At 38.2% G+C, this 67,277-nt stretch overlaps 1 protein-coding gene across 1 annotated transcript; it reads left to right on the top strand.

Annotated features, from left to right (window-relative positions):
* Positions 1-25,320: 25,320 nt before the first annotated feature.
* On the top strand, positions 25,321-32,901 carry LOC149814003 (uncharacterized). The gene is made up of 8 exons (XM_089991350.1): positions 25,321-25,870; positions 27,856-28,314; positions 28,659-28,833; positions 28,995-29,289; positions 31,476-31,548; positions 31,616-31,706; positions 32,271-32,350; positions 32,491-32,901. The coding sequence occupies exons 1-8, from the start codon at positions 25,787-25,789 to the stop codon at positions 32,728-32,730; spliced, it is 1,497 nt and encodes a 498-aa protein (XP_089847476.1). The 5' UTR covers positions 25,321-25,786; the 3' UTR covers positions 32,731-32,901.
* Positions 32,902-67,277: the final 34,376 nt, after the last annotated feature.

The following is a 67,277-nucleotide window of genomic DNA, read 5'->3' as shown; positions in this document are numbered from 1 at the left end:
AGGAAGGTTTTTTTTCTCTCTCACAGCTTCAGTTTCCTCTCTCTTTCTCAAAAACCATATTTAGAGAGAGGAAGCATGCTTATTAAGGGTATGTTTGATGCATCGTTCCCATCGTGATTCAGACGAAAATCTCGCTAGGAACAATGATTTTCAACAAACGTTGGACGCAGCGGACAGCGTTCCCCATGTCCGCCGCGTCCTTATAAGTATGCTCTTTTTGTTCCACCCTCCCCCCTGTTACAAAAGTAACAGGAACGAGGGGAACACAACTTTTTCAACGGGCGCGCCTCTTGCCCGAAAATTTTTCGGTGGGCCTCTGAAAGGTTGTTGTCGAGGAGGAAGGCATATAGGCGGGGCAGGCGTCTCCCTCCAGCTAGCCTGTGGCACGATTTGGGCGGGAAGAAACCCTCGATTCAATAGCGATCTGGTTTTGATTTTGCCTACAATTGCTTCCCCTCTTAGGATTCCTTTAGGGTTCAATCACTCCGAAGGCGACTCGATGGCACTGGTGGAGCAGGCAGACGATGGAGATGGTGGCTCGGCGAGGTGCCATGTGAAGGAGAGCAAGGTCCAAAGCAGCAACGACGATAATGAGAGGAACAAGATCAGCAATTACAGTTACGATGAGGCAGAGGCTCTCACAGAGGAGATTGAGGAGGAGTCTCAGATTATGGGTGAGGTCCTCAGGATTAGAGTGGTGCTGGAGAGTCCTGATGAGTTTTAAGGATTAGTCCTTTCTTTGTTACATTGGTGAAAATTTTCAAGTCTTGGATGAATGGTTTTGGGCAATGAAGAAATCAGTGCTTGACTATGCTTGTTTATTTTATTAGTCTTGATGTTGTACATGTTTTGATTAATGGGTTTCTATAAATGCACAGTGAATTATCTTGTCTTTTACTGTTATTGGTGGTCAGAGAGATGAATTTCTCTTTTTGGTTTCATTATTTTAGTTTGAAGGGATGAGTTAAAGTTTTTTTAGCTTCAAACGACGTTGCAATTCTTGATTCATGATGTATGTTGTGTATGTTTTTTTTGTGTCAATTGGGAGGAAAATGAAGACGGTGGACTAAAATTTTCTCTTATGCGCTTGTGATGGATGTTTTGCTTTGTTTCTTGAGCATGGTACTCTCTGCAAAACTTTTTTGTGCTTAGGAGATGGTTGTTCTTGTTCACTATCATAATTGAGTATTTTGTCACGATGTTGGTGTCTGATTGTCTATCTTGGTATTTCTGTTTTGATAGTCTGATGCTTCCTTGTTCGACTCGTTGAGGAGGCTGCAATTGATGGAGCTCTCTGTTGACACCTTGAAGGTGGACATAGCATGATCTTTTGGTCCTTTTCTTCCTATTAGTTTGCTTTGGCAACCGTGATTGAAGTGGAACTTTGGTGAATTCTGTGTCCTTTTCTCAGGCCACAGAGATTGGAAGAGTTGTTAGCAGATTGAAGAAGCATGGGTCTAAGCAGATACGAAATCTAGCAAAGATGCTTATCAGGTAAAACCAATTACTCTTTTCGTTTGAGATGCTTTGAATTATTCCCGCCTCTTTTCGTAATTGGATCCATATCCAAACAAAAACCCATAATAAACATGTTAAAACATGTAAAATGGTGAATGGATCGGGCCATACGATCCAAAACAAAGAAATTTGACCCATTATCCATGATTGTCCAAGTTGTCCGCACATCGTTGTCAAACAACAGACATTTGGAATGTAGCATTTGAGTACGATCCAATCAAACGTTGGACTTGGAACAATTGTTACGGAACGAACAAAACCAATGTTCTGCTCCATTTTTTTTGTTCATTTCGTCTAACCCTGGACAAGCCATCAAACATACCCTAATAACTCAACTTGGACTCCTATGAAGGGACGTGCCTATCAGTTTTAGAAATAGAAAATCTTCTATTTTCTTATGAAAATAGAAGCCTTTCGAAACCAAGACTCTTATATATATATATAATTTTGTTATTATTTTATCACTAATATAATTTAGTTTTAAAAATAAAAATTAATTTACCTTTTCATAATTGGATCATGGATCTTGGCAATGGGTCATAACTAGATCATGGATCTTGACAATGGGTCCAAGATCCATATCAAGATCCACTTTAATGTCAGTCACTATTTATTAATATATATGTATTATATATATTATTTTAATTTCAAACATAAAAAATATAATTATTTAAATAAAACTATATTTATTAAATTTAAAATAGAGGCAAAAGTATGAGATATTATATCTCTACCCCCATAAAAGAATTTCGTCCACAAAATTATAATGTACCAAATAAATATGGGTAATACTTGTGCATGTCGGTCTTAGGATCCCATGTATACTCGTCCAATCTGTGATGCTGCCACCACACTTTCACCAACGAACACTACAAGAAAAATGCGGATTAACGACAGACACTATCCATCATTAATCTGTCGCTAACGTGTTTAGCGACGGATTAACGATGAAAATCGATCGTCGCATAATCCTGGTGGCTAAAATGTGACAAAATTTATCTATTGCCAATCCGTCGCTAATTAGCGACAGATAATGTATGTCGTTAATCCGTCACTAAATAAGGACTGATTTGGTTTTGCGAAGGAATGTATTTTGTCGCTAAAATTTAACGACAAATACTTATCCGTCGCTAGTGTCCGTCACCAATTGAGCGAGGGATTAACGACGAATTAAATTTCATCGCAAAACATTGACTGATTTAAATAGGCGACGGATATTAGCGACAGATAATATCCGTCGCAAATTTTTAAAAAAATTAAAATATGAATATTGAGAAAAAATTCTCGTTATACAATTTATATAACCTGTGTATAAAAAACAAAGTACATATAAAAAATACATATACAAAGCAGGTGAAACAAATTTAACATAAGTTATAAGTTACAGTACAGTCTTTGCCAAGTTCTAATTAGTTATAAGTACGTGAAACAAATTAAACAGATGAATCTAATCCTCGCCAAGATTCGAGGCATCATTCTCTTCATTGTCTCGATCTGCCCCTCCATCCATGCCTACATCAGCTCCTCTATGCTAATCATCTCCAGTATCCTACAAGAGAACCAAAATGTTAGTATTGATAAATAAAATATAATAAAATAAATTATATGCATTGCACCTAGTCTAATGCAATCAAAGTAAATGGCTGAATGACACATAGACTAGCAATAAAGTGAAGGACAATAACAAAATTCAGATATGTGTTCTAAGACTGATAAAAAAATTCACAGTGATTCAATCATGCAGATATGTGTTCTAAGGTTGTCAAAAAAATGTCACAGTGATTCACACATGCATATAATGTTTATAAGGCCGTCAAATAAATGTGTTATATATCACAATCATGCATATATGTGTTATAAGGCAGTCAAAAAACTTTCATAGTGATGAAATCATGCTTATATGTCTTCTAAGGTTGTCAAAATACTTTCATAGTGATTCAATCATGCATATATATGTTCTAAGGCAGTAAAAAAAATTCATAGTGGTTTAATCATGCATATATGTGTTCTAAGGCAGTAAAATAATTTCATAGTGATGAAATCATGCTTATATATGTTCTAAGGTTGTCAAAATTTTTTTATAGTGATTCAATCATGCATATATGTGTTCTAAGGTTGTCAAAAAACTTTTATATTGATTCAATCATGCATATATGTGTTATAAGACAGTAAAAAAACTTTCATATATGCTAATATCATGCTCATGTGTTCTAAGGTTGTCAAAAAACTTTCATAGTGATTCAATCATGCTCATATATGTTCTAAGGCAGTAAAAAAACTTTCATAGTTATTCAATCATGCATATATGTGTTTTAAGGTTGTCAAAAAACTTTCATATTAATTTAATCATGCATATATTTGTTATAAGGCGGTAAAAAAACTTTCATATATGCTAATATCATGCTCATGTGTTCTAAAGTTGTCATAGTGATGAAAGAATGCTTGTATGTGTTCTAAGGTTGTGAAAAAACTTTCATAGTGATTCAATCATGCATATATGTGTCATAAGGTAGTCAAAAAAATTTATAGTGATGAAATCATGCTTATATGTGTTCAATCATGCATATACTAGCTTGAAATCTAACGACATAAAACAAATTACATGAATCTTTATACTTGATAGGCACTGGAGCTCATGTTGAATTCAGACAAAGTTTCTTTGTCCCAAAAAAAGTTGCACAACTCATTATGGACAAGGTTGAAAATGACTTCATGTAAAAAGTCACATATTTTGTCCTCAAGACGCTGACATACACCATCCCAAGACATAGCAGGGTCAATCGGACAGTAAAAGTTGATGCTGGCGGGAGAACTCTAAGACCCCGGCTGCAGGAGGCAACGACTGGTGTGGTGTTCATGTTACTCCCAAACCCGAACACACGACCCTTTTTGGGTTCACCGATTGCAGTCACCCATGCTGCAGGATCAAAAGGTGGATGCTGAGTCGAGTCATCGTCATATCGCTCTACCATCTGCTGCTCGTATGACTCCTACAAAGTAATGATTACAATACAACAACAACAACAACTACGCCTTCATCCCAAAACAATTGGGGTCGGCGATATGAACCAACAAAGAAAATCATTATGGGTCTTCCACATGAATCCTTCTCCTCCATTCATTTCTATCCAATGCCATGTCCTCGGTGAGGTTTAAAGCATTCATATCCTTTCCTATCACCTCCATCCATGTCTTCCTAGGCCTACCTCGACCTCTTTTAACTAATATATTTTACCATTTCTCCATCCTTCTAACTGGACCATCATTAGGCCTTCGTCGAATATGTCCAAACCACCGTAAACGATTCTCTCTCATCTTATTTTCAATGGGTGCAATGCCTACCTTCTTACGTATCTCCTCGTTCTGAATCTTATCTTTTATTGTATTTCCACACATCCATCTAAGCATCCGCATCTCAGCTACACTCATTTTTTGAATATGATGTCTCTTGGCAGCCCAACATTCTGTACTATATAGTAAAGCGGGCCTAGTAGTCGTCCTATAAAACTTTCCCTTCAACCTCAATGGCATTCTACAATCGCACAACACTCCAGTTGCACTCTTCCATTTCATCCACCTAACTTTTATCCTATGATTTACATCTCCATCAATTTCTCCATAATTTTGAATGATAGATCCCAAATATTCGAAAGAATCATCCACCGGTATTTCTTGCTCACCAAGCTTCACTACACTCCCATCACTACTTTGTTGCTTACTAAATCGACATTCCATGTATTATGTCTTACTCTTACTCAACTTAAAACCTCTTGCTTCCAATGTTTGTCTCCATAATTCTAACTTAGCATTAACCCCAGCTCTAGACTCATCAATCAAAACAATATCATCAGCAAACAACATACACCACGACACATTTTCTTGAATTGATCTCGTAAGCTCATCCATCACTATAGCAAATAGGAAAGAGCTTAAAGCAGATCCTTGATGTAACCCAACCGTTATACGGAAATCAGTTGTCACCCCTCTACAAGTGCGGACATTGGTTACTACTCCTTCATACATATCTTTAATTATACTAATGTACTTGAGAGAAACACCTTTCTTCATCATTGTCCACCAGAGAACGTCCCTAGGTACTCTATCGTAAGCCTTCTCCAAATCAATAAAAACCATATGCAAATCTTTGTTCCTCTCTCTATTTCTCTCAATGAGTTGTCTAAGAAGATGTATAGCTTCCATAGTTGATCTTCCAGGAATAAAACCAAATTGATTCTTCGATATCATGACAATCTTCTTCAACCTAGACTCAATCACCCTCTGCACAAACTATCGTGGTATAAAACTTTGGGAATCTTGTATATCACCCTTATTCTTATATAGAGGCACCAAAGTACTCTTCCTCCACTCATTAGGCATCTTATTTGTCAACCATTCTAAACCGTTCTCTCCCAAGCATTTTCAAGCCTTGATAGGTATACCATCTGGGCCAACTACCCTTTTTGATTTCATTTTCTTCAAAGCCTCTGCAATTTCTTTCTTTTGAATCTTGCGCATGAAGTCACGATTCATCTCATGAAAAGGAATGGAAAAGTCTCCAAGATCTTGAGCATGACTTTCATTAAATAGCTTATCAAAATAATCTTTCCATCTCTCCTTAATCTCCTCATCTTTGACTAAAACCCTTTGCGTTTCATCTTTAATACATCTAACCATACCCAGATCCCTCGATTTCCTATCTCTCATATTTGCAAGCCTATAAATATCCTTCTCGCCCTCTTTGGTATACAACTTGTCATAAACCTCCTTATATACCTTATCCCTCGCGTTCCGAACTACTTTTTTAGCTTCCTTCTTTGCTATCATATACTTCTCCAAATTCTCATTATCACGACTTTTACTTAGATTTCTATAACACTCTCTTTTAACCTTAATAGCTAATTTGACATCCTCGTTCCACCACGATGTATCCTTACCTAGCGGTGCACCGCCTTTAGACTCACCCAATACCTCCTTAGCCACCTTTCTCATGCCACCCGCTATCTTATTCCACATAGATTCTGAATCCTTCTCGAGACACCAATCAACTTCCTTAACTACCTGCTCTACAAACATTCCTTGTTTAGCTCCTTTCGGTGCCCACCGCTTAATTCTAGGATCTATCCTATGTCTATCCCTTTTGCGGCATTGTCTAATTCTAAGATCTAAAATTAAGACTCTATGTTGTGTAGCTACACTTTCTCTTGGTATAACCTTACAATCGATGCAACAACCCCTATCTCTCTTTCTAAGTAGGAAAAAATCTATCTGACTCGTATTAACCCCACTTTTAAATGTTACTAGGTGAGACTCCCTCTTCCTAAACCAAGTGTTTGCTAAGATCATATCATAGGACAAACCAAAATCTAAAATCCTTTCTCCACTTTCGTTTCTTTCTCCTATACCATAGCCTTCATGGATACTCTCAAATCCATCCCTACTAATGCCTACATGCCCATTAAGGTCACCAGCGATGAAAAGCCTTTCTCTATAAGATATCCCTTGTACTACTCCATCTAAATCTTCCCAAAATTGACGCTTAATGGAATCATCTAAACCTACTTGAGGTGCATAAACACTAATAATATTAATAATATTTGTACCTAATACTAATTTAATAAGTAAAATTCTATCACTCTTCCCACGGACCTCAACTACATTATCTATAAACTCACGACTCATAACAATCCCTACTCCATTCCTATTTCTGTATACCAAATCTTATATCCCCAAGGTTCTATCACTTTTTCTTTCTCACCTACCCATTTGGTCTCTTGTAGACATAAAATATCAATCTTTCTTCTACACATAACATCTACTAACTCTACCAACTTACCAGTTAAAGATCATATGTTCTAAGTGGCTAACCTAATTTTATGGTCTTGGACTAACTTCTTTACCCCCACCCGTCCACCAAAGTGAGGGAACCCTTGCCAATTTGACACCACACCCGGGCGCCGGTGTGACGCGTCACTTTCGGGCGACGACCTAGCAACCCTTGCCTATTTATCACTGCCTCCAGGCCTATAGAGTACAGCGCGTCGCTCAGTAGGGAACGCCCCAACGAAATTCTCATATTGGTTCATATTCATAGGGTATGACTAAGTTTTTATGCTGGCTGTCACAGGCCTATCGCAACCCTCCTCCTTTATCTGGACTTGGGACCGACAGTGTATAACTAAACAGTTATACACAAGTGAAGTTTGGTTACAATATGAATTAATAATTAAGAATTACAATGTTTATGATAATATAATTCATAGTAACTTGTATATTATAATATTTATTAATACAATAAATACATACCGATGTCGTTCTCACCTTTTCTGGTACAAAATCTCTTGTGCTCTTACGTTTATGTGTTTTAACAAATACATCCTTGTAAGGCACAATGCCTTCTTTTTTTTGCTTCCTGCAAGGTTAAATGATAAAAAAATTAATTAAAAAGTATGCAAAAATACTTATAAATTTGACAATATATATATTGATGAGTTACAATTTTCTTCTGGTGGCTCTCAAAAGTCCTAGATCCACATGTGTGTAGATGGGCATCAGGCATCTTTGCTCGGTTTTGTGCAGCCTTTGCTGAGTGATTTCAAAATTCATTGCTCGCTCACTTGTCGCACATTCCCTTCTAATAATCTCTTCTGATAGTAGAAGAGCCATGACCCTTCTACTACAGTGAATTATCTATCCCACCAGCTGTTTTTATTGTTGCAGTCTTCATATTATGCAGTATGTCGGCAAATCGATTGGCAGCCACCCTCTGCCACACTACCCTTGCATCATTCTCCTCATTCGCAGTCGTGAAGCAATGCGAAGCCTATAAATACTTTCAGAAAGTTAACACACATGACTATAACAAAAAATTAAATATGAAATACATTAGTTATGATAAACGATTGCATACCATGAATGAGGACAATAATTTATCCAACACCTGCTTCGGGTACTCTTTCCATTGAGCGATCGGTCCTGGAAGATGCTGCAGTAGTGACTTCTTAATTTCTCGTACTACTTCATGTGGCTCGAACCTCGCACTGCACATGAATTGAAAAACATTAACAATCGACTATCGATATACACTATTTATAAGATAAGTATTTGACAAGTGACAATGAAATACTTATGGTCGACTATCGATATATACTATTTGAATGAGTCATCGTGTGTCAGACTGAGAAGACCCTGCATCCGGCGTTGTCTCATGACATGTATGAATAGATGGTGTAGGTGGGTCATGTGCAGGCGAAACATCACCTATAAAAAATTGAGTTAGAAATTCACATAATGTACATTTAAACTAATCAAGTATACAATTAGTTAAATGATATACCTATCGAAGCAACCTGTGAAGATGAAGGCTGAGACTGACTACCACTGAGTGCTCGACCACTATGACCTCCATAAACCATATTCTAACAAATAAAAATTTTATTTGGATCAGTTATACAACTCTATATCTTCATGGATACATAATCAAATCGAAAATAACTTCATGCAATATATTCAAACATTGCAATACATTCTAACTCTATTCTCTGATGGAACCTCGTGGACTCATCTCTTCAATGGTATGCTGGCTATAACGGGATGGAATTATTTTCTTTCCTGACCTTGTCTGCACCATTTGACAATGTCAAGGCTCTCTGCGGAACAACTGGAATGGTTAGAATGAGAAAAGATAAATTTGGTTGACAATTTGAATAGGATATCCCATTACCAGGGATTGGGTCATCACAGAAATTGCGATAATTGTGTTGCTACTAAGAAGTAAACAACTAAAATAGGCCTTGTTGCCCAGTCAAGGTCATCAATCTCTCATGAAGATGAAAATATTGTTGAAAATTGGTCTGATATATAGAAAAATATTTCATGTTTATGTGAAAGGATAAAAATAAAGAAAATTATGGGAAAAAGGAAGGTGAGTAATCAATTTCTTGCCTTGAGAATTTAAAAGACTTGTTAGAAGATATGACGATGAAATTTTGAAGAAAAAAAAAAGAATAGATGGCAGGATTAAAAAAGTAGCAGGCAGGATAAAAAAAATAATGCTGGAAATTCAAGATCCAGAAGAAAGGAAGAAAAGAAAGGAAATCACCTGGAGTTTCGAAAAATAGAGGAGAATTTGGAAAAGGATTTTTAGGGTTTTAGAAAATTTGATATGAAGAAAAGAAGAAATATACACCTGGGTTTTGAAAGTAGAAGAGAAATTTTGAAGGAAATACCCAGGGTTTGAGAAGAATTTATTCTGGAAAAGGCAAGGAAATATAAGAAATATGCAAATATCACAGAATTAAAGTTATACAAACAATGATGCACAAACGACACCCTCTAGAAGCTGACTCTAAATGCATAAATTTTGAAATGGTTGTAGGACCTTGATCCTAACGTTAAGGCTTAGATTATCTAAATCCAATCAAGATATGCCGATATACTCAAGCCGAAGCTCAAAGTACGTGGCATAGAAATTATCTTCGGTTCTAAGATAATGGTTTTCCAACATCCTTGAGCGTCTGTCGATATACTTTGGACTACGGTCCTTAGTATATGGTAGGAGAGTTATTAGCCCAAATAAGTGGCTCAGTTGTGAGACTTTTTCTCAAACTATGGTTCATGGAGAAAGCTCATTAATATGAAGATCGGGACAATATAGGTAGGGATGTTTTAGAAATATGATCAACATGCAAGAAATCAGATGTCTCTAATGCAAAGTTCTAAAGAGATAGAATTTTAAAAATCATAAAGAAGCACAGACTTGCATACATCGTTTGCATTCAGTCTATAGATTGAGGAGGGTTGTATTTCAGACCTAAGTCTAAGTGAGCATGGATAAATCTCCTCAATTTGGTCCTACCAAACCATACTTAAGCCTATATGCATTATGTCAGTTGGGTCAGAGTCTAAGCTCCTAAGTTTTGCATGAAAATGAAGCTGACATTTATGGAATAATGACTTACACAAAATTTAAACAAGGCAAAGGCATAAATTCGATCAGAAGAAGATGAGTCCCATCACGGTCGCCAAAACTATGATCGTTGCAAAAAATTTCCTTTTTCCTTTTAAGGAGAAAGAGAAGAACTCTCGCAATGTCCACTTGACCATTTGAAAAGATTTTAAAAATCTTACTCACCTCCATTTTAAAAAAATGCAAGAAAATGAAGAGATGGGGTTTGCTCGTCGGTATGAGGTTCAACCGTTCCTGACGCCTTTATGAGAGGTAATCGAACCAACGATCGAATTTATGCATTTGCTTTGCTTAAAATTTACCTAAGAAATAATTCTAAGTCCTAAATGCACATTGAATCAGGCTCGTGCTATGATTTTGAGCTTGAGAATATGTATGCTTTTGAAAATATCTCAGAAATTTGGATTTTCCAAGTGATTTTGAAATGGATTTGAAAATATCCTTTAAGAAATGACTTTGAAGTTCAGAAATCAATTTTGATTTGAGAAACTGAAACTTGAAATGAGTTTGAATTGAAAGTTTGAAATTGAAGATTTTGAAATTGAATTTCAAAGTTAAATTTTGAAATGTGAATTGATTTGAAATAGAAAATCGAAATTCGAGTTTGATTTCTGAATTGAGAATTGAATTCAGAAATCAAACTTGGAATTTTAAGAATGAGAATTGAACTTTAGAAATCGATTTGTGGAATTTGGAAAAACTTGAAATTGAAAAGCAGAATTTGAATTTAAAATTGGAAGTTAAAATTAAACTTTGAATTTAAAATTTGAAGAATTTAAAATCTGAAATTGAAAATGTAATTGAATTTGAAACTAAAAATTGAACTTGAAATTTTGGAAATGGAATTGGATTTTAGAATTAGGAATTCAAAAGGAAATTCAAAATTTGATTTGGAAATAAAATTGAGAATTTGAGATGAAATTTAAAAACTAAGAATTGAAATTTTAGAATTTGAAACTGAATTTGAAATGAAAATAGAATTCAAAATTTGGAATTTGAAAGAAATAAAGAATTGAATTTGATATTTGAAATTGAAATGAAATTCAAAGTTGAACTTTAAAAATGGAAAATTTAGAATTGATATTTAAAGTAAATTCCAAAATTTGGAATTTGAAAGAAATAGAAAATTGAATTTGATATTTAAATTAAAATGAAATTCAAAGTTAAAATCTGAAATTCGAAAATGGAAAATAAGAAATGGTACCTAAAATTGAAATAAAAATCAACATTTGAAATTTGGAAATTGAATTTAAAACTTGAAATTGAAAATGAAATTCAAAGTTGAAATTATAAATTCGAAAATGGAAAGTTAGAATTGGAAAAAATAAAATCAAAAATGGAAATTGAAAATGGATATTTGAAATAGGATTCAAAATTGAATGAAATTGAATTTGAAATTTGAAAAATAACTTTGAATTTGACAATGGAAATCGAAAATGATTTTGAAATTATAAATGAAAATTGTTTTTGAAAATCATTTCAAAAATCACTTGAAAATTTGAAAATAACTTGAATAATAATTTTGAAAAAAAAAGAATGATGCAATTCTATCTTAAATGATGAATATGCTATTTCTTTGAAAAATCATTTAAATTTTAATGAAAGTTCCATACTTTATAGAATTAAAAACTAGATTAATTTTCATATATTCATGACTAGAGCCACAAATATATTTTAATTTAATCTTTATTTAAAATTCTAATAAAGAAAAAGATTTTTTGCCTTTATAGAATTAAAAAAAATCAATTTTTAACATATTCATGACTAGGGCCACAAATATGTTTTGAATTAATTTTTGTTTCAATTCAAATAAAAGAAAAAAAAGGAATTATGAAAGTGATGATGATTTTCAAAATGATCTAAAGTGTAGATTGAATTTTTATTTAATAAAGATTAATAATTATAAGTATTATTCATATTCCGACTAGGGTCATAAATACGAACTTTACTTAGGATTATTTATCCTTCATTAAATAGTGCACGTGCCATTTGTGGTTTTCATAGTGTATTTCAAAACAAAAGAAAAATGAATGAAATACATCGATTATGGAATTTAATTTAAATGCTCATTCATTCTAAACTAAGCATAAAACAAAAAATTTCATTAATAGATTATTACAATACCTGAATGAATTTACATCGATTGAAAAAATAGAAAAGAAAAATCTTGCAAAATGAGCAAACATGTTAGAAATAAATGTAGGCATTTATGGATTTTCTTCAATTATTAAAAAAATGAGAAAAATCCATAATTTAGCCTTTTTATGCCTCGAAAAATAAAAGAAAAATTCATAAACATTTTTGAAATTAATGAAATTTGATTTGAAGGTTTCTAATAGCCTTAAAAGTATCTTAGAATCGAAAAATACAAAAAAAAATTGGAGAAAAACCCAAATTTGGGTTTTCTTATCCAAGTAAAACAAGATATTTCAAAATTAAGATATGCAAATCGACCCTATCAGAGTATTTTGACTGAATGAAAGCCTAAAACAACTCAAATTGGGCTAACAATGATTTCATGTATTTTTAACATATCAAAAAAGCATTTCCTTGTTACAGATCTTGAAAATCATTTTTAAACCGGAGATATGATTGAAACATTGAGAAATAACGTTTGAAATCAGGAAATTAAGTTATGACAAACAAGTTTATGTAATTTTGGAGTTTCAGAGGCTAAACTGATTCTATATCTCCCAAATTTGTAGGAGACGTTTCTCAATTCAACCATAAAATATTTTTAATTTACATATCTAGAAAATGATTTCCCATTGGGGAGATCCAATCTGATCAAGTTGGCCAAAAATCTGTAAAAGCTTGTGAAAGAAAAATCAATAGGGTTCTGGTTTTTAATCTGAATGATAGATGAAAACTTAATAAAAAATTATGAAAATTGGCATGCATAAACTAGACATTGTAAGAAAAAAACTCTTTTTTACAGATCTAAAAAATGATCTCCCATTAGGGAGATATGAATGCAACAAGTTGATTTTAAGTCTAAGTAATGCCTGATTTTGCAAACAGTATAGTTCTTGACTTAAAATACAAAAGAAATCGAAATAATCTATATAAATGAATGAACTTTTATTGAGATAAAATAAACATGTAAATAAAGAAGTTACTTTTTACAGATCTCAAAATAGTCTCCCATTAGGGAGATATAACTCTGACAAAATGTATGAAAAACTAAACCCGAAAAGTGATACAATATAATAGTAATGCGGTTTTTAACCCAAATTGGGTATGAAAACCCCATGAAAATTGACAAAGTTTGGTGTGAACAAACTATACTCAATTTTAAAAAAATCTCTTTTTATAGATTTGAAAGATAATCTCTGGTTAAAGAGAAATTACCTCAACAAATTGGTCTAATTTCAGGCCAAATTTGGACGAGGCTAAATAGCAGGGTCTGAATCTTGATTTTTTAAGGGACAAACCAACTCAGATTGATCTGTTTTTTGGGGGAGATCCCTAAAACATATTAATAAATATTTAGTAAAAAACTTAGATCAAAACAGCATCTAATTATATGCGAAATGATGAAAGCAAAAATGGACTAGAATTGAAAATATCATCTCAACATAATTGAATGAAATAGAATCTCATAAATGAATTGATTCAATGATCAATAATGAGATCTATCATTCTAGATCATAGATGATAATGAAAATGATATTAAAACATAAATGAAAGCATCTAAAATGAAATTAAAAGCATTGGGGCATAAATTAAAATTGTTTCGGCCCATAGAATATGGAATTTGATCTATTGAAGATCAAATCCTAATTTTAAATAGCTAAAATGAAAATGCATAAAGTAAATAACAAATTGAATGAATCAAAACATGAAAATAGGAATTAGCATGGAACTAAGATAGATCTATATTGCTATATTTTGAAATTAGCAAAAAATTTGAGAAAATATCTAATCTACAAAATCGAAAATTACAAAAAAAGAAAAGAAAAATCCAAAAGAGGTAAGGAGTCCTACCTTAGGCTGAAGAGAGCTTGAATCTTTCCCAAAAATGGCATCGACTTCAAGAATAAAGGAAGGATAGAGAGAGAAAAAAAGAAAGTGAGAATTCTTTGATTCTCTCAATTTCTCAAACTTCAACTTATGAAAGGAGAGACCCCAAGGGGTCTATTTATAGCATGAAATGGGGGTAGATTAAGCAAAAATGAGTGATGTGGGACTAAAAAATCTCCAAAAAGGTGGTTCTAAGCCCATGTGGGTATTTTCTTTTTTTTTTTAAATGGGCAAAATTGTCATTTCATAAAATCTTTGACACATGGCACCCCTCTTGCACATGGGTGCCCATGTGGGTCTTTTTCAAGTTTTGTAAATGGGTAAAATAGGATTTTATTTGAAAATTTGACACATGGAATCACTTGTGAGTGATGCTCATGTGGGTTTTTAAAAGTAAAGGATTTTTTAAAGATATATTGAAAAAATGATTTTTGATTTTTGAATCTTGAAAATGCCAAGTGGCGGCCCTCTTTGAAAACAATATTTTTGATTTTTTATTTTGATTTTAAGGAAAAAAAAGGAAATAAAATATGAGAAATGAAAAGGAGAATTTTGGAAATAATTGAATTTCAAAAATCCAATCTTGATTTATGAAATCCGAATTGGGCAAAAATCGGATCCAGATTGAATTTTTGGATTTTTTTTAAAACACTGATTTTGGTTTCTAAAATTTTTAAAGATTATTTTGAAATTAGAGATAAAAATTGGATTTTGATTTTGATTTTGAAATCCCCAAATTGATTTTGAATAAAAACTGGATTTGGATCCATTTTGATATTTTGAAGTCCAAACTGAATTTTGAACTGGATCCAGGTTATTTTTCAAAAAGATTTTTGCAAAGTAGTGGATTTGAATTTGAAATTGAGAAATTGATTTTGAAATTAGGATAAAAATCAAATTTTGAAAAGGATCTGGATTTGAGAATTTGAAAAGGATTGGATCTAGATCTCGATTCGAAGGAAATTGGTTCGAAATAGGAATCAAACCCTGAATATGGGTTTCTGAAGAATTGAAAATGGAAAAAGCCCCAAATTCATAATAAAATTGAGATTTTGGATTTGGATCTCGTTCAGATAATGAAAATGGATCTTGATTTGAATCAGAAACCAAGAAGTGAGATTGAGTCTCAAATGTTAGATTAATCTGAGTTCAGAAATTGATTTAACTAAACTTCTAAACGGATCAGAAGGTGGATCCAGACCGAAATGGATCCAAAATGGTTTAACTGGATCCTGAATATTCAATGAGATATCCCAGATTCAAAGAATGAATTGGACTCTGGATATAGATTTCTGAATGAATCAGATGAAAATCGAGGTCTGAGAAGAAATTAGATATCAGATCCAGCAGTGGATTCAATATCCGAATTGAAATGGATCAGATCTCTGATATTAAGAAGATATTAGATGAAGAAATTGATCCGAGTCTGAATCAGGACTTGTCTCAGTTCAGAAAAATGTCAGAAACAGTGTCCTAAAGAAATTTGTATGTTTTTATTTTTTCCCTACAGGGGGTAGAAACACGGTATAGAACTGGTCTGAACTGATTCGAACTGGACTGGGTCATAATGGACTGAATCTGAAGCCAATTATACTCAGATAAACTAAATTCAGAGCCAGAACACTAGCTTAACGAGCTGGAGTCATCTCGATTTGGACTGAATTTAGCTCAAAGGAGCTACAATGAGCTCAAATTGAGCCGAAATAAGGTATGAGTGACTTTGAACTAGAATTGAGTTGTTTGAACTCCTGGTGAACTTAGAGTAGACTCACTGGAATGGGATCTAATGGATTTGACTGACTCGAAGACAGTTTGGTTAGAATTCGAGCTAAAATGAGTTCATTTTGCTTGAAATGAGCTAATTTAGCCGAAATGATCAGGATTCGCTCATTGTGAGCTCAAAGAAGCTAGAAATGACAAACATTCTAACTTTTTTGAACTTGAAATGAGTTTGGTTAAAACCTAACTGATGAAAGGTCTAAGGGTGACTAGCGGTAAAATGGTAATTTTATTATCCAAACGAGGTAAAACTGACATCTAGACTAGAGTGGACCTTTGGGTGAGACTCGACACTGCCCTGCAGGGAACTGACATCTGTGAAATGAGGGTGTCTGGAATGGACTAGGAAAATTTGGGGTATTTACATTCAAGTGAGCAAAAATAGGCCAACTAAATTGAGTTTTTTATTATTTTTCACTAACATGTCATACTTCATTATAAAAATTTCAGCTACTAACATTACAAATTTTTCTTGCAAATAAACCACGATTCCATAGCCATTAAACCGAAAAATGAACTGTCATCTTGAAAATTATTTCCTTAGAAAAGTTTTCAGTATTTTTTTCTAATTTCATGCATTTATTTTTCATAGCAAATATTTTATATTTTAAATTTTCTTTTATTGACATCATATACCATGAATGAAAGAGATAATGTAATATTTTAATTTATTTTATGAAAAATAATTACATATCCACTTATTGCATTTGAAGGCCAGTTTTTTTTTTCTCAATTAAGCCAACACACATGTTTTACACACAATCCTATGCATTTTCATTTTCTTTTAGGAACTGGACCGACCCCCACTGTGGGATCTGATCAATCCCTACCTTTTTAACACTCATTCTTATCCACGAAGGGTTTTCATTCGAAAACCATTTGTGCATCGGATTCAGACTAATCGGCTATGCCCGATTTGCTCATATGCAACTAAGACGCATAAGGAGATATATTATTTTTTTTGTTGGCTATGACTCTAGATCAAAATCTTTCCCACACGTATATGTGTGTATACATATCATATTCGATATGTATATATGCATATATGTATACAACCCAAATCTATTTTATTTTTTTTAAACCAATTTGAGTGAGAAATGAGTTTTTGAAGCGGTTTTCAATCCTGAAAATTGTTTCTACGCTAAATATGATAGATTTGACATCGAATCCTCATATGAGAGGTTCGATGCAAGGTTTATCCATTTAGAATCGGAATAAACTCGTGCATATGAGTTTCAATCTATGAGTAAAAATAACCCCCTACCTTTTTGCAAAAATAACAAATTCGATCGCCGAAAGATCGGTTCTTCTATCGATCCTCCTTCTCCCCTTTATATGGTGGCCGCAGCCCTATGCTTAGCCTCAATCCAACGTATGGTATGGCCCTCCTTGTGTTGTGAAAAAGGAAAACTCAAGGAAGAAGAAGAAAGAAGAGAGAAAGAGGGAGAGAGAGAGAGAGAGAAATTCAATAAAAGGCAAATAGGGGGTCATGAACCCCTCCCCCTCTTTTATAATGCCTTCCTACTCTATCCCATCTTTAAGGTGCTGAGATTAAATCTCAGTCCTTAACAAAACTTCTATTTCTTTCTTAATTTCCCTAAACATTCTTATATATATATATATATATATATATATATATATATATATATATATATATATATATATATATATATATATATATATATATATATTTCTACTTAGCTATTTTAGGTTTTAGGCATTCATATGATGTACATTAATGTACATCATATAGTTTGAATACTATCCCCCCCCTTATTTAGCTTCTTTCCAATTTTCAAAAGAAACAAGCTTGCTTGCTTGGCAAGCAATTGACTTGCTATTTTTTTTTCTTATATATATATATATCTTTTCTTTCTTCCAAACTTACCATATTATGTATCTTTTTTTCTTTGCTTGTCAACCTATCTTAGAGTCTTCTAGGATGGCCCTTGGGAGGGGTTTCTATTAGTTTGGAAAATTTTGACTTATTTTTCTCTCTTTTAATTTTTGAAAAGTTTTCAAATCCTTGTTTTTAAAGTTTTAATAAGTTGGTATTTAACTTGAGTTGCCACATAGGATGGGACCCATAGGGGACGCCCCCTATGGACCTCTACTACATTATATAATTTAATTAAATTAAAAATTTTATTTTATATTAATTATTTTACTAATTAACTTTATTTGATATTTTGGATTTCAAAATGCCTAAAACTAAAATTCAATTTTAAATGAAATGACACTACATGTAAGCCAAATTATTTCAAATTCATGTGAAATTCTTTCAAATGTTAATTTGTCATAATGATCTAAATTCTCTTCTCAAAAATGTTATTTCTAATAAAATTAGTTTTGAATATGATTTTTACTAGGGTTGGCAGGACATCATAGTCGTTATAGTTTTTTTTTCTAAAATCTAATTTATTTACTTCATACCTCATATTATTATTATCAATTTATTATTTATGAGAATATTCAGGAAAAATTGCAGGTATTACAAGGGGTCTGGTATATACTTCTCCAACATCAAAACATGAAAAATGTTGTGGATCTAGAAAAACTGGGGCAGAAGTACCACTCGATATGCTGACTCTCCAAATCGCTCAAGGATCTCAAAAGGTCCCATGTACCGAAGACTGACCTTCTCCTTTTTTTGAACCTGAAAATGCTCTTCATCAGTGATATCCAAACAAAAAGATACTCACCCATTGCGAAACTAAGCTTCCTACATCCCTGATCGACGTAGCTCTTCTGTCGACTCTGTATAGCAATCAATCACACATGATCAAAATAGTGATATATCACCTTTGGAGACTCAACTCCTCTAATACCAACCACAGCCCAAGATACAAAGAATCTGCAAGGTCTACCATACAGAGCTTCATACGAGGCCATAACAATACTAGTGTGGTAGCTATTGTTGTATAAAAACTCTGCAAGTTTCACATGCTTATCCCAATCTCCAGCCCAATCCAGCGTGCATGCCCTCAACATGTCCTCGAGAGTTTGGATTGTACGCTCGGTCTGTCCATCAGTCTGCATATAGAAAGTTATGTTGAACGTCAATTTGGTACCCAAAGCCTTCTATAACTGGCATAAAAAATATGACGTAAAGCAGGGATCTCGATCCGATATGATCGAAAGTGGTACCTCATATAATCTGATGATCTCATCAATATACAAGTTTGTCAAGCTCTCCAAGGTCTGACTCACCTTGATCGACAGAAAATGTGCACTCTTCATCAGTTGGTCCATTATCACTCAGATAGCATCAGGATGACGATGGGTTCTTGGTAGTCTTACTATGATATCCATCGATATATCGTCACACTTTCACTCAGGGATGTCCAACGGCTACAACAATCCACCATGTCTCTAGTACTCAATCTTAACTTGCTGGCTAGAAAGACAACGAGACACAAACCTTGCCACATCTTGTTTCATTACATTCCATCAATAAGTCGGTTGTAAGTCTTTGAACATCTTGGTGCTACCAGTATGAACAGAATACTTCGACCTGTGAGTCTCACTTATCAACTCCTCTTAAAGAGCCTTCAAAATCCAGTATCTATCCTTAAATATAATGGTCATGTCCTCCTCATGATGGAATTGTGCATTCGGCCTTTAAGCACTCTCACACAACTTCTCGAAGTCCAGATCATCTAACTGTAATGCCTCAATGTGATCTATGATCTCGGGTTGCGCTCTCATCCCTGCACAATGGATGCATCCGGCTTTATTTGTAAATGACTACCACTTGACAAATTCCTTAGGTAAATCTCAACTTCGCTCAATCAAGTTGATGGCCAAAACCAAATTCTTCCTACTCAGTGCATCAACCACCACATTTACTTTACCCGGATGATAAATTATGTTAAACTCATAATCCTTGAGGAATTTTAACCACTTGCATTGTCTCAAGTTCAGATCCTTCTGCGTGAAAATATACTTGAGACTCTTGTGGTCATATAGAACCTCAAACTGCTCTTCGTATAAATAGTGATGCCAAATCTTCAGTACAAAGACAATGGCTGCTAACTCTAAGTTGTGCATTGAGTAGTTCTTGTCGTGCACCTTTAGTTGTCAAAAAGCATAAATAATCATATTTCTGTGTTGCATCAAGACACAACTCAATCTGGTTCCCAAGGTATCGCTATATACCACAAAACCTTCTGATCTTGATGGTAGCATCATAACTGAGTTGAGGTCAATGTCTTCTTCAACTTCTAGAAGCTCTTCTCATGGTATAGCATCTAAACAAACTTCACATCTTTCTGCAATAGCTTCGTCATTGGGGCAACTATACAAGAGAAGTACTGGATAAATCTATGATAATATCCAGCCAATCCCAAGAAACTCTTAATCTTTGTGATCATTATCGGCTGCTCCCAAGATAACATTGCATCCACATTCGTCGGATCCACCTCAACACCATTTCCTAATATAACATGACCGAGAAACATAACCCTGTCGATCCAAACTTTGCATTTAGAAAACTTAGCATAGAGCATATGTTCTCTTAGTGTTTGCAAAACAATTCTCAAATGCTCTTTGTGTTTCCTCTCACTTTCTGAATAAATTAGTATGTCATTAATAAACAATATAACAAATTGATTCAGTCATAACTGAAAGACTCGATTCATCAAGTCTGTAAACACTGCTGAGGCATTCGTGAGTCCAAAAGACATCACTAAAAACTCATAATGCGTGTATCTGGACTGAAAAGTCATCTCCAGAATGTCCTTTGCCTTGATCTACAACTGATGATATCCCGAACGAAGGTCAATCTTCAAGAACACATTCATTGTGCGCAATTGATCAAACAGATCATCTATCTTGGGCAAAGGATATTTGTTCTTCACCATCACCTGATTCAACATACGATAGTCAATGTAAAGCCTCATAGATCCATCATTTTTCTTGATAAACAAAATTGATACAACGCAAGGTGTCACACTCAGTCTGATAAACCTCTTGTCAAGAAGCTCTTACAAAAGCTTCTTCAGCTCCATGAACTCAGCGGGTGCCATACAATACGATGCATGTGACACCGGTGTCATTCTAATCATCAACTCTATCGAAAACTCGATCTCACGATAAGGTGGTAAACCTGGTAAGTCCTCTAGAAATACATCAGGAAACTACTCCAATGGTATCTTCTGACTATTTATAGCAGACACACTAGCTAAAAACATAACACATCCTTGCTTGCAGTACTTCAAGATCTTCAACGTTGATACAACTTTCACCTCGCCAACCATCCTAGTCGCCTAAAAAACCAACGTTGAAAGATCGGGTCGCTCAATGCATACCTTCTTTCCTCGACAATAAAGAGTCGTGTTATGACAAGATAGCCAATCCATGCCCAAAATGACATCCTATAATGTCATCTCAAGTAAAATCAAATTGGCTGACAACTCATGTCCCTCAATAACTGCTCAAACTACGAAAATATACTTTGCACAATGAGTTGACACACTCATCGAAGACATAACCTTTAATGCAGTTTCTAAGCTATGTCAAGCAATCCAGCAAAAAAAGAAGATATAAAAGAATGGGTTGCCCATGAATCAAACATAACACGTGTAGGGTGATCTACAACTATGATAATACCTTCAATCATATCTCTTTGATCATTATGCTATGTGGCTATGGCAGTGTACACATGCCTATTGGTCTTCCTCTGCACCTGCTGCTGCGTCTACTGCTGGCTACCTTGGGCTTCTAGCTTGTTTGGGTAGTACTGTGCAATATGTTCAGGTTGCTTGCACTGATAACAGAGTCTAGTGAAATGAAGACACCAATCGAAAGGATGGCTCTTGTTGCACCTCTGACATGTTTGTTGTGTCTTTGCCTGCTACAGTTGCTTCTGCTAAGGACGGTTTTGGCGGTTTCCCTGTTGAGTCTCCTACCTCTTATATTGCACACCATGCATCTTACCACCAGTAGATGGATGCTTATGAGCTCTACTATTATCGTTGTCAACTGTCTTTTTGGACTGACCTCCCTTGAATCACTCATAGTCCTCATTCAAGATGGAATATGAATCAATTGCACCGCTGAACTTCGTAGGGCAACTAGTCATCACTCATACTCGTAGCCCGTCTTTAAGTCTTCTCACCTACTTCGCTGCCCTCACCTTGTCATCAGCAAATAGGTTGGGACAATAACGCTCAAGACTTTGAAATTTAGTGGTATAGTCCACCAAACTCATGTTCTTCTGAGTCAGCTCGAAGAACTTCTGCTACATTATTTCTCTAGTGAATAAGGAAAAGTAGGCATCAAAGAACTCATCTCAGAAGGTCTTCCAGGAGATAGACTTCATCATAGCGAATTTTACCTTCCAAATAGTGTCTCACCACTTAGCATCATCTTTCATACGGTAGGTGACAAAATCAGTCTGCCTATCCTCTGATATGGGCAAGACACGAAAATCATGCTTTATCTCCTCGACCCAGTTCTCAACAGCTTCAGGGTCGGCCTTTCCAGAAAAAGGTGGATCCAACTTTAAAAACTTCTCATAAGTCACCACACGAGTGTTAGGGGTCACAACTGGTGCAGGGTCCACGCATGGTGCATGCTGAGCAGTCTCTGCCTGAATATGAGTAGTGACTGTCTTAGTCAGGCTGAGCAGTCTCTGCCTGAATATGAGTAGTGACTATCTTAGTCGGGCTGTTGAGGGCATTCGTCAGAAAGTCACACTATTCTTGCTAGTTCTCAAGAGCGTTTGCACGGGTATACATCCAAAAATCAATTAAAAATCAGAAATTATCATTAAGTTATATCCATAGATCAAACCTACCCCCTTAGGATTGATCCCACTAAAGAAACATAATCATATCAAACATACAAATTAAATCATTATACACATATTTAATTATAATTGTCCATATGGCCAAAATAAAAAAAATCATAATCACAGGACAATAAGAAAATAAAAATTCATAAGATATCTCTTAACAGTGATGCAGGGACTGCTTTTGGAGTGCGAGTTTATGATTTTATGGTGGTGGTTCTAACTAACTCTAATACCAACTCTATAACGACCCCAAACTCATCCTCAAAAATTTTATAGATTTTTTTTAAAATAAATAAATAATTTTAAAATATTACAAAAAAATATCCTAAGGACCCAGGGCACATTGCAAATTTAATACATACAACCCAACAATCATTCTATACATAGAATGAATCAAACCATCAATTTAATAAAATAATCCCCCTTTAGGGTTCAACAAGTTTTCTCAAAACAAAAACTCCCAACTCTGTCAGAATCCGAGCCACTGTATCATAACTTTTACTCCCTCTAGCAAGTCAGTCCCTCCATCACTATGCTTCAGTACCTGAATTTTTTTTTTTAAATGAAGTGAGAACTGAAGTTCTCGTACGAGACCCTCTCGAAATCCAACAGTAAAAAAATTCGAATAAATCAAATTAAATGACTCTACAAACATCATATATTCAGAACAAACTTGCAATATAAGTAGTTTAATTAAAACAATCAACTATCTCATGCTAAATTAAATATTTAAGAATGCCGGACTCAATGCAACATGCATGAAAGACTTTTTAACTTTAATTATTGGTAATGCTTTTGAATGCATGTTCTTACTTAATGCATACAATTAAATTTTTACTTATATAAAACCCGTGAATTAATATATATATATATATATATTGTTTTAATTTTAGACATAAAAAATATAATTATTTAAATAAAAAATATGTTTATTATATTTAAAATAGAGGTAAAAATTGCAAGATATTACGTTACATGTCAATTTTAGATAATGCTGGTGCAGGTGCAATAGGGGCAGCAGCGCGGTAAAAACCCCCTCATCGTCATTCTTATTTATAAGGCTTTATGCTGTTGTGTCTGTGGATAGAAATACAGTGTACACGGAGATATTGCATGTTTTTACCGTATCTAATATCTTACTCGAGAGTTTAAAATGTAGCGAATTTTTTTTCTAGTATAGTTTGCTCCCTGTCTGACTCGATTGGCACATGTATTAACATAATTTTTGTTGATTAATAAGATTTTTAAATGGGTAGATTTGTGGTTAGTATTTCGAGTAGATAATTAAGATCAAATGACATGCAATCTCATTTTTAAATGGGCAGATTTGTGGTTAGTATATATTTTTGTGTGTGCATATTTAAGATATTTAAGTATTTTTTTGGATTTAAATAATATTTTTACACAAGTGAGTTTATATTTAGGGAATTTTGACTTCTGCAGATGGGCTTAGCTCTATGAGTCCGATTGCTTTATTCCAATGGCAAAGCTTTAGTCACATTATGGTTTCATTTTTGTACACTGGCAGTGAAACACCTGACATGGAAATATTATCAATACAGACCTGGTCTGGTTCGATAACAAAAATGTGAGCTCATAGCCCAATAGATAACCCTTTGAATTCATAAATAAAACAAAAATCGCAGTAGATGATATAATACATACAGACAATAATGATTTGTTTCTCTTCTTCTCATTTGCCTTACTATGCTTTTGTTGTCAATGTAAAGACCATAACAGGGGATAAAAAAGAAAAAGAAAGGGAAAATTAAAAAAGAAAATGAAAAGGAAAAGAAAAGAAAAGAAGAGCGGAAAGAGAAATCTCCACCAACTCTCGAACTCATCTGCAGCCTCATTGCTCAACCTAGGCGCCATCATCCATTACGTTATTCATGGCCCACCCCATTACCCGAAAGAACATTTAAAAAGGATAATGCGAAACCACCAAGAAGTTTCTTTTTTATAATATTTTTCTGATATATATATATATATATATATAATATAAGTCAACCGTCTTACTACACTTGCGCGATTAGCAAAACAAAAATGTTGGTGGCGCATGTGTTACGGTTCACCAAAAGTAAGCTAATCCGTAACCGCAGAACAGATAAATGAGGTCAATGGCCAATGAACTTAGGCGGGACGGCTTGTCAAACATGCTGACGAAACCAATGAGGGAACCCAAGTTGAATTCTGAATCCCATTTATGGAAAAAAATGATTTTTCTTATACGTTTAGCGGAGGCAGAAGCGGAAATTCTTGTCGAGAATTTGGTTAGAGGATGAAGCTTCATGGAAGGTGGGTGGACTCCGATAGGGCCGCAGGTCTTTCCGGTGAACCTATACCCTGATCTCACTGCTGCTGAAAGTGGGCCATCATGCTTCCTCACGCACACAATTCTGCACTTTGTCTACCAACTTCTGGGTGCGGTGCGCACAGTTTCGTCATAGCGGAGAAATCAAAAGGTCGATAGCCCGTTACTACCTAAGGAAATTGGGGGTTTTGGTTACGGTTTGCCAATACCCATGATGACTTCTCCGGAGTTTATTGTGAAGGCTGGTTCATGGTCGGAATCCCCTTCTGGAGATTCTTTGAAATCTTTCAGTGGTTTGGTTTTCTGAGCGGACAGGCCGTTCCTCCCTTCTTACTGCGTGTCTGTCTATTGTATGCATTCATAATATCATAAATTAGTAAGAAGAAAGAAGATGGTTGGCGAAATACATATGGTGGAGAATGAGGAAGAAAGGTCCGTCGACACAATCGTCCCTCAGCATCCGGATTCTCAGCAGGTGACTGCCCTTTTAACCTTCCCATGTGCGTTCCTTGCTGAATTTACCTCTCTCTCTCTCTCTCTCTGCGTTGGGAACAGAGTCCCAACTCAGGGTTGGGTTCGTTAACATCGAGATAGGTAAATTTGGTTCTAACTTAAGGGCTTTACTATGGTTCTCTTTAAGCATGTGTAGATGAAAAATCTACCCTTCCTGTATAGGATCTTCCTCTATCACCACGAATAATTTATGCGTGTGAATTATGAAGTGGTGCTCTTGTAATTTGTTAACATGTAAATTGTTGTTCAGCACATGTGCGCGCACACACACACAGTCACATTCAAGCGTGCATTGTGCACACAGACATTATCAAGTATCGCTTGTTTGTCATAATCTTGTGAAGTTCTCACCCATGTTTATATATATATATATATATATATATATATATATATATATATATATATATATATATATATATATATATATATATATATATATATATATATATAGAGAGAGAGAGAGAGAGAGAGAGAGAGAGAGAGAGAGAGATGAGTACCTCGTAAACAGTTTGTCCTTGACTGTCTTAAACACTTCTAACAAACATGGTTGTATGGATTTTTTGCTTGATTCTAACCTATAGATGTGTTCATTAAGGCTTATTTACTAAAAATCGTGATTTGGATTGAATCAATTTAATGAGAAATTTTAATTTTTATTTCATCAAGTTTTGATGCAATTTGAACCCTTGATTTTCGGCAGTTTCTAAACACATCCAACATGTTAAATGCCTATTCTAATACATGTACTAAGTACACTATAGAAATACTACTATAAGTTCAGAGTAAGCAATCACTCAAAACTGTGTCCTTTAAAGCCATTTAGATGGTTTACAATATATATATATATATATATATATATATATATATATATATATATGCAGTAGTTTCTAACAGAAGATTTTTTTTCATATTTTCCTTAAATTTGATTGTACATGGTCAATTTACTAGGGAACAACACTTGGATCATGTTTTTATTTAAGCCTTGAATATTTATGTAAATCTTAGGTTGTCAATTTTTAAACCTTATAAAAACCTATATGGTCAGATTTAAGGAAAACATGAAAAAACCCTCAAAAGCCCAATTAGCTGGCGGTTAGCTAGAAAAGTGGTTAGCAGCTACCATTTCTCTCTCTCACACACACACACATATATAGTGAGAATATAAGATCTCTCGTATGAACCAAGTTTTTTCAAGTTTTTTTTTTAAACCTGACTATGTGTTTGATCTACATACATGATTTCGTAGGGGTTGTCTCTTTGGATTGTCCAATTCCAACATGCGGATAGGTTTTTATAGGTTTTCAAAATTAATGGTCTACAATTTTCATAAATATTGAAGCTTCAAAACAACATATTTTTTTCATCAAAAAACATAATCCAAGCATTGATTCCTAGCAAATGGATCATGCTGATAGCATTTGCAAGGTTGGATTTGCAAAAAAATATTGGAAATATCCTATCCATTTGCATGGTTTGTAACATGGATATTCTCACGACCATATATATATATATATATATATATATATATATATATATAGAGAGAGAGAGAGAGAGGGGGGGGGGGGGAATTAGTGGCTCCTAAACAATTGTTCTAGACGCCCTAAACACTTTTAGAAAACATAGATGTGAATATTTTTTTGTTGAATCAATTTAATGCAAGTTTTGATTTTTATTTTATTTATTGCAATATGTGCTGTTGGTTTTTTATTACTCTGAGGGCGTGTTTGCATCGCGGTACAAACACACGCGTGGGATTGTGTTTTCTGCCTTTGAATCAGCAACAATGGGATGCGTCAGGGGGTGCGACTGGAGCGTTCTGGACAGAATGCCGCCCGTTTGTCTGGGTGGCATGCGTTCAGTGCATCAAACGCTCCCTAAACGCACAACTTTTTCCAAGTGTAAGGCAAAAATGTGTTAATGGCCATTATCGTGTTGAATGGTTTTTAGGGTGAAGAGTCAACAAGAATGTCTGGACAAGTCACTTCTGTTAAGCATCGGAGACAATCAAACCAGTCAGAGGCACTCTCGAAATCACCAGGCGACTCAACATTTGCTTTTGTGAGATTGGACATGCCTCCTGAAAGTCCTACTTCTGTAAGAGCAAATATTTTACCCAGCCCATCCACATCCAGAGGGAAATCATCTATCAAAAATCTGCTCCAGTGGCCAAGCTTCAAAACCAAAATAACATCTGTGGATAGTGAAAAATCTGCTATTTTAGGTCCAGGGGCATCATCAGGCAGGCAACGAGAGAAGTTTTCCTTCTTAAGGTCATTTTCTCTCACAAAAGCATTGGTTCCTCCTTTGATGAGAAGAACATCATCACTGCCAGTTACGCCAGTTGTTGATTCAAACTCTGAAGTAACAACAAATGAGCGCAACATGTCTGGCCAATCTTCATCAGTTGTAAGTATTCCAAGATTTTTGAATCACACACAGACGCGAATCTGGAAGTATAGATAGTTTCTTTGGGAGTCATTTACACACACTCTGCTGTTACAAGTACATTGGAACACAATCACAAATTAGTAGTTGGCGTGCAGCATCTAGTTGTCGTGAATATGTCCTGCATTGCTTTGAAACTGAACTTAACATTCCTGAAGGTGAGAAATAGTAAGTCGTGCTGTGACTCAAAACAAGCAGCACGAGTTACATATGCGTATGTGTGTTCGCATGCAAGTCAATCTATCTTGAAAATTAAAAGATTGCTATGGTAGTGCACATTCTTACATGATTTTTTCCCTGAACAGAGATCTGGAGTTGGAAAACATATGTACCGTTCGCTATCAGTTCCTTTGAATGCCAAACCCAGGAGCTTGAGGCGAATAGAATCCTTAGGAGGCTTCTTTCGTGTAATTCCTGGTAGCCCTCTTGTTACAGAATTGAGTGGTGCCGCTCCTAATTCTGAATTGGCAGTGGATACTGGTATTCTATACAACTTCATGCATGTTATTCTTTTTAATGGTTATCTGGCTTAATTCCTATATTACTTCAACATGTTGAAAATTCTTTGGTCTTAGGGATTGTACGTTTAAATTCTGTGGGTTTTTTTTATTAAGACGTGTCGTGTGAACTGCATGGTGCAGATGCCAAGGAGGGAGGAGAAAATATTTCTGAAGAAGAGGCTGTGTGCAGAATTTGTTTAACTGAACTAGACGAAGGGGGTGACACTTTTAAATTGGAGTGTGGCTGCAAAGGAGCACTTGCACTGGCCCATCAAGAGTGTGCAATAAAGTGGTTTACCATAAAGGGAAATAAAAATTGTGAAGTTTGTAAGCAGGAGGTTCAAAATCTTCCAGTTACTTTGTTACGAATTCAAAATGCTCTTGCTGCCAATGGGCAGAGGTCTAATAGACCTCACCAACGGGTACCTCACTACAGGTAAGTGGTCGATTGTGTATCTTGTTAGCAACAATCAGAGAGTTCAAATAGCCATATGAAATATTATACTTCGCATATTATCATGTTCCCGACACTAAATATTCTGTTTTGGTTGGCCTGTGATTTCATCTGTTTTCTTTTTCATTTTCCTATCAAGTTGTTCTACCTAACTTTTGGAACAATCCCAGTTTCAATTTCAATCATTTCTTTTGCTTGTTTCCTCATTTTCAGCATTTTGTTTCTCGAAATCGTCATGCCATTTCAGCATATGAGGAGATTCTTTGTATCAACAATGCACAATAAGAAAATTTTCTGTGTCCGCACCTGACTTATTGACTAACACGAGAACAAATGAGTATGATTGCTTACTCAGAAAACATTTTTAGCAACTAATTAGCATCCTATGTCAAAATTAAAGTTGAATTGAACCTTCCTTTACTGAAGTTAGAGGCTATTACTCTCTTCACTAGAGGGTATTAAATTTTGCTGTGGCATTGAGCCATTCCAAGCTTCATGTCAGAATCTTCCAATCATAGTCGAGTTAGCATTTGATATGCCTCTCATGGCAGGTGCTGATGGATGACACATGCTAAATTGCATTTAACATTTAACTGACCTCAGTTCAGCTCTGTAGTGAAGTGCCTTCTTCTGGATACAGGTGGTCTGCAAAATTTTAACTCAAAAGAATGGGTGTTGCCTTGTGTGAACTGCTAGGGCCTTTACTATTACTTGGACGAGCCTTGGTCAGTTAAAGAAACCTATCATTTTGATCCAGGACCTAGTGGAATGAGAACTTAAAAATTCTCTGAAGTTTGATGCTCATGTCCACATGGTGGACCACAAACAGTGACATTTTTGTGGAGGTTTGTTGATCTTAGGGCGCCATTTCTGTATATTTCCATTTATCAAAACATGCATTTTTTTTTATGCCAATTGAATTTCTCTTCTGAGGACATAATTGAGTAGGTCTCTTCTCGAATATGCATTCCATGAGGGGCAAAGTCAGTTTCTTCTCTATGAGTTCTATTAAAGCTCAAACATGTTATGCATGAGTGCATCATGTTCTGTCTTATGACCATTATGACTGGCCAAGCTTTTGCCCCACTATGTACAATTGGATTGCAAGACCAGCTATGCATTTTATCATGTTAGAGGGATTGCTTAAGACATTGTCCTTGTGACCTTCTGCATGATGTGAATCTCACTGGACTGTATTATGTCAGAAGTGATGAACCACTATCTATTTTTTCCTACTCTTGGCCCACTTATATGTGCATAAGAAACTCAAGTAGTCTTTCCTTGAGGCCTAGTAATTTCACCCATTTAGGTTCCGTGAACTGGGCCTTTGTTGAGGTATTTTATGGCAGCTGAAACGAGTTCTTGTGCTACTATGGTCGTTTGCAAAGCCAACTTATTTGAATAGATGCAAAACCAAGATGGGTTTTTTATGTTCTTAGATTGAACCATGTGTCAGCTTTTCAGGTTCATCCACATGTTGGCAGCATTTGTAATTTGAGACTTGACTTTATATTTTTGTCTTTTTTTCTTCTTCTTAAACTTCTTTGCTTGGACATTTTGGCATTCAATATCAGTCTATAATATGAAATATGACTCAAGTTGTTTTGCTGGGGAATGGGCATCCAAAAGAATGGTTAGCAAGGATTTTGGACAGCAATAATCTAATTTGACTTAAAGATTAAATCAGTTCCGGTTCTCCTGAATGTGGAAGATGTATTAGCTACATGCTACCTTTCATTTTTTGTTCTTCTTCCTCTTTATTAGCCCCTATTAGGTTCCATCATCTTGACTATGTGTTATGTTTTTCCTTTTGAAGTCGATGAATGATAGATAGAGAAGAAAGGAAGAGTTGTTAATATGGATGTATATTATGTTTTTCTTTTTGAAGTCGATGAGTGATAGATAGAGAAAGAAAAAGTTGCTAATATGGATGTATAGATCATGTATCATTTAAGTTACTAATAATCACATGACTGTTCTTTATGGATTACTTTGTAAAATAAATAAATAAAATTTTCTCAGTAGACAAATGTCATATCGTTTCTTGTGCTGGCTCAAACTGCACATTATTAACTGTATATTAATGACCTTACCATTCAGGGCACAGGCTTTTTTTTTTCACTTACTCTTGGGAGTGTCCCACTCTCTTTTGGTTTCTCTATGAACAGGATATGGCAGGATATACCTATTCTGGTCATTGTCAGCATGCTTGCTTATTTTTGTTTTCTCGAGCAGTTTCTGGTGAGTAAGTAGCAGTTTGTCGTCATTTTTTGCCATTGTCGGTTCTTATTTTTAAGTTGTTGAACAGGTTGGGGAGATGCGTGCAGGTGCTCTTGCAGTATCCTTACCATTTTCTTGTGTCTTGGGTCTTCTTGCTTCCATGACAGCATCCACAATGGGTGAGCAAATCATATGCCAATTCCAATACCTGGTCATATAGTTCTGCTAAATTTTTAATGATCAATTCAGCAACCCAGTTGGCTTCCGGACTGATCTGATTAAGTGAATTGTTCCACCTCAAGAAAACAGGGTTAAAGAAGAAACAGGAAAATTAGAAAAAAAATCTAGTACTTCAGTACAGGAATCTTTCATTAAAAAGAAGAAAAAACTATATCTTGTGAAAATGCCCAAAAGATATGGCTCTGGGACCGAATTAAGAGGGAAGAAAAAACAGAACAAAACCAGGTGTCCTTTTTTGTCCATAATGTGTTGGAAATGGATCAAAAGTTTGTAATTTCGGTTCTTAAATCCTCCGGAGATGGGCATCCTAAGTTGGGTGAACCCGAAATTATGTGGGTTGCCCAACTTATGCCATCTAAAGTAACTATAGGGCAAAACCACCCTTTACAATCAACGGCTTTAGTAAGATTTGGACGATTTTAACTTGTAACCTTAGTGTTTGCAATGTTCTTTGAGATTTTATATCTTTTGATGTTGAAGTAACCCTTCTTCTCTGCATATAGTAAGGAAAAAGCATGCCTGGCTGTATGCAACTGTTCAGTTTGTGCTGGTGGTGCTTTACGCTCATCTTTTCCATTCTCTAGTAAGTTTCCTGTCGTTTCCAAGTTACTGAGTTCTTTTATTTTTAAGTAACTAATAATAGAGAGAATAACATGGGCAAGATTACAATTAGTGAATTGTCTGTCAAAACTTTGGTTGATGTTTATGTTCATTGAACCGCAGCTTCATGTTCAAATCGTTCTATCGATCCTGCTTTCAGCGATTGTTGGATTTGGCACCGCAGTAAGTGGTCATTCTCTACTCGTGGCACTCAAAAGGTGGAGAAGACAGCGGCTTGCTCGGTTGGCGCATCATAACGATCCTCAGCACATACAGCCACAACCCATTCAATCATCGGAGGCACGCTCTCAACAGCATGCGTCTGTTGATATAGAAAACCCAGAGGCTTCTCAAAATAGTTGACTCAATTGATGTACCATGTGTTTCATAACGAGCCTTTAAGAATGTACATATATCAACGAAGGCACAACAAAGATGTTCTAGCAGTTTTGAGGCCTGTGCTCAGGATTTCATTTTGGATGTGATGTCAGTGCAATTAATAAGCACATACAAACAAAATAACTGCTAAAGAAACATACACAAGAAACAAGATTTATGTGGTTCTGCAATTTTCTTACATTCACGAGAAGAGTTTAAAAGGTCTTTATTGATAATAAATGAAGCTCAAAGTGTTACAAGAAGTAGAATAAACAAAATATACAAGCGGGAACAATCAAATGTCTTTTGATTATAAAATGGAATGTGTACTTCCAATTAGTTGATTGCCCCTTGTCTATGATCAAGATCCATTTTGTGGCGATCAACTCTCCACCTTCAATGGAGAAAACAGAATTTAAACTAGCGATTGTAATCCTCCTCTTTCATACCCAAGAGAGATCCATCATCATCATCATCATCATCATCTCTCTCTCTCTCTCAACATTCCATTCCCGTGACTATAGAAACCTTTCATGTTTCATGTTGCCACATGTTACTCATCTCATGTGGGTTTGCAAAACTAGCTCAAGACTACTCTGTGACACAAGTGGGCCCCATGTGAACACACATTCAAGCCACCATTCAACTGTTCATTAACTTGTGATTTTTTTTTTGTATGTGAAGCATATCAGATAATTGTAAAGCAGGTTACAAACAGTGTTTGGCAGCCAAGTAGTACACACACAGGCTCGTTTTCCTTTTCTTCTGTCTAGAAGACTTGTTTTTAAGTTTGAATAATTCAGCAAACAGGTTTCAAGCACATTGCTCCAGCAGGTGTAACATATGCCTGGAGCCAGCATCAAATCTTTCTCGTTTCCATCTTGTTTAGGCAGGGGGATTGAAACTTAGGGGCTTGGGTGCAGGAGATGGGAGTGAAAATTGGTTGATGAAAAATATATAAAATAAAGTATTTTGCTTTTGAGGAGATAATCCATTAAGGGTGTGTTTGATCACGCAGAATGCGCAATGCAAAAATCAAATGCTAGATGCACGGGTGTTCGTGGAATTGTGTTTTACTGTTCCACCCAGTGTTGTGAAAAGCGTTGAGGCGTAGCGAGGCACTCCACCAAAATCTGAGGCGAGGTGTAAGCCTCAAAATTTTTTTTTGAAAACTTAAAAAAAACTATAAAAAATATCTAAAATTACAAATAAATAAAAAATGCTTTAGCAACAACCAACAAAAAATAAAAAATCTCAAATAAATACTGAAAAAATATGAGATTAACATGTAAAAGTAACATTAATGCAACAATTCTATTTTCTACTATGTGACCTGCAATACACAGATTTGAAATTCAATCTATTTCTGCTTTCTACTATGTGACATGCAAAATACAAGCATTGGTCTTTGAGTAAAGAGGCGTCAATACAATGGCTTGAAGATGAGTGACATGCAAAATACAATGCACCACGTACTGGACATATGGAAGAGGTTAAGAGGATCCTTCGATATCTGAAAGGAACCATTGGGGACGGATTGATATATTCACCACAGTCATCTGGCAACAAGGATGAGCATGAACTTACTGTATATTGTGATGCAGATTGGGCAGGAGACCCTGATGAACGGAGATCTACATCAGGATATTGTGTCTTCATCGGTAGAAATTTAGTCTCTTGGAGTAGTAGAAAACAAAAGGCTGTCGCTAGATCCAGCACTGAGGCTGAGTATAGATCCATGGCTGCCGCTACTGCCGAAGCCACATGGATCAGGCATCTACTAACTGAAGTGGGAGAAAAGATATCTCACTCTACCTTATTGTGTGACAATCAAAGCGCTCTCAACATGTCATTCAATCCTATACATCACAGTCGTGCTAAGCATATTGAGATCGACCAACATTTTGTGAGACAAAAGGTTGAAGAAAAAGAGATCGAGCCTGAGTTCGTCAATACTGAAAGACAAGTTGCAGACATATTTACAAAGGGTTTGACAAAAGATCGTTTTTGGATGCTTAAAGGCAAGTTGTTCATGGTCCAAAACCATGATCAACTTGAGGGGGGGTGAAAAACTGTATTATGGACATTTAGACCCGGGTCCATTGTGTCGGGATAGTTAGACCCGGGTCCATTGTATGTACAGGACCGAGTCTGTATGTTTTATTTTTTGGTCTTTCGGGTCTGGACATTACACCAGACCCGGACCCATACTGTTCATTTTACACTTATTAATATAATGTTTAGGTCACGATTTCATTATTGAAATCGTGACAGCCGCACCCCTGTTCTTCTATTTTTCTTCTTTCGCAGGTTACTCTCAAACTTACACCATCGGCCTCCTGCCGGCCTCCCGGCAAGTCAACTAAGGGAGAGGGATGCGCAGCAAGGCCGGCCTCCTGGCGTATGCAAAGAAAGGGGAAGAAGAACAGAGGAAAAAGAAGAATAAAAAAAAGGAGGAACGTAACTGGGAGGTCACCGACGGCGATAGCGGTAGCAAGCGGGATGAGAGGGAGGCGGCGCTATCATCGACCGGCATCGCACGCAGAAGGAGAGAGAAGAGATGCGCAGGGGTGAGGGCTTCCCCCTCACCCTTGCGTGATATAAAGGGCGTGGGTGAAGCGCTGATTCAGGAAACCCCAAAGGGATTTGCTTTTTCAGTCGAGGGAGAAGGGGAGAGCGGCGCGGGGGAGGAAGAGGGTTTTAAAAACCCTTGCATCGGGTGTTATAACCCTAATGGGTTATCGGATCCGGGTCGGGTCCGAATCCGACCGGGTCCGAAAAGTATTTTTTTTGGGTTTTACATGTTGTATAGCCCTCTCATTTTTTAGTGAATGAAGTTCTCTCTTTGCCCTTCCTTGCTCTTCTTTGCTCTTGTCTCATTGTTCTTTTTTTTTTTTGTTCTTTCTTGCTTGCTTAATATTGTCAATAGTGAGATTGTTCGTACAATGAAAGTAGCACTCATTCCTATCAAGCCAAGGATAGGACCTTTTGGAAGGCAACATATTGTGCAATAGCTATAGCACAATTCTTGGTGCTAGATTAAGCAATGGCATATTGCTTTCTAAAACTTCACGAAATGAGGTCGGATTCAAGGTCCATGCAACCACTAGTGGAACTGCAATTATATGGGCAATTGACCTAATTACATTATAATATGTTGATAATTGAGTTGAATGAAATCAACAAAGGAGCAAACAAAGTATGAAAATGTGCCTTAATAACATAGCAAGCACTTCACAGCTGCACATTGTGCCTTAGTCAAATCATGCATGAACTAACAGACTTGATCGGTATCAAAAGCAAGAATTAATCTAGGAAGTGCCACATACAGTAGTTTGCTATTAAAAATGCAACAAAAAGCAGGATGATTAAATGACACTAGCATATGTTTGGACGGTCATGCCTATGCATATGAAGATCCAGTATATGTTCCATTATGTAAGAAAAAATCTTTGTGAATGGGGTGTTGTTTGCAAACACGATTAACAAAAAGTGGGTTGTTGAGCTACCTTAGGGGTCATGGGTGATTCTTACTCTTTGTAAGAAGATACAGGAGGTTGGAAGCCATGCTTATTATAAAATCCTTGTTCTACCCAGGTTGGTTGATAATGCCTCAACTATTGAGGAAACATAGATCCTACAGCTCCAGTTTAAGCAGCATCACTAGAAAAAGCAGTTGATGAGGTTTCCAGAACATTGGTTTACATAGTCTGCCTCATCAATCTGAAAGAAGGCATTGTGATGGTCTATCTGCCTATTCGATCATATGCCAATAAATAAGCGAAAGCACAGCCTGTAGACTCTGTACAGTGGTAGGCTTGACTACCACACTAAATATCTCAAAATGGCCAATGCCCGATTGAATGCATGTAACCATGATCACAAAGATGAAGGGGCTGTCAAAACGGCAGGGGCCACCGGCCTCCCAACAGAAGATAGAGAGAGAGGGGGGGCACGGCAGGGGGGCGTCGGCCACCAGCCGGCCTCCCGGCAAATACAGAGAGAGAGGGGAGGCGCGCTAGGGGCTGTCAGCCTCCTGTCGGGGCCCCGGCGTACACAGAAGACAGGGGGAGAAGGGGGAGACCGCGGCAGGGGCGGCTGGCCTCCTGCCAGCTTTTCGGCATCCACAGAAGAAGAGGGAGGCTACGGCAGGGGATCGTCGGCCTCCCAGCAAGCTAACCGAGGGAGAGGGAGGGCGTGGCAGGGGGCCGCCGGCCACCTGTCGGCCTCCCAGCAAGCTAACAGGGGAAGAGGGAGGGCTCGGCAAGGGGTCATCGGCCTCCTGCCGGCCTGTCGGCAAGTCAACTCAGGGAGAGGAAGGGCGCAGCAGGGCCGGCCTCCTAGCGTATGCAGAGAAAGGGGAAGAAGAACAGAGGAAAAAGAAGAAAGAAAAGGGGGAACGTACCTGGGAGGTCGCCGATGGCGACAGCGGTGGCGAGCGGGATGAGAGGGAGGCGGCGCTATCATCGACCGGCATCACACGCAGAGGAAGAGAGAGGAGATGCGCAGGGGTGAGGGCTTCCCCCTCACCCTTGCGTGATATAAAGGACGTGGGTGGGACGCTGATTCAGGAAACCCCAAAAGGGTTTCCTTTTTCAGTCGAGGGAGAAGGGGAGAGCGGCGCGGGGGAGGAAGAGAGTTTTAAAAACCCTCGCTCCCCTGCATCGGGTGTTATAATCCTAATGGGTTGTCGGATCCGGGTCGGGTCCGAATCCAACCCGGTCCGAAAAGTTTTTTTATGGGTTTTACATGTTGTATAGCCCTCTCATTTTTTAGTGAATGAAGTTCTCTCTTGGCATTCTTTGCTATTCTTTGCTATTCTTTGCTCTTCTCTCATTGTTCTTTTTTTCTTTTGTTCTTTCTTGCTTGCTTAATATTGTCAATAGTGAGATTGTTCGTACAATGAAAGTAGCGCCCATTCCTATCAAGCCAAGGATAGGACCTTTTGGAAGGCAACATATTGTGCAATAGCTATAGCACAATTCTTGGTGCTAGATTAAGCAATGGCATATTGCTTTCTAAAACTTCACGAAATGAGGTTGGATTCAAGGTCCATGCAACCACTAGTGGAACTGCAATTATATGGGCAATTGACCTAATTACATTATAATATGTTGATAATTGAGTTGAATGAAATCAACAAAGGAGCAAACAATGTATGAAAATGTGCCTTAATAACATAGCAAGCATTTCACAGCTGCACATTGTGCCTTAGTCAAATCATGCATGAACTAACAGACTTGATCGGTATCAAAAGCAAGAATTAATCTAGGAAGTGCCACATACAGTAGTTTGCTATTAAAAATGCAACAAAAAGCAGGATGATTAAATGACACTAGCATATGTTTGGACGGTCATGCCTATGCATATGAAGATCCAGTATATGTTCCATTATGTAAGAAAAAATTTTTGTGAATGGGGTGTTGTTTGCAAACACGATTAACAAAAAGTGGGTTGTTGAGCTACCTTAGGGGTCATGGATGATTCTTACTCTTTGTAAGCAGATACAGGTTGGAAGCCATGCTTATTATAAAATCCTTGCTCTACCCAGGTTAGTTGATAATGCCTCAACTATTGAGGAAACATAGATCCTACACAGAGTTACCGGAAGCGCCTAGGCGCATGGGGAAGCGTGCTTCCCCGAAGCGTGCTTCCCCGAAGCGTGTTTCGGAAGCGCGAAACGTCGCTCTTCGAAAACGTGCAGGGAAGCACGCTTTTTTTGGGAAGCGTGTTTCCCTTTTATGGGAAACATGCTTCCTCCACGCCCCCGGCCTCCCAACAGAAGATAGAGAGAGAGGGGAGGCGTGGCAAGGGGTCATCGGCCTCCTACCGGCCTCCCGGCAAATAGAGAGAGAGAGAGGGGAGGCGTGGTAGGGGTTGTCGGGCCTCCGACGTACACAGAAAACAGGGGGAGAGCGCGGCAGCGGACGCTGGCCTCCTGCCGGCTTTTCGGCTACCACAGAGGAAGAGGGAGGGTACAGCAGGGGGTCGCCGGCCTCCCGGCGAGCTAACCGAAGGAGAGGGAGGGCGCGGCAGGGGGCCGTCGGCCTCCCAGTAAGCTAACAGGGGGAGAGGGAGGGCTCGGCAAGGGGCCATCTGAAAAACTGTATTATGGACATTTAGACCCGAGTCCATTGTGTCTGGATAGTTAGACCCGGGTCCATTGTATGTACAGGACCGAGTCTGTATGTTTTATTTTTTGGTCTTTCGGGTCTGGACATTACACCAGACCCGGACCCATACTGTTCATTTTACACTTATTAATATAATGTTTAGGTCATGATTTCATTATTGAAATCGTGACAGCCGCACCCCTGTTCTTCTATTTTTCTTCTTTCGCAGGTTACTCTCAAACTTACATGGTATCAAAGCCGAGATCCAGGATCGAAGATCGAAGGGGCTTCAAAGAAGGGTTCAGCCAGAACTAGAGGTTTGAGGTTTTATCTCTCTCGTGTTCTTCATTTCTCGTGTTTTTCCCTCTCTCTGTGGATTCACGTTCCACGTGAAATCTCCTCTCTCTGTGGATTCACGTTCCACGTGAAATCTATATTTTCTCTTTATCTCCTCTCTATTCTCCCCTTTTATCTCCTCTCTGTGGATTCACGTTTCACATGAAATCCCTAATTTCATCACGGTAACGTGAAATCCCTAATCTCCTCTCTATGGATTTGCGTTTCTCTAACTGATTTTCTGGTGAACGTGAGTCCTTAAAGTCGACCTTTTGTCAGATCGTTAATATTCAGTTCTCCTCCCTTTTGTCTGATATATACAGATCTGAGGCATCTTTCATTCATAACCAGCGCCTTTATCTCCACTTTATCCTTCTATTCTCGTGTCCCTTTTAGTAAAAAAAAAAAACCATGTCGGCTATTTGTTCAATTTTTATTACTTCCAACATAAGCCTTATAAAAAGGAAGAAAGGAATTTTTGGATCTGATAGATTCAGATCGTCAATCTCGTGAAAAGTGACAGCCGAAAGAAAAAAAAAAACAGTACCCTTCTCGGCAACAAATTGAGCATTTCACTTTGTGACTGTTGTTAATTTCTCAGCAAAAAAAAAAAACAGTACCTTTCTCTTCATGGATTCTCATTCCGATCAATCGAGCATTTCTTCGAGTTTTCTAAATCAGCTTGTATCCGAAAAGCTTAACACCTCAAACTTCTTGATCTGGAAGAGACAAATCATCCCTTTTATAAGGAGTCAAGGACTCTTAGGCCACCTGGATGGAACCACTCCAGTACCACTAGAGTTTGTTACGAGAGAAGAGAAAGATGACAAAGGGGTAAGTTCAATTGTGTATGCTAAAAACGTGGAGTATCTCAACTGGGAAAGGAAAGATCAGTCAGTAGTTGCATATATCACCTCTACCCTGTCCCAAGAGGTTCTTGTTGCCATTCCCGACAATTGTACAGCCCTGCAGCTCTGGGAAAGATTGGTTCAGACGTATTCACAGGTTTCACAGGCGAGGATGGTTTTTCTCAAGAGAGAATTTCAGTTGTTAAAAAAGAATTCCATGACCATCATGGAATATCTGAACAAGATGAAGACTATCACAGACCAGCTTGCAGTTATAGAATGTGCGGTAAGTGACAGTGATATGGTGCAACAAACTCTGAGTGGATTGGGATCTGATTACCATATGATCGTCACTTCACTATTGTGCCTACCTGCCCTTCCTACCTTTAATGAGTTACGAGCTAAATTAATTCAGTACGAAATGACTCTGAAGGGTTTTTCTGAAGAAACTCATGTTCATACAAATTCTCAAGAAGTCCTTGCCACAGGGGTGACTTACGGTCGAGGAAGAGGAAGAGGGGGGCAAGGGCGAAGTGGACACGGAGGACGTGGTTTGCTCCCCACTCCGAACATGATGACTCATGCACAGGGACAAAGATCCATCCCCACTTGCTTCCTTTGTAACAAAAGGGGGCATATCAAGGCGAATTGTTGGCACAATCCAGAAAATAAAGGAAAGGCTTCACAGACAGAACCCAAAAGAAATTTCACCAATATCAGAGACAGTGGAGAGATTAAAGATCTGTTGATATCCGCCTTGTCAGAATTGAAATTGAAGCAGAATGATCAAGGTGCTTGGTTTGTTGACTCAGGGGCAGCAACTCACGTGACTGGTGATGCAGGTAAACTCTCCAACCCTATTCCTTATTTTGGCAAAAGTAAAATTGTCACTGGCGATGGATCCCACCATCCTGTTTCTCATGTTGGAAAAACTGTCATTCCCATGTCACATTCCACCCTTGAACTTTCTGATGTTCTTCATGCTCCCAACATCAAGAAAAATATTGTCTCTGTTTCCAAACTTATTGATGATAATCATGCCTCAGTTGAATTCACTCCCTTCTCTGTGCAGGTCAAGGACCTTCGCACGAGGGAAACATTCGCTGAAGGGAAGAGACGAGGCAATATGTATGTCTTTGAAGAAGCTCCATGTCACTCCGTCCCCCCTGCTCATCTGGATTCGAAGTCTTCATTAGAGTCGTGTTCTTCCTGTTCTGCAAATGTTTTTAGTATTTCTGAATGTAATAAGCCCTTCTTATGGCATAGTCGATTAGGACATTGTGGGAGTCATTTTATTGAGAAACTTGTCTCGAATAATCTCATCCCAAAAGAAAGTCTCAATGGGGATGAGAACAGTCAGAAGTGTTCCAGTTGTCTTTTATGCAAAAGTCATGTATTGCCTTTTCATTCCATTAATAAGAGAGCTTCAAAACCTTTTGAGATAATTTGTTCTGATGTATGGGGGCCTGCCCCAGTTGCCTCTGGATATGGAAGCAGATACTACCTAATCTTTGTTGATAGCTATTCTCGATACACCTGGATATACTTCATAAAAAATAAGTCGGAAGTTTTCTTTTTGTTTCGAAATTTTCTTTCCTTAGTAAAAATTCAATTTTCTGAGTCTATCCAATTTTTCCAATGTGATGGAGGTGGGGAGTTCAGCTCTAGTGACTTTATTTCCTTTCTTCAAAATAATGGGATAGGAAGAAGGGTGTCATGTCCACACACCCCTCAACAAAATGGGATTGCTAAGCGAAAACATAGGCATATCGTTGAAAGTGCCATGAGTATGCTTCATGACAGTAATCTTCCCATCAATCTGTGGACAGAAGCTTTTCATTCTGCCGTACATGTGATAAATAGACTGCCTATGGTTATTCTGGAAAATAAGTCCCCTTATTACTGTCTTTTTGGAGCTTATCCTAATTATCATGATTTGCGTGCTTTCGGATGTGTTTGTTATGTGCACATTGATCGGTCCTTGAGAAATAAATTTCAGGACAAGGCTCAAAAGTGTAGATTTGTGGGATATGCAGACGACTACAAAGGATATAGGTGTTATGATTCAAGCAACAGGCGCATCAGAATCTCAAGGAATGTTGTCTTTGATGAGCAAAATTTTGATCACAGAGTCGACACAACGGACATGTCCCCTAACGCAACTGAAGTTTATTATCCTTGGCTGAATTCAGAACTTTTTACTAGTTCCAATGAAGTCTGTCCTCCAGATTGTGTGCAGCAAGAAGAAGAAATGTTTGAAACCACCGGGACATCGAGATCACAGAATGAGGAAGAAGTATCATCATCCATACCAGGCAAATACAAGGGCATTTGCTATTCTAGACAGAGAACGAGAATATCAAGTCATCTAAATTCCGTTTCAGCAACCGACCCTACTCCCTCTCATGACCTTGAAGTTAGGAGATCAAATCGCATACGGCATCCTATTGATAGGTGGGTAAGCTACAACAACTTTTCCTTGGATTTTCAGCTGTTTTTAACAGCCCTCAATAAGGAAGATGAACCTATTATGTACTGTCAGGCAGCTACTTCTATCAAATGGGTAGAAGCCATGAATGATGAAATGCAAGCCTTGCATGAATGTGGAACCTGGGAAGTTGTTCCCCGACCACCTGACAAAAATGTTGTCGGATGTAAATGGGTCTACAAAATAAAGTACAAGCCAGATGAAACCATTGAACGATACAAGGCAAGACTGGTGGCAAAAGGGTTCACCCAAGAAGCCGGGCAAGATTATGATGAGACCTTCAGCCCGGTGGTGAGAATGGGAACAATTCGAATCATTCTTTCCCTAGCTGTTGAATATGGATGGAAGCTGAGTCAGCTTGATGTAAAAAATGCGTTCCTGCATGGGGATTTGAAGGAGGAAGTCTACATGGAACAACCTCCTGGATATCAAGAACAAAACTGTAAAACCCATGTGTGCAGGCTAAAGAGAGCTATTTATGGTCTAAAACAAGCATCTCGTTCTTGGTTTGACAGCTTCTCGCTTGAGATTCAAAAGCATGGATTTTCACATTCCCTACTGGACCACTCATTATTCATTTTTAGAAGTCAGAATGTAACCACCCTACTGTTAATATATGTTGACGATATTGTCATCACAGGAAACTCTGAAGCTCACATTAAAGAAGTCAAAAACTTGTTGGGCCAGAGGTTCAAAATGAAAGATCTTGGTGTCTTGCGCTACTTTCTTGGTGTAGAAGTTGACAGCCAGGCTCATGGTTTGACTCTCACTCAACACAAGTATACAGTAGATGTTCTTAGTAAGGCAGGCATGAAAGACTGCAAGCCTCTAGGAACTCCAAGTATGCTTCACCAAAAACTTAGCATTCATGATGGAGACCTGTATGAGGACCCCACCAGATATCGCAGTCTAATAGGGATGTTACAGTATCTCACATTCACTCGTCCTGATATTGTGTATTCAGTCAATCAAGTGTCTCAGTTTATGCATGCACCACGTACTGGACATATGGAAGCGGTTAAGAGGATCCTTCGATATCTGAAAGGAACCATTGGGGACGGATTGATATATTCACCACAGTCATCTGGCAACAAGGATGAGCATGAACTTACTGTATATTGTGATGCAGATTGGGCAGGAGACCCTGATGAACGGAGATCTACATCAGGATATTGTGTCTTCATCGGTAGAAATTTAGTCTCTTGGAGTAGTAGAAAACAAAAGGCTGTCGCTAGATCCAGCACTGAGGCTGAGTATAGATCCATGGCTGCCGCTACTGCCGAAGCCACATGGATCAGGCATCTACTAACTGAAGTGGGAGAAAAGATATCTCACTCTACCTTATTGTGTGACAATCAAAGCGCTCTCAACATGTCATTCAATCCTATACATCACAGTCGTGCTAAGCATATTGAGATCGACCAACATTTTGTGAGACAAAAGGTTGAAGAAAAAGAAATCGAGCCTGAGTTCGTCAATACTGAAAGACAAGTTGCAGACATATTTACAAAGGGTTTGACAAAAGATCGTTTTTGGATGCTTAAAGGCAAGTTGTTCATGGTCCAAAACCATGATCAACTTGAGGGGGGGTGAAAAACTGTATTATGGACATTTAGACCCGGGTCCATTGTGTCGGGATAGTTAGACCCGGGTCCATTGTATGTACAGGACCGAGTCTGTATGTTTTATTTTTTGGTCTTTCGGGTCTGGACATTACACCAGACCCGGACCCATACTGTTCATTTTACACTTATTAATATAATGTTTAGGTCACGATTTCATTATTGAAATCGTGACAGCCGCACCCCTGTTCTTCTATTTTTCTTCTTTCGCAGGTTACTCTCAAACTTACACCATCGGCCTCCTGCCGGCCTCCCGGCAAGTCAACTGAGGGAGAGGGAGGCGCAGCAAGGCCGGCCTCCTGGCGTATGCAAAGAAAGGGGAAGAAGAACAGAGGAAAAAAAAGAATAAAAAAAAGGGGGAACGTAACTGGGAGGTCGCCGACGGCGATAGCGGTAGCAAGCGGGATGAGAGGGAGGCGGCGCTATCATCGACCGGCATCGCACGCAGAAGGAGAGAGAAGAGATGCGCAGGGGTGAGGGCTTCCCCCTCACCCTTGCGTGATATAAAGGGCGTGGGTGAAGCGCTGATTCAGGAAACCCCAAAGGGATTTGCTTTTTCAGTCGAGGGAGAAGGGGAGAGCGGCGTGGGGGAGGAAGAGGGTTTTAAAAACCCTTGCATCGGGTGTTATAACCCTAATGGGTTATCGGATCCGGGTCGGGTCCGAATCCGACCGGGTCCGAAAAGTATTTTTTTTGGGTTTTACATGTTGTATAGCCCTCTCATTTTTTAGTGAATGAAGTTCTCTCTTTGCCCTTCCTTGCTCTTCTTTGCTCTTGTCTCATTGTTCTTTTTTTTTTTTGTTCTTTCTTGCTTGCTTAATATTGTCAATAGTGAGATTGTTCGTACAATGAAAGTAGCACTCATTCCTATCAAGCCAAGGATAGGACCTTTTGGAAGGCAACATATTGTGCAATAGCTATAGCACAATTCTTGGTGCTAGATTAAGCAATGGCATATTGCTTTCTAAAACTTCACGAAATGAGGTCGGATTCAAGGTCCATGCAACCACTAGTGGAACTGCAATTATATGGGCAATTGACCTAATTACATTATAATATGTTGATAATTGAGTTGAATGAAATCAACAAAGGAGCAAACAAAGTATGAAAATGTGCCTTAATAACATAGCAAGCATTTCACAGCTGCACATTGTGCCTTAGTCAAATCATGCATGAACTAACAGACTTGATCGGTATCAAAAGCAAGAATTAATCTAGGAAGTGCCACATACAGTAGTTTGCTATTAAAAATGCAACAAAAAGCAGGATGATTAAATGACACTAGCATATGTTTGGACGGTCATGCCTATGCATATGAAGATCCAGTATATGTTCCATTATGTAAGAAAAAATCTATGTGAATGGGGTGTTGTTTGCAAACACGATTAACAAAAAGTGGGTTGTTGAGCTACCTTAGGGGTCATGGGTGATTCTTACTCTTTGTAAGAAGATACAGGAGGTTGGAAGCCATGCTTATTATAAAATCCTTGTTCTACCCAGGTTGGTTGATAATGCCTCAACTATTGAGGAAACATAGATCCTACAGCTCCAGTTTAAGCAGCATCACTAGAAAAAGCAGTTGATGAGGTTTCCAGAACATTGGTTTACATAGTCTGCCTCATCAATCTGAAAGAAGGCATTGTGAAGGTCTATCTGCCTATTCGATCATATGCCAATAAATAAGCGAAAGCACAGTCTGTACAGTGGTAGGTTTGACTACGACACTAAATATCTCAAAATGGCCAATGCCCGATTGAATGCATGTAACCATGATCACAAAGATGAAAAGCACAAGTAGTTAAATGAGCCCATGCAACCATATAAGAAGCCATAAGCTCTTTCTAAATTTAACAAATCAATGGACCGCTGAGGCATTCCAAAATCAATTCTACCTTCAAGTTCTCAAATGGTACTAGAGATGCACATCTGATCATGAAGAAAATAATGTTTGAGGCTTCTCCATCAACTGCTGAACTTACAATACCTATCATTCATGTTGAAACGTTATGGCTAGGTAGCGTAGGAGTCCCTCAATTATCCACTAACCACTACTAAGTACAGAGCTCTTCATTTATGATGTTCAGGTAAAGAGAAGCGGGAGTGTGCTTTCTCATGAAGTCATGCCATCTAATGCAGACTGATTCAATTTCTGAAATTAAAGCTGCCTCTGAGATTGAGATTCAGGCAAATCATTCCAACACATGCGACTAATCCACAAACCAAGCTATAGGATGAACTTGTTATGATTTTTTTCTTTTCTATCCAATGAATCCGTGTGTGAACAAATATCATCAAGTTGGTGATCCACGTCAACTTGATGAGCTTGTCTGTTCATGGGATAGGAGCAACTAATCCACCTAAGAGGTTAAGCTAATCACACAATGCATACAAAAACATTTCTAAATGTCCAACTCAAGAATCAAGACCCACACCTGAACATTCTTTCAATTTCAGCAATATGTCATGATACATTTTTTTTTATTAGGCACGCTGGGGTTAGGCAGACCCCTACCAGATATCTCTTAAGCCCCATGTGGGAGAGGGATTCGAACCTGGGCCTTCAGCTTGGCACAGGACCCCGCTTACCACCTCGGTATATGTCATGATACATTAATGAATAGCACAAACATGCAGGAAGCTAGAGAGGTAAATGTACTCATGCAGAGCAGTAGTAAAAGATGATTAAGGCAACAGCAGTGTAACCCGATGGACCATCCAAAGATGTGAAATTCTGATTCTAACTCACACAAGTGGAAAAGCGAACAGTGCATTAAAAGAAGAATCACTTCGTTAAACATAACAGCAACAAGAAGAAAAAAGGGGAGCATGAAGGAACCAAAAAAGGAATAGTTACCAGAGCAGCGATCGAGTAAGAACGAGTAAGGGCGGGCTTTGTGGTGCAGACAGTATGGAACCCATGATGAGAGAGAGAGAATCAGTCGCACCGGCTGCTCCAGCGACGGCCACATCGACGTGGATATATGACCGACCGCTTACCTGCAGATTCAGAAATGAAAGTTGCTGAGATGAAACTCAGATTGAATCTTAAAAAAAAAGACTTCTTCAATGAGTAACATTCATACTACTCCTTTTTCCAATATACAACGAAAACAACAGAAGCAAAAAGGGGGTATTTTAGTATGATTTACAGGAAGGAAGGAGGTCGAAAAGAAAAAGAAACACAGAGGCAATAGAAGAAATAATAACGAAATTGGGAAGAGGGGATGACGGTTACCGACGAAAGAGAAGAGAGGGGAGGGCTCCTCCATCGACGGGTGACGGGGGCTTGGAGGACGCAGCGCCACATTCTTTTGTTCGATCCTTTCTGTAATGACTAATCAAGAGGAGGAGAGGAGAGGATAAGAGGCTAAAGAGTCGGCCGAGAAGGAGAAGGAGAAGAAGAAGAAAGAAGGGGCCAGAGCATGGAGTGAAGAGCAGCCAAACCATGATCGTCTTATGTTCTGAACTGATCAAGGTCTGGTAACCGGCAGGCGAGTGCGACCCTGAGGCCGTCATGGACATTTTTGACGGAGCAAACCATCCCGTCAACGGGCTGCAGGCTGACGGGACCCTGACCCTGACCCTGACCAGGGGTACCCTCTCTCTTTTTTTTTACAGAGAAAGTTGGGGTTAAGCATAGCCTCACCAGTTATACAACCGTACCATTGGGATTCGAACTTGCAACATCCCAACACAACACAAGGTGAGGTGCACTAACCACTCCTGCTCAACAAGCTGAGCCTCGTTGGTGATCAGAGTCAGAGGTACCTCTTACCGCTTATCAAGTAAAAATGTGAAGCTTTCCTTAATCCCTACATCTTGTAATGAGAGGGTTGTGTATGTTCGCCCCCGACGATTCACTGAATCCCACGTCCGTGTTCGGGGGATCGAATGAGCGCCACGTATTCATGCACATGGGGCTCGTATTCCCGTGTATGTTGACATAACTTTGCATTGGACTCTGGTGCTGTTGCAAAGACTTAATCACCCTTACTTGCTTTTCTTGCCCTGAAATGACGGTTTGAGAAAATGACAAAAATATCCTTTATTCAAAAGTTGTGAAACGACGGGTGGGGAAAAGGACAAAAAAGTCCTTCCAGAAAGTTTGATGTTAACCATTTAAAGTGGAGACGTTCGTCTGCGCCATCTGCTGTAACAGTGCTCCCATTATCAACGCAAACTTTGCCTTCGTCTCCAGTCGAGCTTTCCGCCTTGTTTTTTATCCTGTTGTACAACACACTGTCGCCTTCTCGTGTCTGCCTTGTGTTACAAAACATTCCAGTGTCTTCTCTTCATTTCTGCTGTCGTTAGGCATCATGGAAGAAAGCAATGATTCACAAACATTCCAACCAGTGTCATTAAGGCACCGTGAGTAGCTTTTCATCTCATCATGCTATCGATGAAGAAGGCATGTCGTCTTGTATGCCATTAAGGCATTGTTTGGTTATTGCAGGTAGATCTTGTTATTACGAAGGTTGGAAACTTATCGATATTTGTAAGACGCTGGGACCTGTTGACAAGAACGCTTGTTTGCAGATGCTAGGAAGGGCCTCTACCCCATCAGGTATCCTACAGTCACTCATCATATGCATTGTATCTCAAACCGCTGTATTAGTAACAGACTCTCGTTTTTGTGAGATACATTTTTGTTAGTTAATATCGATTTGTTTGCTATTATATTCAAGTTCTTCCTTATCGATTTGTAATTTATTGTGCGATATATTTATCGACCTTTTAGATAGTATGTTTTTGTATCGTCGAGTTATAAGTTATAAATACTGAACTGCCGTATCGATTTTCAATATCTGACAAATCGCTATACATATCGTTTTGTAAGATATTATATGTTTTGTAATATGTATTTGTAAGATATTTGTACACAGACTTTGAAAACGTTTGGGTGCAGAAACACATCTTGACACGCATGGCGGGGCGATTTTCGCATGCATATCGTTGCTCTCTCAGCGACTTCTATTGAACTCGCTTTAGAGCCAACACACATGAACGACATGTTTATTTTATTGGCATGGTAAGCGACACGTCGATGCTCAGCATAAGCAAACATCAAACCGCACTTGCTTTGATACTTTCATTCATTAAATCGTTGCTTTGACTTGCGTAACCCTAGTGGTATCCGTTCTTATATGCATCCTGATTAAATCGTAGTAAACCTATGCCGCTTGCTAACGGAAATTGATATATTGCTTACAAAACATTCCACTGTCTTCTTTTATTTGTCGTTGTTGTTAGGCATTAAGGAAGAAAGCAATGATGCACAAGCATTCCAACCAGTTCCATCAAGGCGGCGTGAGTAGCTTCCCAGCATCATGCTATCGATGAAGAAGGCATGTCGTCTTGTGTGTCATTAACGCTTTGTTTGGTTATTGCAGGTAGATCTTGTTCTTACGAAGGTTGGAAACTTATCGATATTTGTAAGACGCTGGGACTTGTTGACAGGAATGCTTGTTTGCAGATGCTAGGAAGGGCCTCTACCCCATCAGGTATCCTACATTCACTCATCATATGCATTGTATCTCAAACCGCTGTATTAGTAACAGACTCTCATTTTTGTGAAATAATATCGACTTGTTTGCCATGTTACTGCAAACACAAATTGATATATTGCTTAAAACATTATTGAGCTTATCATCAGGTTGTAATAAAGACGATGTAGCTCAATCAATAGAAAGATCTGGAGAATTGAATATCTATACTTATGACCCAACTGAAGAATTGAACATCTGCACTGACGATGCACATGAAAAGAAGGGTGCAGGCATTAGACCCACTATTGACTTGAATGTTCCAGTGGAAGAAATGCAATTCAATGATGATATAGACTACCATGACAACGCAAATAATAAAAGTGTATGCACCAGGAATGTACACGGAAGTACACCTGACTTCAATGTTCTAGGAGAAGAAATGCAATTCAATAATGATCCTGATTTTGATGTCAGTACACTTAATAAAACCGTAGGAACTGGGAACGTACATGGAATTGCACTTGACTATGTTCCTGTAGAAGGAATGCATTTTAATAACGAAGAAGATGCATATAAATTTTACAATGATTATGCCTTAAAAGTTGGTTTCAGTGTGAGAAGGTTTTCTTGGCCAAAAAATGCACAGGGTGTCTTGGTTAGAAAGACATATGTCTGTTCCAAGCAAGGTTGGAAAAAATCAATGGAAAATCCAACTAAGAGCACGCCAGAATCAAGATGTGGATGTCAGGCGAGATTGGTTTTGAGAAGACATCCGAATGGGAAATTTGTCGTGCGTACTTTAATCAGTGATCATAATCATGATTTATCTGCATCATTTATGACTCCTATACTAAGGTCATATCGTAAAGTAACTGTAGCTCATGCTGCAATGGCTGAAATAGCCGATAGCGCCGACATTGCACCAAGGAAGACATACAATTTGTTTACCCGCATTGATGGTGGTCGCGAAAAATGTGCCATTCACACCTTTGGATCTTAGAAACCACTTGAGCAGGAAGAGGACAGATAACATGAAGAACGGAGAAATATGTTGTTTGGTTCGTTACTTACAGAATAAATCAAGTAATGAACATGGTTTCTTTAGTGCAATGCAAGTGGACGCAGATGGATATGCCGTGAATATGTTTTGGTCAGATTCAAGGTCTAGATTAGATTATGAATGCTTCAATGATGTGCTTGTGTTTGATACTACAGTAAAGATTAACACTGAACAGTGGCCATTTGCGCAGTTTGTGGGAGTGAACCATCACGCACAGAGTTGTATATTAGGCGGTGCTTTTGTGTATGACCAGACCAAGGAAACCTTTGAGTGGTTATTCAGAGTATTTACACAGGCAATGAACGGGAAGCATCCTGAAACTGTACTTACAGATGGTGATCACGCAATTGCGGCTGCAGTGCTTCATGTGTGGCCAGATGCACATCATCGCCTGTGTTTGTGGCATATATTTCAAAATGCAGCAAAGAACATAGGACACATATTTAATCAGAATACAGGGTTTGACAAACATTTTACAAGGTGTGTACTTTATAGCGTAGACGAGGTCACCTTTAAGTCAGATTGGAACAAAATGATTAAGACATACGACCTTGCTGACTGTCTGTGGTTACAAAATTTATATGCAGAAAAAGAAAAGTGGGCATTGGCATATGGAAGACAATACTTTTGTGCAGGTATGATAAGCACACAAAGAGCCGAATCTATGCATGCCACGCTGAAGAAAACCCTGTATTCATGTTTAACAATGTTTTGTTTCATGGAACAATATGAATTATTTGTAGACGGTCTAAGACAGAATGAGCTTGAACAAGACGTGAAATGCTTCAATACACGACCTCTAACTTTTGACATGAAAATATTGATGCGACCTGCAGCTCTGTATACACTAACTGTATTTGAATGGATCAAGAAAGAGGTGTTGCATGTCATGAATTGCAAAATAGAAGAACTGGTGCAAACCGAGAATATGCACAAATACCATATTTTTTGTCAGGGCGAAAAGCATCAGAAAAGGCAAGAAGCGCATGTCACGTACAATGTCGACAACGGAAGGGTAGAATGTTCGTGCAAAATGTATGAATTCAAAGGTATCCTATGCTGTCATGCATTAAAGGCACTCAATCAAGAGAAGATATAAGAAATACCTGAGTCTTACGTAATGCGAAGATGGACGAGACGCGCGAAGATTGAAATGCTCGTTATGGACAATGCGAGTAAATCTGGTGTTGACGAGAAGTGCCACATAGCCTCCCGTTATCAACAACTGTGTAGGTCATTCATGCATGTTGCTGATTTGGCATCGAGAAGCGAAGAAGGCTATGCATGTGTGAGAAAAGCTGCAACGGAGTTACTTGAAAACGTGGAGTTAATTCACATTAAGTCTGTTGCAGCGAATGAATACCAGCCGAAGATAATGGGATCGAACAACGTAGGTCAAAATCATGTCTCGCTTGACACTCCAGAGAAGTTGCGTCGAAGCGTAAACATTATCTTCAACAAGTCAGTAGTGAACGTTGTTGATTATGATGGACATATTCATGAAGCGCAGGGTATCAAAAGAAAACCTGCCTCTGATCGCAGTCGTCTGAGGGCAAAGGGTGCACTAGAATTGGTTGGCAAGAAAAGGACTAAGAAACAACCAACCTGTAATAAAAAACAACAAAGCCCTTCGAATGAACAGGTATGTAAAACATTATATTGCTTCCCATTGCGTGAAGCTTGTCAAATAGCTAACTCGTGTAATGTCCATCATGCAGCAATACCCTGCAGAAGTACCGGCAAACGTTCAAACCTACATTCCTCCCGACCAGATTTCCGGCAACGATCGCTACAATTTTACAAGGCTTTTGGTATGTAATCGATGTTGCGAGGAGGTATGCATTTCTTGTGAAACTTAATTCAGTGTCTAATATTTTCTCTTTCATGACAGGCTATGATTCAGTCGACAGATAGGTTTGGGACACAAGAATCTCGTGTGGGCTATTAACTTAGTTGTCATGCCTCTTTGCATGACCCGATCTCCACAATGCTGGATTTTTTGAGAGTTTATAGTCGTTTGTCATTGACGACTTGCGGTTCGTGGTTGAATTTGTTCAAATCGATAGATAGCGGGTTTTTGCTTATGCAGGAAGGCGAATGATGACATCACTGTATGGCGATTTGTGGTTATCGTTGAATAGCGATATGTGGCATCGTAGCGTAGAACGTTGTTGATTATTGTTGAACTGTCAATCTTAGCGTGATGCGAAGGATTGTTCAAGTGTGCTGCGATGTGTGGCATCGCAGCGTAGGACTGTCAATCACTGTGCTGCGATGCCACAGATCGCTATTCAACGATAACCACAAATCGCCATACACCGTTGCAATGTCCGCATTCATTTCAGTCGAACATCTACCGACGAAGTTGGGCGAAAACTTAGTCAATCACTCCTGGAGGACATCAACCGAATGCGCAGTGAATTCGCACAATGCAACATGATCAGTAATTTTGTTAGTATGAAACTAGTAGTAGTTGTCTATAAACGTAAGTCATGTGTACGTATGATCAATACAACACCATATTTGCTGCATACAGACTATATCCGATTTCGTAAATTATATTAAAAGCAACGCACCAAGCCAGACTGTGAGCGTCGTCAGCCCATATTTCATGGTATATCGGTTGTATTTTATGTTGCTTTTCATTATTAATTTAGTCAAATTGATTCGTATGTTAACGTTGGTGTTAGTAATGTTTCTTTCGGTTTGCAGACTATATTACGCCGTTTGCCATACTCCAGTGGATTTCAAGACGGCAAACCTTATTGGGTTAACGGTAATCACTGCAGAGACCTTATGACAAGTGAAAAGGTAAGCAAACAAACCTATAGTGCAATATTACAGCGTGACAGTGGTAACAACATTTTTTCGATCTATTTGCAGATACTGATTCCTACACTCTGGCAGTCTGAAAAGCATTGGGTCTTATACGTGATGGATTTACGCGAAAAACAACTATGGTGTTATAATTCGTTGGAAGTTGACAGTGGTTTACGGCTAGACATTTCCCATCTCGTAAGATTCCATCTATATGAGTATCGTGTAGTGTACTGGGGTCATGAATTTACTTTCGGTCGCATTATTCTCAGATCGGTTTCCTCATAGCCATTTTGGGAGTCGATGTCAGCGAGTGGATCTATCACACGGCATACCATGCTCATTTACAAGATAATGGCGTTGATTGCGGCGTATTTGTAATGAAGTACATTGAAGCGATATACAATGGTGCAGAACCCTGTTTCGACGCTGTATGCCATTCCTTGGCCTCTGTTATTGGGAATTAAGGGCATGTCTATTGCTTCTAGTTTACAATCTGTTTTTGCAGGTTGATATACCCGGATTTCGCGAAGAACTCTGCAAAAAGTTGACGTCCTTTCTAATTTCGGAGGAGAAACTGACGGAGGCGAGGATCTAAAAGGCTTGTAATTGATAAAAGATGTGCGCTCAACCCGCGTGATTGACAGTCGTAGGGTGAGACTGCGATGTGTGCAATGAACAAAGACTTCTAATGTTCGAAATGATAATATTCAACATCGCTATGAAATATTGTATGCTTAAACATCACTTTAATGTCGCGTTCGTATTTTACGAATAGTACAAAGCGATACGCTTGGTGGTCTAACGTCAAACTACACTGCTACGACCATGAAAACCTGTGCCAGCATTTGAAAATTGCTTGAATTTTAAACGACAATTTCTTCAATTATGATCTTACAGACCTATGAAAAAGGTATAGACGGATACGACAACTGCGTCGAAGCCGCCTATGCACTCGATTCAAGAATAAGTCGTTTATGCAGGAATTGTCGATTATGTCAGTTCCTTATTCGCGAAGCAAAGTGAAACTGTGTGTTGTGTCATTCAAATATTAATGAAACGTCCTATCACCCTCCGTCAGTTTTTTAGTATATACGTCAGTTTCATTAAACCAAAAGCAAATCTTAAATAAAAAAGCACTCCGCATTAATGAAAACAATGTCATGCCAGAGGGCTATTCTGAATGGTAGTCAATGCGATTGGACCGAATCTTTGGGTCTCAAATAAATCCACAAGTACGTCTAAAGAAATCGCCTTAGGTGTACATTACCGTCGGTTCATCAATACAGCGATTTCTAAGAACAAACCTTTCTTATTGATAAGTTCACGTAATGCGATATTTAGAAATATCTTTCGCCGTACAGTATTCTTCATTGCTTAAGAACAACTTTACCAGCATTGGTTATGCGTATACAACACAAAACTATTTCTGAATACAATTTACTTTTCATAGAACACCCGTCAATGGACCGAGATGAACACCCGTCACCGGAACGACAAATCCGCTTAGACCTCGCTAGGGAGAGGAAGAGGACTTGGCGGAGCTCCTGCTGGCCACCCTCAGCGCGACTGCACCGACTGGGTTGCTGTCGAGGAGGACGGCGAGAACGGTGATGGAGGGCCTCGTTAGGTTTTACAGACAGAGCAATCGATAGGTTTCACTTTATACTATTCTGTCTGCCGTTTGTTTTAAACTCAATCAATTTTCTGCATATTTCGTCGCGTATTACCGGCATATGTTCCTGCAACAAAACAGGTAATGTGAAACCAATATATAACAGGAATACCCAATAACATCGGATACGAAGCTTATACAGCGTGGAAACAAGGTTCTTCTCCATTGTATATTGCTTCAATATGCTTCATTACGAATATGCCACAATCGACCCCATTACTTTGTAACGGAGCATCGTCAGCACAGAGCAACATCCACTCACCAATGTCGACACCCATTTGCCCGTTAAGGAATCCCGCCTGTGAAAAATGGATAATATATTACAGTCCGGTCCACCTCGAATAGCTACTTCACCTTTGGGTACAAGCTTACCAAATGCATAGCATCGCGTTCTACGCCACTGTGGCAGTCCAATGAGTTGTAGCACCATAGTTGTTTTAGCTGAAAATTCATCTTGTATAGGACCCAATGGTTTGGATGTTGCCAGAGTGTAGGAAGTAAAATCTGCGAATCGATAAAATCATTTTTCGTTTCAGAGACTTATCATGATGGGGATGTTACGAATAAACCTTGGATAAGAGGTTTGTTCACTTACCTTTCCAAATTTCGAAATGTCTATGCACTCATCATCACGGTTCCAACAAGGTAGTGCATCTTCGAATCCTATGTCGTATGGCTTTCGCCGGACGTACATCTGTTGCACGAAATAGCAAGGTTTAACCACCAAGAAACGTGAGTACGTCATGAAAGCAAACAGAACAACAGCGGCACAGACATACCATGAAATACGGGCTGATGATGCGTACTGTATTGCTCGTTGGGTTGCTCTGAATGTAATTGACAAAATCATACATTGTCTGGTTGCACAAAGTTACGAACTTCAGAACATGCAAACCGATGACCTAGAAATTGATAGTGGACAAATACTTACAAAATTACTGATAGTGTTCCCATCTGCAAATTCATCTTGCATCTGCTCGATGTCATCTACGAACTCGTCAGGGCATTGCCGCCCACCCGAGACTGTGGATGTTGCACTGAGTGCACCATGAGCGTGGTATTCAGGATTGGACATTGAAATTATTGTCTACAATAAACAACACTAGTCCAAATACGACATGAAAAGCCAAATGTTCACTAAATCGCTCAGGCGTTTCAAAAAATATACCTCTTAAGCGCTAGTCCTGGTACTGTGGATGTGGTTGTCTTCTTGTTCAGAGCCGTGCGTGGCCATTTTGCTCCCATCGTCCACTCCATTGACAACGTGCCTGGTCGTTTAGCTCCCATCCTCCTATCCGTTTGCTCCGTGCCTGGTCGTTTTTCTCCCCTCGTCCACTCCTCTAGCGCCGTGCCTGGTCGTTTTGCTACCATCATCCTCTCCGTTGTCGCCGTGCCCGGTCGTAGTGCTCCCATCGTCTTTGGCGTCGTGCCGGGTCGTATTGCTCCACTCGTCCTCTTCTTGTCCGCCATGGATGGTCGTACTGCTCTGATTGTCCCCTTCTTCGGCGCCATGCCTGGACGGAGATATCGATGGCACCTTTGCAACGGAGATACTGAAACGCCGTCCTCACCTACAAAGGTAAAGTCCTTTAACGTGCAGCCATTTTTTGAAAACAGCCCGCTAATTAATTGATTGCGTTTAAAAAAAAATATAAATACGGTTTTTCGCATGCCGCCTTTTTTTGATAACCGCCGTCAAATTAAATGCTTGCGTTCGAAGTATTCAAAAATACGTCTTTCCATGCCGCTCATTAAGTTTTAAATATTCAAAAATACGTTTTCCACATGTGATTAGACATTCGAACAATACCCACAAATCACTATGCTGTGATGCCACAGATCGCTTTCCGACTCAAAGCACGAAGCTAATTAATTGATTGCGTTTAAAAAATATATAAATACGACTTTTCGCATGCCACCTTTTTTTGATAACCGCCGCCAAATTAAATGCTAGCGTTCGAAGTATTCAAAAATACGTCTTTCCATGCCGCTTATTAAGTTTTAAATATTCAAAAATACGTTTTTCACGTGTGATTTGACATTCGAACAATACCCACAAATCACTATGCTGCGATGCCACAGATCGCTCTCCGACTCAAAGCACGAAGTATCCAGCGATGGCAACAAATCCTTTCCTTATCTATTGATTATTTAACACAAATACCTTTTCACGATTATCGTATATGGATACAAACCTTTGTGCCGTCAGAACTCGTTAAATTATTGTTCATGGCTTAGATCGCCAATACTTTGTGCGCTATTCTTTCGAGGCGAAGACAAATACAGCGATTGCTAAACAGAAATGCTATATCTTAGCGATGCCAAAGAGGTTAGGCAATGCCACGATTTCTGAAGAAACATCTATTTTCGTTTAAAGTTTATTTATTACCGAGACCCAAAGTCGGAAAGATGTAATAATAAAGAATTAAACAGTAAAAGAATTTCACGTTACCGCAACTCATTATACAATTACAACAAATGTATAGCGTGATAAAAATGAAAATCTAGGATTTATTCTGAGTCACTGGACGAATCTCATGAAATTTCATAGACTTGTCTCTCACTTTTTATTGGTGGACTGTCTATCCTGGGTGGCCTCTTCGTTGCGAAACCTTGCCTAAGAAGACTGATCATCATGTCCACCACTGCATTCAATTGATTGCCCATAGTGCTTACTTCTGTCCTTAATTTCTAATTCTCCCTCTCAATAAGTTCGAACCTTGCGGCAGAGACAGTCTTCTCTTTTGGAGCAAGTGTTCGGTATTCCTCGTGATTTGTTACTGATGGACTAGTCGTATTAACCAGAGCGAGACGACGTTTTGGTTGTAGAGGCTGGGCTACAACATGAGAAGGGACAGTTGGGAGGCATGGGTTGACAATTTTCTCAATCTTCCGATTTCGCCGCATTGGTTCCCAATAGCTTTCGAAATAGAAGGAATCAAATTGTCGTCCTTCATGATCATACGGTACGGCAGGGAAACCACCTGAGTTCCAATTTAATAATTCGTCCCTGTAGCGATCGCTCCAATTCACGTGCCTGCCCCCACCAATATTCATCTTCCTTCTCACCAAAGGCTTATTTGGGATAGACTGCCCCAAGCCAGATTGTAGGAGAACTCGACTACCTTGTTGCAACTCGGCTTCAAAATTGCAGAATAGCCACAAATCGCGGTCAGACAATCTGGCAGCCTCCGCAACAACGTCTTCATCATCGCCCCCATCTTCATAAGGTCTCCACAAAACCTGTACATTGGTAATTCTTTTTAATAACGAATGACAAATATATTAAAATTTATTTACGCATGATATGGCAACAACGATATGCACTACGGAAGACAATCCTGCAGCGATGTATACTTAAGAATGCTGAACATTACAACGATTTATAATACTCAATGGTAAATGCTGACGCGATTCTAAACAATTTTAGAACGTTTACCTCATTTAATTGCAGCCCATCTAAAATGGACTTAGCATTATAAACTGCGACATTTATTCTGGCCCAGCGACCGATCTTTGGAAAACCACAAATCGGAGGGCCACACCGTGGACGCAATGGGATAATATGTTCCAACGCCCAGGCCTAACAAAAAAAATATTATTAGCAACGCCACAGACTGCAATGAGATTTGTCTACAAATACTAAGTATGTAATCAACAAATACCTGAACAAATGGCCAAAATCCGTCAACTATTTTCGTACCATTACTCGCACGGTGGAGTTGATTGTACAGGTGTGCGAGCATAGCGGCACCCCTGGCATAGTTGTCGACTTCGTCTAAGTCTGCCAGGTACTGCAGCCACATGGAACTTATTCTCGAACCAGAACAATCGGAAAATAATGTAAGAGCAAAAAAATATAGAAGGAAGCCGTGCAACTCTTGGTCAGCTGTTTCAGATGCACAAGTAGCGGAGTGGCCTTCCCATTTATTACGAAAAACTGAGACCTTCATTGATGTGGAATTGCTTCCACCAGAAATACATTGACTCCATTCGTCCATCGACATTCTTAAAAGGGCAGTGCAGTTTTCCCTTGCGTTATAGTTTGAATGTCGTAATAGGACAGCACTGCCATCGCACTTAAGGTCAGTGATCCTCGCCACATCTTCTAGAGTCATGGTGATCTCAAAAGAATCAAACTGGAATGTGTTAGTCTTATCATTCCACTTATTTACCAGGTGAGTCATGGTATTCCAGCAAGTTTCAAAATATTGCTGGTCCAAAAGGCCACCGAAGTGCATATTTCGTAGTCGGTCCTTCTGATATGCACTCAGTTGACCATACCAAGACAGAACTACAGGCCATTGACAGCGACCTCCGAGCTTTTCACCTGGTGCTCTACTTCTCCTGTGACCTCCCTGTAACACAAAATAACATATTATTCCTACAAATTATAAATTACTTCCATTTGTACTTATAAATACTATTCTACTAACCGCTATAAAAATATCGGTTGCAGACATACTATCGCAGTAATCGCTATAAATATCAATACCTAACACAGTAATCGCTATACCAAAATCGCTAAACATATTATTAAATCTTCGCAGACAGGACGGATATATTTACCTTGGTCGCTATTTTCTGCTGTTCTCCCTCCAACCTGGGACTTTCTGGTGGGTCCACTGCCTCCAACTGCCTTTCAATCTCCATCTCTACCGGCTCCACCGTCGCATGCCTTTCTCTCGCCTTCCTTTCTCTCGCCTTCCTTTTCTCATCCTCCTTCTGCTTCCTTTCTCTGTCCCTATTCTCCTCCTCCTCCTTCTGCTTCCTTTCTCTCTCTTTTTCCGCCTGCTCTTTCTGATTCCTTTCTCTCTCGCGTTTCTCCTCCTCCTTCTCCTTCCTTTCTCTCTCCCTTTTCTCCTCCTCCTCCTTCTCCTTCCTTTCTCTCTCCCTTTTCTCATCCTTCTCCTTCTGCTTCCTTTCTCTCTGCCTTTTCTCCTCCTCCTTCTCCTTCATTTCTCTCTCCCTTTTCTCCTCCTCCTCCTTCTGCTTCCTTTCTCTCTGCCTTTTCTCCTTCTCCTTCCTTTCTCTCTCCCTTTTCTCCTCCTGCATCCTTTCTCTCTCCTTTTTCGCATCCTCCTCCTTCTCCTTCCTTTCTCTCTCCTTTATCTCCTCCTCCTTCTGCTTCCTTTGTCTCTCCCTTTTCGCCTCTTCCTCCTGCTTCTTCCTTTCCCTTTCCTTTTGTTTCTCCTCCTCCTTCAGCCGCCTTTCTTTCTCTTCGATTTCTTGTTTCCTTCTTTGCCGCAGTTCTTCCACCTGCTTCTTCCTTTCCCTTTCCTTTTCCTTTTCCTTTTCTTCCTCCTTCTCCTTCCGCCGCCTTTCTTTCTCTTGCAGTTGTTGTTTCCTTCTTTCCTGCAATTCTTCCTCCTGCTTCTTCCTTTCTCTTTCCTTCTCTACCTCCTCCTCCTTCTTCTTCCGTTGCCTTTCCTTCTTTTCCTCATTCTTCTTCTACTGCCTTTGCATTTCCTTAGCTTCCTCGAACTCCAACTCCCTCCTTCGCCTTTCCTTTTCTTCCTCAAACTGAGGAATATTCTGTTCCTTCTCTTCCTCGTCCTTATTCATTTGCCTTCGCCTCTCCACCACCTCCTTCAGTAGCCTTGCCTTGTGTCGCATTGCTCTACTCTCCAAGTTTCTCCTATGAGCCTCCGCCATCATATTGCTAACATCCCTTTCCCACTCCTCTGCCTTCTTCTTCCTCTTTTCCATCTGCTGTGCGTTAATCCTCCGCCTTATATTTATATTCTCATCAATATTTCTGGCCTTTGCCTTCTCTTCGTCATCCTTGTTCTGCATCTTTCGTTCTTCAGAGTTCTTCCTTTGGTCCGCAGCCTCGATATCTGATGGATAATCCTCCGCAAAATACGATTCCAAGGCTTTTTCCCTGTCTTCATTGTTCTCAATCTTAAGTATATTTTGGTATCTTTCAAAAACTTTAGATAGATGGGACTGGCGGATCACTTCTCTAATAGACAACCCATAGAACGACGAGGTATCTCTAATCTGATGAGGCGCAGACATTGCTAACCTGCACAACACAATACACGATCATCATCATAATACAAATCCTTGTATAAGAACCAATCTTCAGATTGAAGAAAGAAAACTTACACGAAACTCATCGAAACGATGGAAATTTGGATATTCCAACTGTAGAGTAAGCAACAGTAACAACTAATACGCAACAGAAGGTGGCAACGATGCTGCGACTGCGCGTAAGACGGAAACAGATGCTCTGGTAAAAAGGAAAGGATGCTCCGACAACTCGAGATGAAAGCAAAGAATCTTCGGTAAAGTGCTTAGAGCGATAAAGGATTTTTTTGAACTATTTGTATCATACAACATAACGCTTGCTACATATGCAAACTCTGTGGAACGTTTTCCCGCGATATCGATGGAGGGCAGTTTTGTCATTTTCACGAATCGATGATTCAGTTTTCTAGAAGGAGGGCATTTATGTCCGTCCGAGGAAGAGGAACCGACGATTCAGTTTTCTAGAAGGAGGGCATTTATTTCTGTAAATTTTCAGCGATTTCTATTGTCATTTCATTCCACATTTTAACTTCAACGATACATTACAACCATCTGCGGAACGTTTTCCCGCGATATCGATGGAGGGCAGTTTTGTCATTTTCACGAACCGACGATTCAGTTTTCTAGAAGGAGGGCATTTATGTCCGTCCGAGGAAGAGGAACCGATGATTCAGTTTTCTAGAAGGAGGGCATTTATTTCTGTAAATTTTCAGCGATTTCTATTGTCATTTCATTCCCCATTTTAACTTCAACGATACATTACAACCACCTGCAAAACGTTTTCCCGCGATATCGATGGAGGGCAGTTTTGTCATTTTCATGAACCGACGATTCCGTTTTTTAGAAGGAGGGCATTTATGTCCGTCCGAGGAAGAGGAACCGACGATTCAGTTTTCTAGAAGGAGAGCATTTATTTCTGTAAATTTTCAGCGATTTCTATTGTCATTTCATTCCCCATTTTAACTTCAACGATACATTACAACCACAATCATCAAAAGAAAGATTGCCCAAGCTAAGAGTCTTGAGAGAGTAGAGGAGGGCCTCACCACCCACCGAATAACAAAAAATACAATGACTCAACTTCAAGTGCAGTAAGGACCCAGAGTCGAATAAATTTAGAGGCAGCTCATCAGTAAGGACCCACAACAGTCAATGTGCATGTCAGTCGGTGCTTGATGGAGCAATGTAGAATCTTCTGATGGATGTGCACAGAAGCAGAAATAGAAGGGAGAGAGAGCGAGAGAGGGTTGATGAGCCTCCGGACCCCCATTCTGTAAGGGCAAACAGCCATGAACACGCTGGGAGGAGCCCTCAGACCCCCCTTCTGTAAGGGTAAAAGCTCTGAATCAGACTCCATAACTCTTCAAGTTGAATGATGCTACCCACACTGGGAGGAGCTCTCAGACCCCCCTTTCTGTAAGGGTAAAAACTCTAAATCAGACTCCATAACTCTTCAAGTTGAATGATGCTACCCACGCTGAGAGGAGCCCCTAGACCCTCCTCCTGTAAGGGTAAAAACTCTGAATCAGGCTCCACAACAGTAAATGTGCAGGTCAGTCGGTGCTTGATGGAGCAATGTATGATCTTCTAATGGATGTGCACAGAAGCAGAAATAGAAGGGAGAGAGAGAGAGTGAGAGTTGAATGATGCTACCCACGCTGGGATGAGCCCCCAAACCCTCCTCCTGTAAGGGTAAAAACTTTGAATCAGGCTCCACAACAGTCAATGTGCATGTCAGTTGGTGTTTGATGGAGCAATGTATGATCTTCTAATGGATGTGCACAGAAGCAGAAATAGAAGGGAGAGAGAGATAGTAAGAGGGTTGATGTTCATGGCCTCCTCCAGGGGAGATTTCTTTCTCGGATAATCCTGCAGTGCAGAGACTGGGTCTTAAATAATCATCTTTGGGGCACTTAAGTCTTTACAACCACTCCTTTTCAAGAACCGTCATTTTTTTTTGCACCAATGGAGGAGAGGGTACTTAAGTCTTTGCAATCACATCAAACTCCAACGCTAATTAAAGCTGACAAACATGGGGATACGAGACACACATGCTTACATACGTGGTGCTCTTTGGGACCCCCGATCATGAGATGTAGCTAACTGCCCTGTTCGGGGGGGGAACATATAACCTGCTTTGTGATTGATATACACTTCAAATTGTTAATATCCAAGCCATCACATTCTAACGAGAAGACCTGTATATCTTCTTCCATTGATTGCAAGTTGCAGGCTCGGTCAGACCTCAATCCCGACTCCTACATGTTTTTACAGGAATTGGATCTTAAAATGGGACCCAAATGCCAATTCAGATCATATTTGATCCTACACTATCATACCTGTCAAGATTCAGACTAACATTTTAGTCAGATCCACATTAATTTGGATATGGATCAAGTCCGATCAGTATGCCAGAAAATGAAAGCGCTTGGGAGTATCCATTAGATTCCATGAGGCGTAACGCTTCACGTATAGCTTGCTTGTTTTTCCATAAAAATATACTACCCAAGGGTTGATTATCCGTGAAATCAACTATGTTGAATTCAACCATGAGGTCACATTTGATCCAAACAACTTGGATTCAGATGGGTGTGAAGATTGACGATGACATAGGGGATGAGCCAAACCAAATTGATTAAAATATGGATATGTTTTAGTATAGCCTCGATCCATAAACTTTTCATATTGAATGAAATCGGACAGTCTAAAATCTGATAGAAAGATCAATGATCTTATGAGCAATTTTATCCTTCTATATAATATATAATACTAATACAATATAACTATTTGAGGCTTTTATATGAGGTAATTTACTGCCAATAAAACATAGCAATTAGTCTAATGTACACAAGTTTGTCAAGAAATAAACTGACGTTTCATATTCTTTTGTCTATTTAAATGTCGGATACTTACCGCTAGTAAAATAACATGAGTCAGACCAAGATCCGGCTCAAAAAGGATCTTAATCCCAATCTCAGTTGGCATGAACATGGTTATATCAGGTAAGGCTTTGCGTTATGACAACACTTTTAGTTTCATTACCCTTAGGGATGGTAGGAGAAAATGGGGGGCCCTGCCCTGCCTCACTCCGTTTGGACTGGGGTTGGACGACATGAAATGGATAGTAGACCGGGGATGGAGGTTAAAATCAAAAGTCGCGCAGGGATGAACTTACTCTGGCCTCCATCCCATTTTAATAAAAAAATTATTATTATATCCTTATACATATTATAAAATCTTATTTATATTCTTAACCTTAACATGAAAACCTTTATTGAATCTCTCCTCTCACCTTCTTCTCCTTCCTTTTATGCAGCTTATATTTTTCTTCTCTCTTTTCTCTTCTTCCTCTAACAGTAGAAGGTGGCTCCCCCATACATGAAATGAGAAATGAAGGTAGGATGAAAGTTAAAATCAAAGCCAGTGAAAGAATGAAGGGCAAAATTTTTAGACAAGGCAGGAGCGGAGACCTTGTTCCCCGCTCTCTGCCCCTCATCCATTGTCATCCCTATTAAGCTTCGATGCTAGACCTAAAGGTGCCTTTTCGCTCCATACAGAAACTTGTTTCACTTTCGCCGTGGAGCAAGAAATGTGATTTGGCATACTCACCGTGGGATGAAGCATTGGGGTGTAAGATGTCAAAAGTAGATAGATCATCTGATTTGCTCTCCTTTCTCGCTGCTATGCTAAGGATGTGACTAGAGTCAAAGCAAAAAATATAGTCTCCAACAAGACTTATAGATAAGTCAATGAATTGCATTTTATCTGATATTTAATTAAATTTGGTAAGCCACCATATAAGATTATATTTGGATTTAGTTATAGTTTTGGTTTTTTCATACTGAATTAGATAGAAATCTAAAACCGAATACATCTAAAAAATTGAAATTGCCGTATATCAAATTGTAAGATATTATGTGTTTTTTAGTGTCGATTTGTGAGATATTGTTTTGTTTGTTATTATTGATTTGTAATATATTATGTTGAATTATCATATACCGATTTGTAAGATATTATGTATTTTCTAGTATCGATTTGTGAGATATTATTTTGGTTGTTAATATCGATTTGTAATATATTGTGCTGAATTGTCGTATATCGATTTATAAGATATTATGCTCAATTGTCGTATATCGATTTGTAAGATATTACGTGTTTTCTAGTGTCGATTTGTGAGATATTGTTTTGTTTGTTATTATCGATTTGTAATATATTATGTTGAATTGTCGTATACCGATTTGTAAGATATTATGTGTTTTCTAGTGTCGATTTATAAGACATTATTTTATTTGTTAGTATCGATTTATAATATTTTATGTTGAATTGTTATATATCAATTTGTAAGATATTATGTATTTTCTAGTATCGATTTGTGAGATATTGTTTTGATTGTTAATATCGATTTATAATATATTATGTTGAATTGCCGTATATTGATTTGTAAGGTATTATATATTTTCTAGTGTTGATTGGTGAAATATTGTTTTGGTTGTTAATATTGATTTGTAATATATTATGTTGAATTGTTGTATATCAATTTATAGAATATTATGCTGAATTGTCGTATGCCGATTTGTAATATATTATGCTAAATTGTCGTATATCGATTTGTAAGATATTATATATTTTTTAGTGTCGATTTGTGAGATATGGTTTTGTTTGTTATTATCTAGTTGTAAGCTATTATGTTGTTGCTTTGATCTAATCGTTTCTTTGACTTGCTTAACTAATCAATAGTTGTTGTTATATGCATCCTGAATAAACTGTACTAATATATGCGCTGGCTAACGCAAATTGATATTTTGCTAATGACAATGTTGAGCATATCAACTAGTTACAGTGAAAATGATGTATCTTAATCATTGGAAAGTCATGGAGAAACGAACATCAGTACTATCGACGCACCTAAAGAAGCGAATATGTGCACTAATGATGCACATGATAAGAAGGGTGCATGCATTGGATTAACTCTTGACTTGAATATTCCAACAGACGAAATACAATTCGATAATAAGGTAGACAGTCATGATTGTGCACTTGACAAAGGTGCAGGCTCCTCAAGTCTACATGATAGTAAATTTGACTTTGTTCCCGTAGAGGAAATGCAGTTTAATAATAAGAAAAATGCATGCAAATTTTATGATGATTATGCCTTAAAACTTGACTTCAGTGTTAGAAGGTATTCATGGGCAAAAAATGCATAGGGTGTCGTGGTGAGAAAGGCATATGTTTGTTTTGTTTGTTAATATCGATTTGTAAGTTATTATACTGAATTTTTGTATCGATTTATAATATATTTTGTCATATGTACATCGATTTGTAAGATTTGATGTATTTTGTAGAGTCAATTTGTAAGTTATTATGGTGAAATTTTGTATCATTTTGTAATATATTATGTGATATGTATATCGATTTGTAAGATATTATTGTTTTCCAGTATCGATATCGTTCACAAAGAAAGAGTTTTTGGATGAAGTCATTTTCATGAATCGTGAGCCACAAAAATAGAATTGTTAATATTTTTCTAGATCACTATTCATTAAAATGGCTTCATCCAAAAAGCTATAGAACACAGGAATGACGTGTGAATTCTGTTTAATAATGTATCATTTACATGTATAAATCATTATAATATGTATCATTCACATGTATAAATTGTTGTCTCATCTATCCTACAGAGCTACAATTTTGATATCGTAGGTAAATCGTTGTTGCTTAGCGCTTATACAATTAGTGAAAATCGTTGTCTTATCTAGCCTTCACATATACAAATTACTATACATAAACTGTAGTTGAATCGTTGCTTAAAAACCATACTTCATAGTTGGAAAAATATCTGCCTAATCTTCGATATACTTCATAACAAACATGCTACAGTCAGTATCGTCATTCACTCAGTATATGCAATATATTTCAAATCGCAGTTGTAGTAACATTCTACCGATTTATAAGATATTGTTTTGTTTATTAATATCGATTTGTAAGCTATTATGCTGAATTTTTGTATTGATTTGTAATATATTTTGCCATATGTACATCGATTTATAAGATTTT

The sequence above is a fragment of the Nuphar pumila genome, chromosome 16 (assembly GCF_984573655.1).
Source record: "Nuphar pumila chromosome 16, dmNupPumi1.hap1.1, whole genome shotgun sequence".
Lineage (NCBI taxonomy): Eukaryota > Viridiplantae > Streptophyta > Magnoliopsida > Nymphaeales > Nymphaeaceae > Nuphar > Nuphar pumila.
This window is presented reverse-complemented; position numbering and strand designations above follow the sequence as displayed.

What these genes read in the sequence shown, in the direction of transcription:
- LOC149814003 (XM_089991350.1), top strand. Translation starts at nt 25,787, where the DNA reads ATGGTTGGCGAAATACATATGGTGGAGAATGAGGAAGAAAGGTCCGTC. An exon ending in CAACGGGTACCTCACTACAG is followed by an intron (nt 29,290 to 31,475) that starts GTAAGTGGTCGA and finishes CTCTATGAACAG; the next exon opens with GATATGGCAGGATATACCTA. An exon ending in CTCATCTTTTCCATTCTCTA is followed by an intron (nt 32,351 to 32,490) that starts GTAAGTTTCCTG and finishes ATTGAACCGCAG; the next exon opens with CTTCATGTTCAAATCGTTCT.